This window comes from Ipomoea triloba, chromosome 12 (genome assembly GCF_003576645.1).
Source record: "Ipomoea triloba cultivar NCNSP0323 chromosome 12, ASM357664v1".
NCBI classification, from domain to species: domain Eukaryota; kingdom Viridiplantae; phylum Streptophyta; class Magnoliopsida; order Solanales; family Convolvulaceae; genus Ipomoea; species Ipomoea triloba.
Window position 1 is genome coordinate 2825474 of NC_044927.1, and position 70585 is coordinate 2896058.

At 32.8% G+C, this 70585-nt stretch overlaps 9 protein-coding genes and 2 long non-coding RNA genes across 14 annotated transcripts in view; 5 read left to right on the top strand and 6 right to left on the bottom strand.

Annotated features, from left to right (window-relative positions):
- Window positions 1-5359: 5359 nt before the first annotated feature.
- LOC116000330 (transcription factor MYB75-like) lies at window positions 5360-6923 on the bottom strand. Its single transcript, XM_031240400.1, has 3 exons — window positions 6752-6923; window positions 6006-6135; window positions 5360-5860 (listed from the first exon to the last, which is right to left on the bottom strand). Exons 1-3 carry the CDS (start codon window positions 6876-6878, stop codon window positions 5413-5415), a joined length of 705 nt encoding a protein of 234 aa, XP_031096260.1. The 5' UTR covers window positions 6879-6923; the 3' UTR covers window positions 5360-5412.
- Window positions 6924-13273: 6350 nt separating this feature from the next.
- Window positions 13274-16190, top strand: LOC115998308. Its single transcript, XR_004093865.1, has 2 exons — window positions 13274-13509; window positions 15637-16190. It is a non-coding gene; the product is annotated as an uncharacterized LOC115998308 (long non-coding RNA).
- Window positions 15461-17596, bottom strand: LOC115998307 (protein C2-DOMAIN ABA-RELATED 4-like). The gene is made up of 3 exons (XM_031237845.1): window positions 17357-17596; window positions 16904-16999; window positions 15461-15987 (listed from the first exon to the last, which is right to left on the bottom strand). The coding sequence occupies exons 1-3, from the start codon at window positions 17489-17491 to the stop codon at window positions 15697-15699; spliced, it is 522 nt and encodes a 173-aa protein (XP_031093705.1). The 5' UTR covers window positions 17492-17596; the 3' UTR covers window positions 15461-15696.
- Window positions 17597-24959: 7363 nt separating this feature from the next.
- LOC115998247 (protein PTST, chloroplastic) lies at window positions 24960-28171 on the top strand. The gene is made up of 9 exons (XM_031237753.1): window positions 24960-25084; window positions 25242-25289; window positions 25414-25681; window positions 26308-26397; window positions 26530-26598; window positions 26926-27031; window positions 27359-27447; window positions 27702-27814; window positions 27905-28171. Exons 2-9 carry the CDS (start codon window positions 25255-25257, stop codon window positions 28005-28007), a joined length of 873 nt encoding a protein of 290 aa, XP_031093613.1. The 5' UTR covers window positions 24960-25084; window positions 25242-25254; the 3' UTR covers window positions 28008-28171.
- Window positions 28172-28844: 673 nt separating this feature from the next.
- LOC115999644 (probable cytosolic oligopeptidase A) lies at window positions 28845-35110 on the top strand. The gene is made up of 16 exons (XM_031239486.1): window positions 28845-29362; window positions 29442-29609; window positions 29917-30040; window positions 30154-30230; window positions 30378-30521; window positions 30620-30850; window positions 30931-31021; window positions 31324-31445; window positions 31979-32086; window positions 32168-32413; window positions 32795-32940; window positions 33652-33769; window positions 34007-34198; window positions 34482-34547; window positions 34690-34761; window positions 34843-35110. Exons 1-16 carry the CDS (start codon window positions 28889-28891, stop codon window positions 34921-34923), a joined length of 2460 nt encoding a protein of 819 aa, XP_031095346.1. The 5' UTR covers window positions 28845-28888; the 3' UTR covers window positions 34924-35110.
- A 2597-nt stretch (window positions 35111-37707) lies between these two features.
- On the top strand, window positions 37708-38413 carry LOC115999647 (protein BRICK 1-like). The gene is made up of 2 exons (XM_031239489.1): window positions 37708-37927; window positions 38000-38413. The coding sequence occupies exons 1-2, from the start codon at window positions 37795-37797 to the stop codon at window positions 38122-38124; spliced, it is 258 nt and encodes an 85-aa protein (XP_031095349.1). The 5' UTR covers window positions 37708-37794; the 3' UTR covers window positions 38125-38413.
- Window positions 38414-38456: 43 nt separating this feature from the next.
- On the bottom strand, window positions 38457-40910 carry LOC115999646 (transcription factor GTE7-like). 2 transcript variants are annotated; one of them, XM_031239488.1, is made up of 3 exons: window positions 39345-40910; window positions 39057-39246; window positions 38457-38949 (listed from the first exon to the last, which is right to left on the bottom strand). In XM_031239488.1, the coding sequence occupies exons 1-3, from the start codon at window positions 40878-40880 to the stop codon at window positions 38891-38893; spliced, it is 1785 nt and encodes a 594-aa protein (XP_031095348.1). In that variant the 5' UTR covers window positions 40881-40910; the 3' UTR covers window positions 38457-38890. The 2 variants fall into 2 exon arrangements, with proteins under 2 accessions (XP_031095348.1, XP_031095347.1); XM_031239487.1 differs by lacking the exon at window positions 38457-38949 and having other exon boundaries at window positions 38980-39246.
- Window positions 40911-45666: 4756 nt separating this feature from the next.
- LOC115999883 lies at window positions 45667-46793 on the bottom strand. Its single transcript, XR_004094044.1, has 3 exons — window positions 46411-46793; window positions 46171-46261; window positions 45667-45991 (listed from the first exon to the last, which is right to left on the bottom strand). It is a non-coding gene; the product is annotated as an uncharacterized LOC115999883 (long non-coding RNA).
- Window positions 46794-56787: 9994 nt separating this feature from the next.
- LOC116000226 (transcription factor bHLH93-like) lies at window positions 56788-59055 on the top strand. The gene is made up of 4 exons (XM_031240258.1): window positions 56788-57307; window positions 57431-57583; window positions 57828-57998; window positions 58744-59055. Exons 1-4 carry the CDS (start codon window positions 56852-56854, stop codon window positions 58840-58842), a joined length of 879 nt encoding a protein of 292 aa, XP_031096118.1. The 5' UTR covers window positions 56788-56851; the 3' UTR covers window positions 58843-59055.
- A 7420-nt stretch (window positions 59056-66475) lies between these two features.
- LOC116000012 (uncharacterized protein At5g65660-like) lies at window positions 66476-67740 on the bottom strand. Of its 2 annotated transcripts, none has more exons than XM_031240002.1 (2): window positions 67332-67740; window positions 66476-66762 (listed from the first exon to the last, which is right to left on the bottom strand). In XM_031240002.1, exons 1-2 carry the CDS (start codon window positions 67584-67586, stop codon window positions 66568-66570), a joined length of 450 nt encoding a protein of 149 aa, XP_031095862.1. In that variant the 5' UTR covers window positions 67587-67740; the 3' UTR covers window positions 66476-66567. The 2 variants fall into 2 exon arrangements, with proteins under 2 accessions (XP_031095862.1, XP_031095861.1); XM_031240001.1 differs by having other exon boundaries at window positions 66476-66765; window positions 67332-67738.
- A 2415-nt stretch (window positions 67741-70155) lies between these two features.
- LOC115998354 (dephospho-CoA kinase-like) overlaps window positions 70156-70585 on the bottom strand; it is a 3995-nt gene continuing 3565 nt past the window's right edge. Inside the window, exon 4 of one of the 2 annotated variants that reach the window (XR_004093884.1) lies at window positions 70156-70512. The gene's annotated coding sequence lies outside the window, so the exon portion shown is untranslated. The other variant, XM_031237907.1, reaches the window with a different exon arrangement.

A 70585-nucleotide genomic window follows, 5' to 3' on the forward strand; every position in this document is an offset into this window, starting at 1 on the left:
CATAACAAAGAACATACGTGGCCTATAGTCAACATTAGCGTATGTGAACAACAGACGCCTAAAGTCATGGTCATTAGTGTCTGGTTCATAGCCAGCTGATGGCCACTCTCAATTGAGGTAATAAATTAAAAACATGTATGCAACAGCCAGCTTCTTCTTTTTATTTTATTTTTAAATTTTAAATTAATCTTATTAACATTATTTTTATTTTACTTTTAAGTTTTTTAATTTAATTTTTAATTTAATAATATTATTAAATTTATAATTATTAATTACATCAAAAATTTTAATTATCAATAATATTATTATTAAATTGTAATTATCAATAATATTGTTATCAAATTTATAATTATAATTATATTTTTTACAATGATAATAGATAAAGAAATACTCCTAAAATATAGTAGAATAAAATCGTGGGTCCATAAAAAACCATAACTATTGCCGATGGCCGTGAACCTACTAACTCTATTACAGTGTAGCACAAAGAGTCAACAGTTGATTCTACTAAGGCTCGAACACACTCCAATCATCCATTTGAAAGTATTAATTGAGACACCGAGTGGCACTAGACCACAAGGTCTTTGGCAGCTAGCTACTATATAGACACAAATATTATATAGATAGAGAATACCTTTTTTTAGGAAGAAAAATAAAATTTTATTACTTAATCATTACCACGTGGAAGGTTAGTAGCCTGTGTGCGTACACCAGCAATGATTTCTTAATAATTGCCGGTCTCGTCAATGAAGCCATATCTTCTCACGTGCACGTATGACCACAAGTTTCAATCCATATTAAATAAAGAGTAAATTTCATTTTTATCTTAAATTTTAGTCATTTTTTATTAAAATATTTTCATTTAGTCTTTTATAATATTAGGATAAAAAATAGATATTCTAATAAAAAAAAAAGACTTAAAGAGGGCTGCCACCTATAAATTTAAGACAAAAAATGAAATTTATTCTCAAAGAAATTATTATTTCATACTTTCTCCCTTCTCAAAATGTTTCTAATTCAATTAACAAGATTTGATTAAATTAATTTATAGTTTAATTTTTTATAATACTCCGTATTAATTAGTATATTTTATATACTTAGAAATTGCATAAGTATTATCACATTATAATAAAGAAAATTTTAGAACATAAGAAAATAAAGTTGGTTTGACTTACTATTAAATACGGAGTAGTAAACATGATTGATAAAATTAGACAATACAATTACAACACTTTTCATTGCATTGTTGTGCCGCAATATAAATTTAATTTTTTAACAATTTGTAATTCATCAATTATTAACAAAGTGACCCTTGAAACACAGCTCAATTGATCAACCAATTCAAAATAAGTTGATAACTTTGCTTTGCTAGCAGTCATATGGTATGACCCAATTGCTACATATCCTGCAATTTTTTATTTTTATTTTTTTGTCAGCAAAGAATCACAAAGAGGTAAACCAATCTAAGTTTTCCTTAGGTAACCGGTTCAATACAAAAACACCAATAGATCATTCTATTAGGAGTCAAACATGTAATATTATAATTACCAAATCAATAATGTAACCGATTTAACTGGGGTTGTCCTTATATATTCTGCATACAATTTAACTCAGGGTTTGGGTGCAATCATTCTTTATTATAGATTTGTAATTTCATGGGCTTTAAATGTGGGCGTTTGTGTCTCCTCTAGCAAACAAAATCCTAATTAATGCTGCGCAAGACTTTTGTTTCAGAAAACAGTAAAGCCAATATGCATCAGTCCGCGTCAACATTCTGGACAACTATTCATAATTTCTACTGTGCTGCCACTGTTGTGCTATTAAACAGTCACTTTTCATAACAATTATAGAATAATAATCCATACACCACATACACTATTCCACTAGCCCCCACCACCACCACATTGTACGTTTTGATTGGGAGTCATGTCAATCTCACAAAATCGTTCAGAGAGATTAAAGATGAGGGACCCGAGGGTCACGTCCCCGACTTTTCGGTGAGCTCCAAAATTATTGTAATATTGTGGATCATTGATTTACTTTAGATCTTAATCTAATTTTACAGAATAATAGTCCGTACACCACATACACTATTCCACGTACTAGCCCTCCACCACCATCACACATTCTGATTGGGGGTCACGCCAATCTCACAAAGTTATTGGGGAAGATGGGGCCCAAGGGTCACGTCCCCAACTTTTCGGTGGAGCTCCAAAATTGCTACAATATTGTGGGTCATTGATTTTCTTTAGATCATAATCTAATTTAACAATCACACAATAAAACTCCATACACCACACACACTATTCCACTAGCCCTCCACCACCACCACACGGTTAATTTTGATTGGGAGTCATGTCAATCTCAGAGTCATTGGGGAAGATGGGGGCCCGAGGTTCACGTCCTCGACTTTTTGGTGGGGCTCCAAAATTGCTACAATATTGTGGGTCATTGATTTTCTTTAGATCTTAATCTAATTTAACAATCACACAATAAAACTCCATACACCACACACACTATTCCACTAGCCCTACGGTTAATTTTGATTGGGAGTCATGTCAATCTCACAGTCATTGGGGATGATGGGGGCCCGAGGTTCACGTCCCCGACTTTTCGGTGGGGCTCCAAAATTGCTACAATATTGTGTATCATTGATTTACTTTAGATATTAATATAATTTAACAATTACAGATATATTAATACTCTGTAAACCACATACACTATTCCACTAGCCTTCCACCACCACCACATGTTTTGATTGGGAGTCATGTCAATCTCACAAAGTCATTCGGGAAGATGGGGGCCCAAAGGTCACGTCCTGAGTTTTCCGTGCCGCTCCAAAGTTGCTGCAATATTGTGGATCATTGATTTACTTTAGATCTGAACCTCATTTAACAATTTAACCTCAACATTTTTCTTTTCGTTTTTACAAATAAAAGTAATGTATAAAAAAATATATAATTATAAAAAAAAATTTGAGATTTTTTAAATAATGATAATAATATTATATTTTAAAAATCTTATAAATAAATCTATTGGTATATAAAATATTATTTTAGGTACAGATACTTAGTTCAGAGAATTCATTATTGTAAGTAAACAAATTTATTATTGTAGATATATGAAGTCATTACTATAAGTACGAAAATTCACTACTATAAATACAAATGTTCATTATTGTAGGTACATAACTTTATTACTAAATTACACACACAAATACAATTGAACCACTAAATGAAAAATAAAAATGCAATTAATTTGTCAAATAAGTTGAATCTTGCAAATAAACATGTCGATTGAGAACTCAATTAATGGATGGTGTGTCAACAAAGAGCATTAATATCAATGGTTTTTGGGAAAGTTTTTTACTGACAAACAAAATTTAGGAATCGGTTTTTAACAATTGGGGTGAGATTTTTTGAAAGCCTTTTCTCCGATAAGTGAAGATTTTTGGGAGAAAAAGAAAATGTAACGCACTCTTAAGCGCATAGCTTCACCTAACGGGCGCATTTCAATAACGCCCAGTTGGCGCCACTCTGATTGTGATTGTTTTTGTTTTTTTTTTTTAATTGGTTGTTGCGATTGCACCAAACAAGTATTTTTTTTAATAAAAAAAAATATTACAATTTTTGTTATTTAATTTTGTTGTTGAATTTTTAAAATTTATGCAAAGTAATTTTTTAATGTAATATATAATTTTAATAAAATACGCTTTTAAATTTTATATATACTTATCAATTAAATTAAATTTTGGCATATTTAATTTAAATATAATAGTAATAATTATATACATGGCATACCAATGTTACATATATAAAATTTGTACGCAACGGAAGAAACCTTTTGAGCAGACTTCTGACTCCTAACTGTATTCGAGCACCAATGTTACATACTGAAATTTAGTACACAACGGAAGAAACCTTTCGAGCAGGCTTCTGGCTCCTAACCGTATTCGAGTCACAGCAAGTGAGCTCTCTTTGTGGGAAGAATTCCGGGAGAACTCGGGTTCGATTCCCATAAGTGACGATTCCCCCTGGGCCAGCTCCCGTGGGAAGAATTCCGGGAGAACTCGGGTTCGATTCCCATAAGTGACGATTCCCCCTGGGCCAGCTCCCGTGCCTCCCGGAGCGAACGTGGGTGTACCTGGACCCTTAAAAGGACAAAGAAAGACCTCGTAAATTTACCCAAAAAAAATATATTTCTCTAGTCTGCAGATTCCCAATCTTCATATACAATGACCTATTTATACTAAACTACTAATACCTTAACCTACTAAACTTATACTAACTATATACAAGGTAATTATATTACCTATACCTATAATAATTAACCTACTAAACTTATACTAACTATATACAAGGTAATTATATACATAATTTCCTTATACTAATATTTACTAAATTATATCTAAGTACATATGATTCATCTCCACTAATTACACCGCTAATTATTCTTTTCCTTTTATCCGTATCATGCCCCCAGTGCCACATGCCCAGATTTCAGGTGCGGTTGGAGTGCCACACTGCTACTCTGATGCAGGTTTCTCGTCGATCACTGAATGGATCGACAACTTTTGGAGCCATCTTGTTCTCATCTGATGGTGCGTTCGTTGCTGCTACAAATGGACAATTACCATACTGCATCAATGCTCTCATGGCTTAATCCCTCGTTTGCAAGGACGCCCTGTCTTGGCTCAAAGGTCGTGGGGTTGCTACGGTTGTCTTGCACACGGATTGTTCGACGCTTCATCGCTATATGAGCTCCACTACTGCTAGGCCTAGATCTCACGTGGGGGTCGTGATTGATGGTTGTTTGGACCTTATTACTCAGTTTTTTATTTGTTCGTTTTTGTTAGTGCCTAGACGTCTAAATTTAGTTGCACATGCTTTAGCTGCAAGAGCCACACAGCAAGCTAGTTCTCTATTTCGGGACTCTATCCCTACTGACTTTGTTTAAGATCTTTTGCATTAATCTATATCGATCATTTTGCTTTCTATATATACATATATATATAGCCTTAAGTTAGATTAAGTCCTCAATTTAATTTCATTTGTATATCTAGAATTATCATGCTGGAAATTAAGGGAAAATGCAATGAAATTTTTATAATTATTATTGTACATTTGGGATCACTTGATTGCGCATTTAATTTGTGAATAACTAACTATGCACTTTTTTCAAAAAAAAAACAAAAAATGAACTTCAGGAAGTTTCACCTCATTTTTCCCCCTCTCACTTTCTTTTTCTTTCAGTTGTTTATCAACCTAGATGGATGGGAGAAGTAGACTTATTAGCTTAAATTAAAGTTGCTAAACTTTTTTTTTTTTTTAAAGATACACTATAAGAAGTTGCTAAAAGTAAAATTGATATAAAGATTTCGTACACGACTGAATCTAAAGATTCAATGTTGGATTAGCTTAAAAGTTCGGAAAGGTCCATATCAGTTGGAAAGTTAGCCCAACAAACTTGTCCTTGGTTCATGCAAGTATTTCCTTCATTGTCGAAGAGAAAATCCTCCCACCACTGCAATCTGTCGTTTGACGTTGTTGTTTCTAATTCTGACGTGATTGTGTTGTTTTGTTGCAAATTTTCCATTACCAACTCCGATGTTGGTATCTTATGTCCTTGGATTTGAGCATCACAAGTAACGGCGGCAGCTTTTCCGGTCAATGGCGTCCGAGATAATCTCCGAGGTCGAGGCCTAACAACGGTGTTTTCCCTCATTTCTGTGGCTTTGCCCTTCCAATTATCGGATGAAGCGGCTGCCATGGCAAATACCTTTTTCTGAATATGGGTGTTCCAGTAATTCTTCACATCGTTTGCTGTTCTTCCTGGAATTCTTCCGGCAATAAGCGACCACCTAAAACACGTAACAAAACTAGGAATTAAAAGCTGATGATTAAAACATTTTCGTCCACGCACAGCCACATAAGTAAAACCTAGCTAGTTACTATTAAGGATTCATGTTTTGACTTAGTTTTTGTGAGCTGTATGTATGAACTTGCCTGTTGCCTAAGAGCTTATGGAGGCGCAGAATTAGATCCACTTCATCCAATTTGAAGTCGCCTCTCTTTATATCTGGACAGAGATAGTTCAGCCATCTTAATCTGCAACTTTTTCTGCACCTATTCAACCCTTTAATTGTCACACACATCTTATTAGGGTCCATTTCAGATGAGAACCTATGTTTAGGTGTGAACATGTGAATTCCTATTTACTGTTTAGATGAGAGATCATATGGTCGAAATGTTTGGAGTGGTGCAGTGATACAATGGTGCACAGGTTAAGAGAGGTTCACATTTAAAACTAATGCATGAAGTAATAATAGAAGTTTTTTTTTTAACCATCAAGAGCAAGTGTCCAATTAACTATGAAAGACAATAATTTTACCAGCACTTAGATTAATTAAGTTTTCTGGATTGCATTGGTTTTCAGCGGGAACCAATTCCTCGAAAACGAGTACTAAAAGTTTTGGTCTGAAAAATGATTTTTGCCAAAATTTAACTGAAATCATTTTTTCACCAAAATGGCCTAATTTTTCTCTGTCAACAAAAAATGTTTTTTATTGACGGAACTTTTCAAGAGCATCCAAACACTGAAAATTCAAAAAAAAAAAAAAAATTCTAGTTTCTAAAGACACCCTAAGTTAAACATAATCTAACAAGTAAAGGGTCTTGTTCAAACCGCAACCATACTAGCCCACAACATAAGCACAAATAAAGTGTTTAATTTATTATTAAGGTTACATTACCAGCTCTAAAGGGAATAAGATGCCATTTTCCTTCACCATATTTCTGAATGCACTTCCTCAAAAGATTATCTTCTTCTTCAGACCATGCACCTTTTCTCACTCCCGACCATGCACATGAATTAGCCATGGCAGGGTATCGTAAACTTTGTTATTCGTAATCTGCGCGCGTGGGTAGCACCAAAATGCAGAGAAAACAAAATAGAAACCTTAACAAAAGAACACTATAGCATCTAACTATGAGAACAAGATAAGCTCTACGAAGCAGAGCTACTACTATATATATATACACAAATATTATATAGATAGAATATACCTTTTTTAGGAAGAAAAATACGTAGTATAGTTTTATTACTTTTAGGCTCTGTTTGGTAAATAATCAGCCTATGAGCCAATTTTGGCTTATTTAACCACTATTAGTTTTTTGGTTAATAAGCTTTTTGTAACTCTAAAATACTAAAATTCAAAAGGCTACTCAAAGTAGTCTTTTCAATTAGCTTTTTGAGAAAAATAAATTATACTAAACAGTTATCAGCTAACAGCTAATCTATCAAACAACTTTTTATAATCAGCTAATGTTATCAACAAATCATACCTTCTAATCCAAACAGCTAATCCAATCAGCTAACAGTCATTTACCAAACAGGGCCTTAGTCATTACCACGTGGAAGGTTGGTAGCCTGTGTACGTACACCAGCAATGATTCGCAAATTATACTGTGGACTGCGGCATCAAAACGATGTCGTTTTGATTAATGAAAACAGATGGATGAAACGGTATTCGTTCCGCGCAACTGCAGTCCCTTTTAACACAACTGCAGTATCAGTTCAATACAACTGCAAACAGATGAAACGACCTCTGTTTCGCGTTCCCTTTCAATATAACTGCAGTATCAAACATGACCATGGTCCACTGTATAACAACTGGCAATGATTTCTAATAATTCATGGTCTCCTGAATGAAGCCATATCTTCTGATGTGCACGTATGACCACAAGTTTCAATCCATAGCTACAACTAGTACTGTATCAATTAACAAGGTTTGATTAAATTAATTTGTAGTTTAATTTTTTTTTTATAATACTCCGTATTAATTAGTATATTTTACAAGAAATTATATTATAAGTATTATTAAATATAATAAAGAAAGTTTTAAAATATAAGAAAATAAAGTTGATTTGACGCACAATTGAATAGTAAACATGACTGATAAAATTAGACAATACAATTAGTCCGTACAAAACTTTTCATTGCATAGTTGTAATCGCAATATGATTTCAAACTATTTGTAATGTAAATGTAATCCATTAATTATTATCAAAGTGACCCTTAAAACACAACTCAATTAATCAACCAACTCAAAATAAGATGATAAATTTGTTTGCTAGTGGTCATAGGGTGTACTAACTCAATTGATACATATTCTACAATTGATCCAAGATATAACTATTGACCTTTTTATTATAGTTTGTGAATTTATTCAAATAAAAAATGAGATAAAGCCCCTCTTGTATAGAAAAATGAGATTTGAACCCATGACCTTTAGTATGGATTGACTCTAATACCAAATTGAAGCATGTGTTCCATCTCAACTAAAAGCCTAAAATAATAGTTGGATTGTAGATTTATGTTTATATATTATATATATGCTCAATAGAGCCAATGCGAGTGGGAATTAGTCTAAGTATGGTACGGGTTTAAATGTGTCTCTTATAGTTAGGATATACTCTGAACACCTCATAGTTTAACAACACCAAAAAAAAAAAAAAAAAAACAAAAAAAAAGTATTCTATCCTAGAACTAAAAATACTTCAAAGTGACCCTTAAACTTGGGAGAAAAATGCAATTACACCCTTTTTACAAATATGTAATTTCCTTCCACTGCACTAATATGTAATCAATTCTTCTTTAATTACACATCTCAATTAATTATTTTCTTCCCAGACTCTCTACTAATTAAAACATTAATTATTTATTTTCTGCGTATCAGTTTCATGGATAAATCGATATCTTCTGACGATCACAAGATTCAATCCATAGGTATCAGTTTAAAGAAAACATTATTTTATACTTTCTCAATGCACATGACAGACCACAAGATTCAATCCATAGCTACAACCGTATTTAAAGAAAGCGTTATTTTATACTTTCTCAATGCACATGACAGACCACACCATAGCTACAACCGTATTTAAAGGAAGCGTTATTTTATACTTTCTTGTAACAAGAGTAGTACTAAAAAAAAAAAAAAAAAAAAAAAAAAAAAAAAAAAAATTCTCAATGCACAAAATGTATCTGATTCGTAATATAGATTTCATTAAATTATAAAAATAATATTAATTAGTATATTTTAAATGTTAAGAAGTTATATATTTATCAGTTTATCAAAATATTAATTTTACCAAACACTTTTAAGCATAACAGCTAACTTAACAACTTTTCAGATTTCAGATTCAAACTTATAGCTTTTCAGTTTTTCAGCTTTCAGCTAAGTTTAGCAAACATAGCCAAAGTGATTGACAATTAATAGGGATAACATGTAATTCTGTGGTAATTATAAGAATTTAATTTATCCGTTAGGTTGATTCTTTTCAATGATAAAAATTGTACATGTCACATCCCAATGTAAAGAATAAATACTTTTCCTAAAAGCCACGCTAGTAAAACCGGCTAGCAAAAAAAAAAAAACACATAACAAATACATTTTTCTCATATAATTTGTTTGAAAGATTATTTAACAACGATTTTTATACTAAAAAAAGAAAAGGAAAAAAAAAATTGTGCGCGTTTATGGATCGGACATGACGATGAATGTTTACTATTTTGCCATACACTACTAAAACTCTAAAAGTCCAAAAGTGGACCGACTAAATGAGCAGCCCAAATATAATAGGGCGTCGCTCATTTTTTTTCAATCCCATACTTGCAAATTATATTGTGAATATTTATCCAAAATGATATTCAAATTATATACATATAGTTAATATTATATATATTTAGATTATATACATATAGTTAATATTATATATATTTAGTTAATAAATTATGTATATGTAAATAAATTGAAAAATCATAATATATTAATTGTAATATTTACATATTTTTTAACTGAATATAAATAATACTCCGTATGTTTACTGCATATACATAATTTGAACACCTGGTGAACCATGATCCACAATATAACAATTGATCTTATACTAATTAGGTCATATAAATGTAGTATCAAATTCTAGCCTTCTAGGTATATGTTTTTTTTTTTTTTTGAAAGGAAAAATGAATTATATTAAGAACTCCATAATGGAGCTAGGGGGAACAACATCCCAAAACAAAATGTCATCCTGTAAAGATGAAAAACAATCACGAGCTAAAGCATGCGCTAAGACATTATCCGATCGAGGAATATAAAAAACTAAACAAGAAACAATAGAACTCATGAGTCTGCAACACTCTAGGTATATGTTTTCGTTGAGCAATAACTAACAAATTATGTACATCTTGTAATTAACGTATTATTTTCATGTAGTTAACATAATCTATTAACTAAAAATACATAATAATCTATTAACTGAAAATACATAATATGTTAATTATAGGTACATCATATAAATCATGTTTCACAATGCATGTGCATGATAGATTCTGGATAATGGTCCACAATATAATATGTATCTCGTGAGTTTGCATTATTAACGTACGTGCATGGTGTTTGGTTTCAATAACAAACTAAGAATAGAATAACATTTCATGAAATATGTATATTTCACCATTTGATTCATATTTAAAACCATGGAATAATAAAATTTCATAGAATTGGTTATCCTTTTGCAATGGCTAATGAGAATAGTCATTCCCACATGAATGATGGAAGTGGGTTCGAGTCTCAGTAGAGGTAACTGTTGACTCTTTGTGCTTCAGTAGATTGAGAAAGTAGCTATGAACAGATACTACATTGTAACAGAGTCAGTAGTACTCAAAAAAAATTAGAATAGTCATTCTCAAGATGACTCAAGGTATTAATTAGTTATTTCTATCTTGTCAAGAATAACTAATTGTATTTAATGCTAAAACTACCATTATGTGTGTGTACAAATTTATTTTACAACAATTTAATGTGTTTTTACTTATGCTTATGTGGGAAGTCAAACATTCAAATTATTGCCAAGTAATCTGCCACATAAGCATTTACCGGAAGTTACCGGAGGGGTAACCGGCTAACGGGGCTGGATGAGCCAAAATTGTGAGTTAATGTGTCTAATTGCACTTTTTGAAAGTTCATGGATCTAATTGACTTTTCGTGAAAAACTCAGGGGTTTATTTGCCCCTTTTCCCAATGAAAAATTATTTTCTAACCCCCCCCCCCCCCTCCTATCTCTTATGAAGAAGGATGATGCAGTGGGGGTGGAGGGGTGGGGGGTCAATTAAAATTGTTTTAAAGAAAAAAAATTAGGCACCACGTCAACAAAAATCATATTAAAATACATATTTTAGTACTCTTGACTCTGTTATAATGTAGTATCTGTTCATAGCTACTTTCTTAACCAAATGAAGCACAAAGAGTCAATATCACCTCTACTGAGGCTCGAACCCACCCTTCCCATGTAGGGGTGCAACCGGGTGCCACTAGACCACAGAACTTGCACGACTATTGCTTTTTGGAGAAGTTTGAATAAATTATTAGACCATAATATATGCTCCCTTTTCTGTCTCACGAAGGACAAAAATCACTGCTTAGTGTATTCTGCAACAATTTAAAAGTAAAAACTAAAACGACTAAAATTACATAATTAATTGACTAAAATCACATTTTTCCCTATTAAATATATTAGAATTGTATAAACAGGGAAAAAAACAAACAAATAAATTAATGAAATATAATTATCATTTACTTGTTACTTACCATTCTCTTGGACCACTGACTGGTTACCAACCAATCTTTTGACCAACTACCCTTTTCTTGCGTACATATGAGAACTTTTCTTTGTTTTAAATGATAGTAATTTACAAAACTAAAGCATATAAAAAAATAGAAGAATGAAACAAACCTTAGGATAGATTATGTTTTTGTTAATTTCTATAGATCGTTAAGTTTTCCTTTTCTCTAAATATATTTTCCTTTCCAAATAAAAAAATAATACTATCAGCTCTTAAGTGCAAACCTTAAGTGCACTGCACATATAAGTCGATAGGAGTAAAAGAATGATAATATCAATCAATTCAAAAATTATCCTGGACACAATTCAATTGGCCAACCAACTTAAAATGAGTTCATAAATTTTATATTGTTAAAAATTACAGGTATAAAGCCATAAAAGGTATGACTTTGACCTTGTTGTGGACACTTTTGTCCAAAAATGTTGAACCCTCAACCCTAAGGGTTCCTACACCCCAACCAGACAGAGCGTTTAGGAGGATGTAGGCCGGTTGGGACACATCGCGCATTTTACTTTATCCATCCGTCTTTGGGTCTGAGAGTGGTGAGTATCCTTATTTTGGGAGTTCAAACTTAACTTATCAATCCAAATTTTTTAATAAATATTAAAAAAAAATGTATGTTTTTTCATTAATTACTTTTTAATAAATGACTTACAATGCTTTTTAAAGCATTTTCATCAAATGTATGTATTAGAAGGAAGATTTAGCTACATTGATTAATAAGTTCAAAATTAATTTAAAATCTGAAGAACGTTTGAATTTTTTTTTAAAAAAAATAATAAAGTTTCACCAGAAGAGGGTTTTTTGTTTTGTTTTGTTTTGTTTTGTTTTTTTTTTTTGGCGAAAGGACTAGAAAAGGGTGTTTTGTCAATAAAATTTTAAGAGGAAGTATTGTCAATAGTGACATGACAAAGAGAAATAAATAAATTGTTGAGCAGAGGCTGGGAGGTCCGAATCCAACATCTTGACATTGAAACGTAGCACTGATTGTTATTTAAATATAAATAAATAAAGTTGTGCATTCGCTACTAACTAAAACTTTTGACATAATAGTAAGCACTTGATCCTGACAATTGATATTTCAACATGCCGTGCAGTTGAGGCTTACAAGTGCTAGGTCAAGTTCAGTCTCTTGGCATCAAAAGGTTTATGGCTTCAACAATAGAAATTTTAAATAGGGCTAAAAAGGTTCGATAGCAATAATTTGATTCAACACTATCACATACATTTCTAATAGCTTGAACCTTATCTCTCTTCTATTTCTTTTGATGCGTGTGAAGACAAGAGGTAGATAGATGCATCAATTGGAAAACAATACTATATATATCTAATTCAAATCTCCAAACAAGAATTTGGTGAAATTAAAGAAAATAATGGAGCCCTCATGCTTAGCCAAATTCAGAAAAGATTTTTCATAAGAGGACGATGAGGTTGAAGAGGTTATGTAGTTAGGTTCGTGTTGTATCATTGTCGTTGGCATACCTTGTACCAATTGGAATGCCTATGCTCGATGTTCATCCTCTCATCGCAACGTACCGTTATATAACATCCCTGATTATACACCAAATGATGACTAACAAATGATATATATTGCCACGAAATGATCGTGAAAGTTTTATATATTTATAAAAATATCATTACATTTTTCAACTAAGTATACATCTCATTCATCTTTTATATTGTGATGGACAAATGAGATTTATTCTCATTTTTCCCTAGAAACACTGTACTATTTTCACAAGAGATTTACAAATCTTAACCATCTTTTTAGGCCGCGAAAAAGCTGAGCAAGCAACTTTAATTTGACTCCACTTTTTCCTTCACTAGGTAAGGGTCTCTCTACCATTGCTATTGTCGTTGTTGAAAATAGATATCACATTATCACGTTTCTGCCAGTATTTTGATATATACCAGCTCTTGTTCTTGATGTGACTCTTTTTTGGAAGTTGCGGAAGAGAGTATAGATGCTTTTAATCCGTAAGACATGTCAAAACTAGGATAACTACTTGTTACTTATATTTGAGATAATCATAATACTTATTACAGAAAATTTAATACAAATTTGAAATAAATAAATTGTTATTTATAATAGATAGTGTAATACTTTTATATGGAATTGTGATACTATTTAGGGTATGTTACTAATGATAAATATTAACTTTTAATCCTGAACTTTAAATAATCTTCTACTTTTAGTTTAAACTGTTCAAAGTGCTCTACCTTAAATTAATATAGTAGAGTAAAGCTAAGTCTTCACAAAATAGAAGACATTTTGTTTCAAAAATAAAATATTCTTTTAAAAGTCAAGAATTAAAAATAAAATAAGTCAAAGTTGACAACTAAAAGGGAGGATACTAATTAATACAGTAGAAGGAAAAAAAAAAAAGGAAAAGGGGAAAAAGTAGAATATATTCATGTAATTAATATATTTTAAGGAAAAGGGGAAAAAAGTAGAATATATTCATGTAATTAATATGTTACAAATTTTTCACTTTTTGTTTAAATATTATTAAGACTCTGTTCGTACATACTTTTCTCGTGACCTTTCACTTGGGAGGGCCACAGCTATACCACTTGACTGGTCTTTTGCTACAATTTTTCATTTAGTTGCACATAGTTGTACTTGTCATTCAGTGGTGCCTGATGCCTAACAATAAAAACACTTGAGTGATATGGAATATTAGAAGGTAATGAATTGAATAAAGCAAAAGTTTTATGGGGTGGGTGGGCGTGTGTGTGTATATATATATATATATATATATATATATATATATTACTTTTGGTCCTTGGATTATTATTCTTTTTTTATATTTGACCTTTGACAATTAATATTTTTACATAAGGTGGGTCTCCTATGAGACTATTTTACGAGTCTTTATTTGTAAGACGGGTCGAGTAAATTAATGTTGAAAATGTAATAGTTATGCTAAATATTGTAATATTGATCATGGATAAATTATTTGTTACTTATGCGAAAAATTGTACAGTAATACTTTTTGTAAAAAAATGTAATACTTTTAAATCAAAATGTAATATTTAGAGGTTGAACAATTACTTATGAGAGAAAATGTAATACTTTTGATGAAAATGTTAATTTTTAAATAAAATGTAATATTAAGAGTTTGGAAGTTACTTATAAAAAAAATTGTAATACTTATGAAAATGTGACCCGTTTCACGGATGGGGATTGATGAGGAGGTCTCATAAGAGATTTTTCCTTTCACAATTCACATATAGTGTTTAACTATATGTATCTTGTCAGATTTTGACCTTCCGGTTAATTTTATATCCAATTTTGTTGGATTTTTATCAACACTAACCCCAAGATCACTATATTCCCATATGTTACATATATATGCTACTTAAATTCGAATAACCCATATGACTATCATATAAAATATTTCAGGCTTTCAGCTGAAGTTGCTTGAGAAATTGATCAAAATGACCAAATGCCGAAGAAATTTGATAACCGTACATCAAATATTTAATTAAATAAATAAATAAATAAAAACCCTCATATATACTCCGTAATAATTTATAAATTGCAGAGGTCATCTGAGCCCAACATCTCTGGCATGATTTAGATATCTTCCTCATTGATCTTTGGTTACTTTATTGGGACTGAACTTTCATTTTAACAAAGGAACACATTTTGCTAAATCAAATCCATGATGACAATAGACACAAACACAAACAAGAATACCCTGTTGATATGGTATTATCCAAAAATCTGTAATAAACTGTAAACCATAAACACATTGTTATATTGCAAAGCATAAACAGTCACAAGTAAAGCCGCATTTATAATTGATCATACTACATTATTTCTATGTTGAAGCAGTTCATATGAGTACAACATTAATCATCTGTTTTATATTTATCATCGAGAGTCTTATGGTCCATACATAAATAGTCATAGGAAAGTATACTAATACTAAGAACCATTATGTACAGCATTATCATCATCTTGCACCTGTGTTATACAGCATATATAACAGCCATTCCTTATATAAGCTACAGCCCTTTGCAACCTGGAATGTCTATCCACTGCAACTGGAGCTCCAGTTCGCCACACTCGACGTTTCGTAATCTCAGAACCATGTTCTGGACTACCTTGCCATCTTCCCAGACGATACTGCTTTCTTCGGCCAGGCAGTTCACCCGGCTCGGTTTGATCTTGGTGATGATAGTTCCGCTAGGGATGTTCTGGAAGTGCATCTTTACGGCTTCTACGAATGTCGTGATGTCGAACTCTGCATCGCCCATTTTGTCATCAAAACTGAATCTATCCTTGTCATACACTTGCTGCAATGACGACATCAAAACAAATTGCCCCATAAGGATCATAATATATACATGTACTACACATACTAATGTTGTTCCAATCCAGGACTTGTGACCAACATTAGATACATGTATTTGCAAATGTAAACTGTTTTAATCATGTTCTGCTTTGACAGATCATTGACGACAGTCCAATAATCTATTCATGTACTACTCGAGAGGAATATCGAGTGCCTTGGCTCTCCCCGCCCAACAATCCCCTCCCAGCACCTACCAGCCTATACTGAACATGTAGATCAAGCGTTTGCCAAGTAGTCAGTGCCATGTTTCGATGGCATGGTGCTGGACTCGGCTCTCAGAGCGGCCACCCAACATCAGGGTGCCTACTCTGCCTAGGATGCCAATTTACAAAAGCCAGGTCAAGAGGTGACTAATCCCCTAGCTGAATTGTAGGCACATCTATTGGGTGGGACAGCTGGTCTGGAGATTTAACGTTGCTCCATACCCAAAGCCAACGATCAAACCCTTGACCTTTGGTTAAGGATGGATGAGTCCCTTCCACTCAACCACGCCCCCAGGTTCAAACAACTCATTCTGGACGGGCACGAAGTAACCCTCTTCTAGGTAGTCCTTTCCTACCATGCAACAACCTCTCAATAAGCGCAACAACAACGATACGACACTCAAGCTAAGACTCTAATTTCACAAAAGCTAGATTGGTTTATCCCCAACCTAAGTACTACTCCCCATCTCTTGTGGAGGTGACATGGAATCATATCAAGAAACTTCTTGTGTTCAAACATACCCATACAATTGCTATAGTCAAAGGTTTCACATTCCATTTCTGCACAGTGCACACTACCTAATTACCTTAATGTAAAATTGTTGGTGCCTGGTGGGCTGGTCCCACAAAGGAAAACAAAGCGAAGGATCTTACCAGCGTGATAGGAAGATTTGGGTCTGAAATAGACAACGTTAAGTCTTCATTCCATTCAGGATTAACATTCCTCTTCACCACGCTGGTCTTCAGTTTCTGCGCCAAAAGAGGTTTAAGAATTAACAAAACAAGAAACATTAGCAGCTGCACTAATAATCCTAAGTAATCCACAAAAAGTAGATAAGCTAACTCAGATTATTTCCAATTAAGCAAGTCATAATTAAACTAACTACACCAATCTTCCTTATTTTTGCTGTTCCTCTTTAAAAATTGAGACCTCATCAGTTATCCAAAAATAAAAAATAAAAAACTCGAATTATCTGTATAAATTTCTAGGGCATATAGACAGAGATTGGTGAGTCTGTGTGGCGATTTCCGCCGCGGAAAACATAGAAAAATGGAAACCTCTGTGTTCTAGGCGTTCCAGAGGAGCTAGGCAGGGGATTTAATTACCTGTTTGCCCATGCGAACAATAACGTACGGATCGCTACTTAGGACATCTCGAATCGCCAAGTTGACGCCTCTGTATATGCGAATTCTGAGGAGTCCCAGCAGGTTCTCCATTGAAACACCACTTCTTCCCTTCATATTTGCCAGAAAATGTTGATTGTAGTCTGGTGTGTGTCGCAAATGCAAGGTGACCGCCTTAGATAGAGAGAGACAGAGAGAGATATAGGGTTGAAAGTTTAAGCTGTGATCATTATTATTAACGTTATACGATGTTAACGATGATTTATAGGGTGAGACCATAAAGCTGGTTTATGCCTAACTGCCAGGACACAGTCGGTACTGTAAGTTGAAACTCCCGGTAAAGAACAGCCATATGGGTCCACGTACCACACTCTCGAATTCGTAAATATTGAAGGTGGTAAATCGCGAGTTGTCCATCATCATCTCTGATCGGTCAAGATTTTACAATGATCTTTCTAAGTTTTCAGTTAGATTAAGCCCTTACACTGCTGTTAGAATTCTTAGAAAAATAGCATTGAAAGTGACTGTGGTACAAATATTTATGGGGTCCTCTTTCAATTTAAGTCGGGTTAAAGTAGATTCTAATTCTTCATAATGAGAATAAAAGATTGATATATTGTACTTTCAAAATAGATAGTGAGTGAATGAGAAATTGAATTTTAAAGTAGACACATTTGAGTTTGAAATAGAGGTGAAAATGCTTGAAACAAGCACTTGTCCCACTCAAAAAAAGTAAGGAGATTTGCTCCACTATATATACAATGTATAGCATAGAAATTTTCTATTGCACACAAGGGCTCAAATTAAATTCAGAATGAACCTGAAAAAGACTTGACTCGTGTACGTCGACACATACAGACATTAATATTGTCCATAAAAGTTCTAGCTACTACCCGTGTAGTAACTTGGTTTACCATTCGAATGGAGATTTGAGTCAATTAGCTAAGATTGAGCTATTGACATTTTTGATTTAAGTCAGTTAGCTACGAATAACTTAAGTTAATTGGTTTATATTAGGATTTTACTAAATTTATTTAAATTATTTTCCATACATAATAACATAAACAAGACATTGTTTTTAAAAAAGACGCGTTATTACTCCGTATATTTACAGGTGTGAATGATTCAATACGATGTAATTCCATTGATAATACGCAGTAAAGTTGGAAGCGCGACGCCGTTTATAATAAATTGATGAAACAAGGCATATCTGGTGAAGCGAGAGTTCTAGAAGGTGACTGGAAACCGGCTGCGTTCTTTGAATTTTACCGCTTTATTGGCATGCCGGCCGAGTTGGCTGTACACTTGGATTTTTCTCTATCTCTTCTTTATTTTCATTATAAAATCCAAGCTTAATTATAATTTTTTGTAAAGTAATAATATAACAAAGTGGATTCTGTATATTTAATTATTTATGTTTCTAGAATTTTAAGGTTCAACAAAAAAATAAATAAAGAAAATCAAAACATTTATATATATCATTATTAATTTATTAAAAATAAATAAATACCCCTAACAGTACAGTAAGGAAATAACGTTTGGTTATTATAATACTCCGTATCATTTTTTTCTTCAAGGAATGTATGTAACAGTAATAGATGTAAGATTCTTCAACTTTGTTTTTATTTATTATTTATGTTGGTAAAGGTAATACAAGATTTTAAGTTTGACTCTCAGTCGGAGCGGTCTATTGGTCTTCTTGCCTTGAACCGGTTAGATATGAACAACTTAAGTTGGTTTACCTTCAATGCTAGCTTCACCCCGAGTGCATTTTTAATAGTGGCTATGAACAGGACCGTTCCAATAAAAATTGGGGCCCTGTACCATATCTTAAATTGGACCCTTTTTTTTTTTGAGTAATTTCTATATATAAATAATAGTTGTTCAAAAAGTTGTATCAAAATATAAATATTGTATAAAAAATACATATAAAATACTAACAAAAATCTTTTAGAGAATTTATCTTTAGGGCCTCTATTTATTGACAATCTTTTTTAAAACCATCTTTCACAAGAATATCTATTAATTTAGAATCAATGGCATCCCAATTTCTTGGATCATATATGTCAAATAAAAGAGAATCACTTGATTTATCATTGTGACAAACATCATCTAAACAACTATCAACTATCATAGGAATATGAAACCCTAATAGGAATAGGAAACTAAGTCCACCCTACTAGGAATTTCTTAATATTCAATAAAGATTTCCTAATATTGAACACAATGATACCTATCATCGTTGTGTACACTATAAACTATATATACATATAATTTTTTTTTTAAATATGGGCCCCCAAAAATTGGGGCCTTGTACGGTCATACATGTTAGACATGCTCAGATACGGTCCTGGCTATGAGTTTTTCATAAATAAAATAGGGAATAATTTTTTACATGTACTTTTAAACTATTCTTGAGCAATCTTATTTTATGTATAATTTATAATATATTTCCCTACATTATATAAAAATCTTCAAAATTTGGGATACCCATGCTCCTACCCAGGGCCGGTTTTTATATTTGCGTGACCCTGTGCTAGTAAATAAGTGAGACCCTATCAAAGTATAAATTGCAAAGAAAAAATGCAAAAAATTTAATTTTGGACCAATATAATCACAAATACATATACTAACTATTAGACTAGGGCTGGACTAGGGGCTCCAAAATTTTGGGGCCCTGTGCGGTTGCACATCTTGCACGCCCTAAAATCCGGCCCTAAAATCCGACCCTGCTCCTACCTAAGCTACCCGGCCTATATATCACACTGCCACCACCTCCGAGCGTATCTCGATACTTTGATTATAATTTTAGACGCAAATTAAGATTTCTTAAACTTAAATGATATCGAATAAGTCATGATAAAGTTCGTTATTAATTTACTATCATCATGGGACATGTTTTCTTTTCACAAAAGACGTTTACAAACCAACATATTTAGACACAAACAAAAAATCACTGAAATAGTAATAAAATGTTGTTAAATAATAGAACAATAGAAAGAATATATATGGAGAGAAGGGAGAGGATAGAGGATAATTTTAATATGTATATCATGTTGTTGATTACAAATGAAACATATGATCTTATATATACGAAATAAACTTGACCTTCATATGTACAACATAAATGAAGAAGATGAAGAGGTGGCAATGGAAAGATCATGAAATAATGGCTATCAATATATATATATTCATAACACTCCCTTTGTCATTATCTTACTACACTCATGCCTCATTAAAAACCTCTGTAGAAAAATCTAGTGAGAAATATCTAGACAATGAAACGAGTACATGTAGTGGGTTGAACAATGTGTTACACTGGTTGCCTCAATAAAAACTTTAGGCTAAGCTAACTGGTGTATAAAATTCATTCAAGGAAGACCGAGAAATGCCGCAACGTGATGTGGAAATGGCTGAGAAATGTTACAACGAGGTGCGGGCCATAGCCGAGAAATGTCGGAACGAGGTGCGGACTTGACCGAGAAATGTCGTAACGAGGTGCGAATTTAGTTGAGAAATATCGGAACAAGTTGCAGACTTGGCCGAGAAATATCGCAATGAGGTGCGGAGCTCAATTTTCAAGTTGAGGTAATACTTAGGTTTCCCATTCACGTCTCATTAAACTCTTTGGAAGCTTCCCAACAAGCTGCGATTATTAAACACTGTTTTTTTTTTTTTCTTTGAAAACCGTTAAACACTGTAATTGCTTGTAAACAACATTGCATGTTCCACGCGCCGCCTGGAGCCATAATTTGTCAATAATCCACATTCATACTCCTCTTCTATTAGTTTAGTTAGCTTTAGTTTCTTAAAAGGTTTCGGAATATTTAGTTTAATTAAAGTCTATAAGTAGATGCCAATTAAGTTTGGATATACTTGAATTTCATTTTAAATATTCAAAATTTTCGAATGATATCTGAACTAAATAATAACTCGGATGGGAATTATTTTGTGTTTATTTTCGATTAGTTTGGAAATATCAAAAAATATATTCAGTATTATTAATTTCATTTTTATGTTTACTTCATTATTTGAGTATTAATATTTTTTTTTTTGTATACCATTGAACTAAAAATAGCACAAGATATTGAAAATTTAATAAGAAATTTTTGAAAATTAATTTAATAATATTATTACAATTATTTAATACAAAATATATAATTTATAATAAAATTTGCAAGTTACAATTAAGATTTGAATGAAATTTTAATATTTAATACTCCGTACTCTAATTGAACTTATATGCATATATACAACAATTTAAAATATTCAAATTAAAAATTAATCGGTTCACCTGAAATTTCAAATTTAATTTTGATTTATGTTTTAGATAATTTGAGTAACGCAGGCCTTTATTAGAATCTCATTAAAATTCAATAAGTAGGAAAGAAACTATGTATACGTACAAAAATTTGTTTGTAGCCTGACCAAGTATCATATATACTAGGTTTAATGAATTTTTTAATATGCAAGATCGAGTCAGTGTGTGCTATAAAGTAATCAATTGTCCTCCTAAGTTACATTATAATGAATCCATTCAACAATTTTGTTTTAATAATTTGAAATCACTACTGCAGAATAACATCATTGTTGATGTTGTCAAATTAAAATCTATGTTCTTAACAATTCAACAAAAAATAAAAAAGATAGTTGAGACTAAAATAGTAGTTAATTTTTATTAAAATGGATTGTTATTTGTTAGAACATTTCCATGATTAGTAATGAGTCAAACCTATAACCTATAACATTTTCATTGAAAATCCGGTCTAACATACAAATCCTTATTCATGAGATGGGTCAAGTCTTTTTTTCATAAGTATTACACTTTTTCTTATAAATATTACGGAGTACAATTTTTCTAATAAATAACTTTTCAAACTCTTAATATTGCATTTGATTTAAAAGTATTATATTTTACCTTATAAGCAACAAATAATTTATTCACGTTTAATATTACATTTTTCAACATAAGTATTACATTTTCATCTTGACCTGACATGTCTCACAAATCAATCTCACATGAGACTCACTCAATAATATTAGAGAAACAAGTATTCATATTAGGAATTGAACTTGACTATTATGATGCTCACAAAATGATACAGTACTACATTCTCAAAAATTGTTTCCCATCCTTATCTCTCAATTTTTGTATCAACATTTCAGTCCTAGAGGCTAAATGCATATAGCATTCAAAGTGTCTTGAGACTTTCGTTGCAAAACAAAGAATGTTAGTACTTCTCATAATTTCTTTAATTTCATCATATGCAATATAAAGACAAAATCATATCAAATGACATTTAACATTTTAAAAGCAAATGTAGTATCACCACGTCGAGAGTATGAAGATCCATGAGATCAGTAGCTGTAGTTCAATAATTGCAAAAAGTGGCATGTATTAAGCATTATTCTTACAAATAAGGTTGAAATCGAATTAAAATGTGAGCTCCATCGTGTATCTCCAGGTCAGAATAGACTATGTTAGACTAGGAATTGAGTCTCGCCAACGAGAGAGTCCTTAGGGTTGAAGCACGAAGAGTCAATACTGCTTCCACTGAGGCTCATGACCTCCCATATGGGAGAATCACTATATGTCATCTGAGCACAAGACACTTGACAACAATTTCTTCTACTTGATTAGCATGTAACTTGTCATTGTATTTACCAATATTACAGAAGGCGTTAGGCGCTAGTCGAACGCTCGGGACATAAAGAAGATTCTAAAGCATATAAATAAAAGTATCAACTTTGTAAAGAGGGTTTAAAAGCATATAAATTGAGAGTTAAAAAACTATCATATTATATTATAGAGGAAAATAATGTTATTCCATGAGATGACCAGAGTATAGTTTACGAAAAGAGTAAATGAATTTTACTTTTAGTCTTTAAAATATATTATGACATTGTCCCATCTTAGTTCACAATCGATGAGCTAGTTTGATAAGAAATTTTAGGGTTAGGGCAAAATTTTTATAGTCCGATAAGCCTAAAATTAATAAGCTCGAGGGTATGAACAAGCTAGCTCAATAGCCCGAACCACTTAAGGCTATTCTTTATTTCACAAGTGATATGACCAAAACAAAATATACAATGAATTTATGGCGATGTTTAATTTGGCACACCTAACTGAAAAATTAGCTGAAAGTTGAAAGCTAAAAAGCTAGTAGCTAATAAGTTAACTGATTGAAATTATAGTGTTTGGTAAATTAGTTCTTGAATAAGCTGATAAGTATAAAAATAGAGTTAATTCCATTTTTGGTCCTAGATTTATAGGCGCCGTTCCACTTTTAGTCCTTTTTTTTCAAATTATCTTATATTGGTCCTAGTTTTATTGTGGCATGACCATTTTTAGTCCTACATTAACAAAACCGTTAAACTGCCGTTAACTATGAGGATAGTTTTGTCTTTTTAATACAAAGTGTATTTTTTTTTATTTGTATTACAAAAAAAAAAAAAAAATCCCTAATTTCTGAATACTTTGTCATCATCTTCAATTTCTTCTGCAACATTCGTATTGCGTAGTCGTAAGTCGTAACGGTCGTCTCCCACAGCATCGCCTCAGGCAACAGCGGTACTCTCTTTGATTTCAAAGCAATTTCAGCTTTCAAGTTTTGTGCTTTACTTTGAATATGTGGATACGAACTCCTAAGTTCATTATGTCTTCAAATGTTTAATGATTGAAATGAAGAATTTAAGGATGCAGTGCAAGCTGTTCCGCGATGCTGCTGCGGGGGACGGTTGTTACGGCTACGTGATACGTGTAGCGCAGAAGAAATTGAAGATGAAAAAGTATTCAGAAATTAGGGATTTTTTATTTATTTTTTGTAATAAAAATAAAAATATACACTTTGTACCAAAAAGACAAAACTATCCTCATAGTTAACTGCAGTTTAAAGGTTTTGTTAACGGAGGACCAAAAATGGTCATGCCACAATAAAACTAAGACCAATATAGGATGATTTGAAAAAAAATGACTAAAAGTAGAACGACACTTATAAATCTAAGATCAAAAATAGAATTAACTCTATAAAAATATATAAAAGAATAAACTGAGATATTATGATTTAGGGTTTTAAATAATGAAGGATAGAAGATGCTATTTTTGTAAATTAGTAATGATAAAAAAAAGAATAAAGATTAAAAGCTAATACCTTATTTTTAAACGATACTTGGAATAACGTTTCAAAATAAGCTACAAAGTATTATTTTAAGTTTTTCATGTTTTACCAAACAAAACTTAGTGTATGTTGTCTCGTATGACTAGTTTAATTTGTTTGATTTATCATATTAAAGTTTTGCTATAGCAATAATATATGAAACTTAATGTACAAAAAAAAATTGTACTCCGTATAATGGCAAGGGAATAAAATAAACTCAAGTACTTAGTTTACTACCATATAGTGTGATGACATTCTGTTTACCATTCCAAATAGATAGTTATTGGTTCAAACCTTCGAGAGTTTAGATTATTTGTATTGATAGTTTTTAAAAAACATTGAATATATACTATCTTGTAAAAATCATAATATTAAAAAAAAAAAGAAAAAAGCAGTAAACTCAAGTACTCGAGTGGTGATTAAAGAATAAAGAATATTCTGGAAGAAATATTTCTGCCACACAGACGAACGCCTTTGCCTTTCCATCAGTCACCTCCCACGCCCAGCCCAACTTTGCATCTTTGCAACAAATTCAGAAGGTTTTTCACCGATCGTATGTGATTTCCGATTTAATCAAAATCCTTAGCTTCCTGCTTATTTTTGAGTTTTATTTTCATTACAAATTATTCATTGAAGCGGTGGAGTTTGAATTGCGGGCAACTTGTTTGATTGTATGCCTGAAAAAGGACGCTTTTGATTTTTGGCTGTAGGAACTACTCGAATATGGACTGTACCGTAATACAAACAAGCTTAACAAGGTATTCTTTGCATTCCAATGAATAGTTTACATCGCGATTTTGCGAAGCTGTCGTATAGTTTGATATTGCTTTGCATTTGATGGTTTATTTGCTGAAAAATTCTCAATTTACGGTAAATGGGAAGGTTCAAGATGGAGAATACTACTAGGCTTCAAGGAAGCATTCCTTGCAGCAGTCCAAGGATGGGTTTGCAGAGAATGGTAGTCAAATTACATAAAGTATCCATAGGGAAATATACTTCACAGCGTGCTTCGGGGAGGATATTTTGTAACCCTGTTAGTTTGGAGGAGGAATTTTCAGCTCTACAATCACCAGATATATCGAGGAATGACGAGTCTGATACCGATTCTTCGAATGAGGATGATCTCGATCGACCTTTGAGTGCTGAGGAGGTAAATTATTTGGTCCATAGTTGTAAACCAACAGTTGGAAGTAGCTAAAAGAATATTAGTTGCTATGCCTCTCCTTTTCTGGTACTGCATATTAGTATATATATATTTTTATATTGTTGTGCAATAGTTGTTGATGCAGAGATGAACTTGATTAATACTCTAGTTGAACCCAATTTTAGTCCTAGATTATAATGGTTTTTCTCGATTTAGTCCTAAATGACTTTGCTTAACTTCACCTAATTGAATCCTATGTTTGGATAACTTGTTTTTTTTTTTTCCTATATTAATACTGAATTTAGTACTCGACTATAGTGGTTTTACTCATTCTAGTCCTGGACTATAGTGGTTTTACCCAATTTAGTTCTCGACTATAGTGCTTTTTCTTGATTTAGTCCTTGATTCTAGCAGCCAATAGATGGAAGGCCTTACAAAGTACTCAATTAGATAAAATCATCAAAATTCAAGACCCAATTAAGCACATAAAGTCATTTAGCAGCTAGGACTAAATCGAGAAAAACCACTGTATCGAGGACTAAATTGGGTATTAACTCTACTCTAGTCATATTAGAGATGGGTGATATTTTGTTGAACAGAGCTAATACTATACTCTTAACATTCTTGAACAGTTGAAGTTGCTGCTGACTGATTCTGAAAGATTAAAGCTGCTCAAGAAATTGAGTGAAGCCAATCAACATAATAGGTTCCTTAAACGCCAGGTTTTTACCTTCATTTTCCCTCAAAAACTCGTATAGGATTTCTTGCTTTATTGTATTATTTTTTGTTGAAGATAATTAAACATGATGCAATAACTGTTGCACTTGGGAACCTTTCTTGCTATGATTCTGCAGTTGCAATCACGGGAGGATGAACTGGTTAGTTTCAAAAGTGATCTTGCAGTGGCAGAACTCGAGATTGAGGTATGCATCTTTCATTATGGTTTCTTATCCACATAAGTTTCCATTCAGTTTCAAAGCTTTAGACCCTTGCACAACTGTTTGAGGATGCAATTCATGTCAATTATGTATATTCTTTTTTCTGTATCAAAAAATACATCTTCTTTTATAGCTTCTTAACCATGTAAATGTAGCATATCAGCATATGCTTACAGTTAAGTCTTGCCATTTAACACTTCATGTGTCTGAAGATAAGTAATTATAACTTATAAGACAAGAAAGGAGAAAAAGAAGTCCCACTTGAGGTTTAGATTTTGGTGTATGAATAAGACTCTTAATCTCTTTTTGAAGGCTTTGGTCAGTTTGGCAGAAGAAATTGCAAAAGCTAATATTCCAGAAGGTACAAGAAAGATTAATGGGAAATATATTCAGTCTCACCTCCTTTCACGTCTCCAAGGTACTAACAGCTGTTTTACAGTTTCACCTACTTATGTTTCATTCATGCAAATATCAAAGATGACGTCTGCTCCCAAAAAAAAGAAGAAAAACAATTGATTATGTGAATTAGGATGTTTGTTTAGTAATATCCTCTTTAAATGCATTGCAAAGTTATTTTGGAAAGGAGTTAATTGATTGGAAAACAAGGTTTAGCTAGTTTTAGTTAATATTCCATAATTATACACTCTGATCATAACAAGCATATCCACTACCTCAACATTTGTGTATGTCTAACAAGACCTTTTCTTCATATGGACTTTATATTTGGCTTATTTGCTTTGAAAAGCTTTAAAAGGAAAACTAAAGGAACAAGTAAAGGATGTGGAAACTGCTCAACCCAAAGAGGTTCCTTTATTCTGGATGGGTGTGGCAGAGGTCAGTTCGTATGGAAGTTTTCTCTGTCTGCATTGGATTTTGTCCAGCATGTCCATTATATTGATTTTTTTGATAAAAGCAAAAAAAAAAAAAGAAAAAGAAAAAAGGAGAGATACAGTGTACAGCTAGAGGTTCTAAAAAGATGCCACCTTTGAGATATTCAACTTGAAACAACTTCGAATTTTTCTGATCGATAGAGAAGAAAAATATATCCTTGAACTTTTTGGGGTCTGATATTAATTTGGTTTGTTCAGAGTGTGCAAGTTATGGGATCTTTTGATGGCTGGAGTCTAGGAGAACACTTATCACCAGAGTACACAGGTTCATACACACAGTTTTCAACAACATTACTGCTTAGACCTGGAAGGTACCACTTTCTTCAACCACCTATACCGAGGTTATAACAATCATCAATAGTTGGTTACTTTTAGTTGATCCATATTCTTAAATCGTGAAGGTATGAGATCAAATTCTTGGTGAATGGAGAGTGGCAACTATCCCCAGAATACCCTACTGTTGGTGAGGGATTAACCCAGAACAACTTACTGGTTGTGGAATAGGTCCAATTAGCAGACTGGTTTTATCCATCTACTGGGCTATAGAAATGTAATTCCTGCCATCTTATTTTAAAATCTTTGGAAATATAAGTAGGGAACTATTATAATGTTACAACTTTTATCACTTGCATGAAATGACCTTTCAGCTTGTTACTTTTTCTGCTGTAGATTTTTGAACAAAAATGATTGTCTTCACACATGGTAGTCATGTACTCCGTAGTATTTAAATGTTGTCTCATGACTAAGCTACGTGTGAATGTTTAAGCTAGTGGGTGAAGCAAACTCCTTAAACAAGTTAGTAAAGTACATACATGAAACACACACTTTAAGATAGCACCTTTAAATGGAAAATACTACTTGGACTTTCATATTCTACTATCAACTTTTACTCCTTCTCATAAATATTGGATGTAGACAACTTTTTCTAGACCCATAAGATGAAAATGTCATATCTATACTTGCCATATCAGAGAGTATAATTGATGGAGTAGAATTTGGGAGTTAACAAATTGACTTTTTGTCTCTCCTTTTTTGTGTCTATATTCTCTCTCTTTTTCTCAATATTTTATTTTGATTGTTTATTCTCCCTCTCTTGTTTTTTTTTTTAGTACAACCGACTCTCTTAGAATATAATATTTGTTCATAACTATTTTTTTAACCTACTGAAACACAAAGAGTCAATATCACTTCACGGGGACTTGAGTCCATGACTTTCAACCTTGTATAACTAAGGGTAAATAAATCATACTCTAATATCAAATTGGTTGACACTCAAAAACTTTTACTGAAATCATCGCAATTACATACTTACGAATGAAGCCGAACCCAATGTTAGGGTTCAGAAATTAGGAATTAGGATCCTGATTTGGTGAAACGCTGAAAGAATGAGTCCAACAAGTTTATCCGATACGCCATCGAGAACCAGGTGCGGTTATAACACTCCTCACTCCCTACTTATATGCTTCATCCTCATTTTCATGGCGGCCTGTTTTTCGCCTTCTCGTTCTATCCCCATCTTTTATCAGCATCTCTGCTTAAAACCCTCGTTTATCTCACGTTCCCTTTCTCACCCCAATCATTTTCTTAAATCCCGCCCTTGTCCCCTCTGGTCTTCTTCTTTCTCACTCTGCCTTCACACTTTTACCCGCAAGTCAACACTCCCGTTTTCTCTTTCTCCTCGCAAGCGCCTAACCTGCGCGCGCCGATTCTCCGCCCCGCCCTCTCCTGCTGTCTCCGGAATGGCCGCCGCGCCCACCGCTGACGATAATCCTTTGTTGAAGGATTTCTATTTCCCGCCGTTCGATGCCATCGACGCCTCCCACGTCCGCCCCGGAATCCGCGCTTTGCTCAAGAAGCTCGTATGTTGTTTGCGCGTCTGTATATTTGGCTTTATTTGACAGCGTTTGATGAGTTTGTGTCATTGGATTTTGGATGTAGGAAGGTGAATTGGAGGAATTGGAGAGGACCGTGGAGCCGACGTGGCCGAAGCTGGTGGAGCCATTGGAGAAGATCATAGATAAATTGGCTGTGGTTTGGGGCGCAGTTAATCACTTAAAGGCCGTGAAAGATAATCCTGAACTCCGCTCCGCCATTGAAGAAGTTCAGGTCAGTATCGGATTTCTCATCACTGGCCCATTCTAGGGTAGAGGCTTTTGATTTGAGGACTATTGGGCTTATCTTGGTCATTCAATTCCGCTTACGCTGGGCTATACTTTAGCAATTGACTAAAATGCCTAGGGACTATTTACATTTCAACAAGTTTTGAACTTTTGATAAGTTGAATTTAAGTATTTAGGTAGTTTTCAAAGCTTTGATCATTGAGGGCTAAAAAGTATTTTCTGCTGGATATTTTGTGGACCAAATTGTTCTTCAGTGCTAATTACTTTGTGTATCCTTTGTTATTGGCCTACAGCCAGAACAAGTTGCTTTTGAGCTTAGGTTGGGCCAGAGTAAGCCAATTTATAATGCATTTAAAGCTATCAAAGAGTCTTCTGACTGGCATGGTCTGAGTGATTCTCGCAAACGAATAGTTGAAGGTATGTGTGCCAAAGCTCTTCACTTTATTCTTTTGATGAATATATATTGCTTATATCAATGTGCAATGAGTGCTCCTGTGGACTTTTTCACATTTTCTTTCCTACCCATCCAGCTCAAATAAAGGAGGCTGTGCTGAATGGGATTGCCCTTGAAGGTGATAAAAGAGAGATATTCAACAAAATTGAGCAGGTATCTACTTAGCTGCCAACTTGATAGACTCAGCTGTATTTACAGGCTTGATTTCTGAATAACTGTTTACTCCAACAAAATTGAAGGCTTGATAGTTTCTGTTCACTCCAAATTTGCAGCACTGTAACTGTTTACTTTGTTTTGCAGGACTTGTCAAATCTGTCAAGAAAATTTGGGGAGAATGTCTTAGATGCCACAAAGAAGTTTGAAAAATTAATAACTGATAAGAAAGAAATTGAGGGGTTGCCGGCTACAGCTCTTGGTTTGGCTGCACAGACTGCAGTGTCTAAAGTATTACTTCTTTGAATGTCTTCCTTATTCTCACTTATCTGACATATTCAGTTTGCTTTCCTTGATTGTTTCCTTAACATCTATGCGACTGTTGACAGGGACATGAAAATGCTACTGCTGAAAGTGGGCCATGGATTATTACATTAGATGCACCAAGTTATATGTCAGTAGTGCAACATGCAAAAAATCGCACATTACGGGAAGAGGTGTACCGTGCTTATATAACTCGTGCTTCAAGCGGAGACCTTGATAACACAGCAATTATTGACCAAATTCTGAAGCTTAGGTTGGAGAAGGCAAAGCTTCTTGGATACAATAACTATGCAGAGGTATGATCTTTCTTCATTATTAATTTATTATATGTACTACTTTTCAGTGGCACGACCACTCTTATACATTGGAGCAATAGGTAAGCATGGCCAGGAAGATGGCAACTGTTGATAAAGCAGAAGAGCTCCTCGAAAAACTTCGCGTTGCTTCTTGGGATCCTGCAGTTCAAGGTAGTTGTTCCTTCAAGATGAATTCAGGCTTAGTGATATTATCTTTAGTGTTGGTTTTGTTACAATTGTACTCGTTTTGCATTATGTTACTTTTTCCGGCCTAGAAACACATGTATGCTTGATGTATACAAAAGATGCCAACTAGATTCAGTTGACAAAGCATGAAGGCTAATTTCATACATATATTTGTAGATTAATACTTGTTTCTTTTAAATGATATTTGTTGAAGTTAGTTTTATTTCTGTCACCTCATTATTTATTTATTTATGTTGTGGTTAAGTGGTATTTGCTTCTTAATTTAGATATGGAAGAGCTTAAAGATTTTTGCAAAAGTCAAGGTGCTCCAGAAGCGGATGATTTGAACCATTGGGATGTTTCTTTTTGGAGTGAGAGGCTTCGTGAATCCAAGTATGAAATAAATGAGGTTTGATCTCCTTCTCTATGAATCAAAAAGTAAATTATCCTTGAATAAACAGATGCAAATCTGTGCTCCTCTTTCATTCTTGTCCATCTGTCTTAGTGGCAAACAAATTAGAGAATGGGTCTGATAGAGGCTCTGCAAGTATATTAACTATGCCTGCACATTTTCTTTGGGAGCATTGACAATAGTTTAGTACTTTAGATATACTGTAACCTTTTAAGAGTTCAGATACCATAGAATCAACCCACCTAAACTTATTAATGATCATCCGGTTGCATCTTTTGAATACTGGGTGCCTTTGTCTTTTTCTGGAAATTGCTTATAAGCTACATGAACTTGATGTATGTATATTTTGCTTATCTCTACTACTCATCAGTCATAATTGTGGAAACTTTGTGCTTTGCTTCTAAGCGTGATGATTATACTGCATACTACAAAAGCCTTTCCCTTAGCTAATTGGATGCACTTTTCATTCTTTTCCTCAAATTTTACTGTATATACAGATTTGATTTAACTAGCCTTTATACAATTTACAGGAAGAACTGCGCCCATACTTTCCATTACCAAGGGTCATGGATGGACTTTTTAATCTTGCAAATAAGCTTTTTGGAATACGTGCTGAACCAGCTGATGGATTAGCTCCGGTTAGATTCCAGTTGTTTATCCACTTACATTGAAGAGGAAGTGCAGCTGGTATCTGTACTGATAACAATATTATTAATTAGGTATGGAACAAGGATGTCCGCTTCTACCGTGTGAATGATTCATCTGGCAATCCCATTGCATATTTCTATTTTGATCCATACTCACGTCCATCTGAAAAACGTGGAGGCGCATGGATGGATGAAGTTGTCGGTCGAAGTCGCGTGCTGTCGCCAGATGGTGCTTCTCCTAGGTTGCCTGTAGCCCACATGGTTTGCAATCAAATGCCACCTGTAGGGGACAAACCCAGCCTGATGACATTCCGTGAGGTAAGCACGGACTTGATTTCTGTTCTTAATTTTTTGGGCCCAAGTCCTAAAATTCTATTCTTGTGAAGTGCTGATCTGCTAGTGATTTGGTGTAGCTTACATTTCTTTGTACAGTCTATGCATGCTGGTCTAAGTCTAATTTTCATTCTCTTTATCTGTTTAAATCAATGAAACTTTTTTTGGGGTATGTGAAATTTCATTTTATATGTAGGCAAGAAAAGTGTCATACAATAAATGAGAATATCTCTCAACTGTTCAAATTGTTATACTTTGTAACGCTTAATGGAAGACTAATCTTGCAACTTTTTATTTGTAAATGGGGTTCTTATAATCTTATTAAGTGCATCTTTGGTTTGTTGTTGGTTCCTGGGTTTTATGTAGGTCGAGACTGTCTTCCATGAGTTTGGCCATGCCCTTCAACATATGCTGACTAGGGAGAATGAGGGTTTGGTCGCTGGTATACGAGGCATAGAGTGGGATGCTGTGGAACTACCTTCCCAATTTATGGAGAATTGGTGCTATCACAGGTATTTGGTGCTTTAGTTGTCATTAACTCATTACTGCTAAATATGTAATGGCGTAATGCCGTAGATATTCTTTGGTGTGCAGCTGAAGTGCTGAACAATTTCTTTTCAGGAGTTGAATGCACATTTGCTTTTGTATTGTTTTGTTTTCTCTTTTATTTCATTTAGGAGAATGGGAAGGGTTGGCTAAAGTTAACTTAATTCTGGCCATGTTGAAGAAACATGGTATGATGATGAGTATGAGTGATGCAATAATCTTCTGATTAAAAAAGAAAACCTTTGCAAGAATGGGAAGGTTTGGCTAAAGTTAACTTAATTCTGGCCATGTTGAAGAAACATGGTATGGTGATGAGCATGAGTGATGCAATAATCTTCTGATTAAAAAAGAAAACCTTTGCAATCAATTTGTAAATGCCTAATGAGGTTGATATGTTTGAACATTGAAGTATTGTATCCTCGGTGTCATTCTTCTTGGGAATCAACCTAAAATATCAATGCTAATGTTCTTTCTATAGAAATTTTCCATTATGTGCATTGCATTTCCAGTTCACTGATTTCCTGATTATGTAAGCATGGTTGGTTATCTTTATTGATTAAAATGTGATATTATATTTGATGATTAAGTTTTTCTGTGACTTTTAATGCACTTATTGAAGATGCACGTAATTAATTATTGCTACTATCGGTTATTCATATTTTGCATATGGCTTGCAGAGATACATTGATGAGTATTGCTAAGCATTATGAAACTGGAGAGTCTCTTCCTGAAGACATATATAAGAAGCTCCTTGCTGCTAGGACTTTCCGTGCTGGCTCCTTTAGTCTCCGTCAGGTGAGTGCTAGTTGGTGGTCTGCATGTGCTCTCTCAATCTCTCCCCCTACTTTCTCCACTGCTTCCATGTGGTACTAAAGAAAACATCAAAAGGAGAATAAGGGATTAAATGTCTTCAGATAATAAAAGTTGCCACCTCTCTAAATACTCCATATATAATAAGAAAACAGAAATTCTATGGGAGCTTCATCGACTGAGTTGATTGCTACTTAGATCTTTATGCATATTGTTTTGCAGTTAAGATTTGCAACTCTCGATCTTGAGTTGCATTCAAGATACATCCCAGGTGGTTCAGAATCAATCTATGATGTCGACCAACGGGTCAGTAAGAAGACACAAGTGCTACCCCCACTTCCCGATGATAAGTTCCTTTGTGGTTTTGCCCACATATTTAATGGTGGATATGCTGCAGGATACTATAGCTACAAGGTTCTTTTCTTTACCTATTATGTGCTTTAATGTATTCTCTTCACATTTGATTTTGTTTTGGAAGTACATTTTGACAATCATATCTTTCCACCTCCAACTTTGTGCCATAATAATCATGACATTGCATGTCCACCTAAAGCACTTGCTATCATTACCCTTCCTTTCTTGGTTGGGTGGGTGAGGTGTCTCATGATATTTCTAGTTGCTAAAAATTGTTTATAATGTTTAATTTTAAATTTGTTAGAATAATGTGAGACTATATTAATGGCTACTGGCTATGCAGTGGGCGGAGGTTTTGTCTGCTGATGCTTTCTCTGCATTTGAGGATGTCGGACTAGATAACGAGAAGGTATTTAGTTTTATGATGTCTGTTTTCCCTATTTTCTTTAAATTTATTTCTTTTTATTATAGTAGAAGATAAAATCTTGTGTATCACTATTCAAGTAGCCAAATTATACCCGCATAATGGATGTGGTGTTCATTGTTAATAGGCTGTTCAAGAAACCGGGCAAAGATTCCGTGAAACCATACTTGCTCTTGGAGGTGGAAAAGCGCCATTGGAGGTAGAAATAGAGCGTGTACATGGCTGCTTGACATAGATTTATGGACGTTGCATCCTCTTACGTTGTTTGGGTGTTTTACAGGTTTTTGTGGAATTCCGAGGACGAGAACCTTCTCCAGAGCCACTTCTCAGGCACAATGGGCTGCTACCAGCTGTTGCATAAGCTTGCCATGAATGGAGCTTCAAGCTACTCGCTGACTACTATTGACTAAATCATAAGATGAGCGAGATATGTTTTTCAATTAAGATTAGAGATAGAGTTTCGTCTTTTTACTTATATGGGATACTTATATGGGACTAACGTTATAAGGATAATAATATTGGACTAATGTTATTGCACTTTGGCACTATTGCGTTTTGCATCACGTTATGTCGTGTGGGTTCTTTGACGAAGCCATTCCTCAGTCATAAGTCGTGTTTTATACGGAGTATATAATAAGACGTAATAGGAGGAAAAAGAACAAAATAAAGTGCTCTGAAAGGACAATCGTTTTACAGTGGACAGCCTACACAACTGTGTAAATATATTGTTAAATGAATTTGTAGTAAAATTGTAAAATTAAAAAAAGAAATTAGTGTTGGTCCAATGAATATGTTGTGTGAGTAAAATGAAATTGAATATTTGTGTGAATAAAATGAAAGTGAATAGTGAAATTGGATAGCAAAAACATGAATTAAAATGATGTTTTAACATTATTATAATGAAATTGGACTATAATTCACATTAAAATTTGCCCTTTATTCAATTGAATCCGATGCATAGGATCTTGTGTTTATCTAGCCTAATATATATAGGGGTGAGCAAAGTGATAGTTTTAATCCATTATTTATAGATTTTTTTTTGAGTACTATTGACTCTTACAATATAGTATCTATTCATAGCTACTTTCTCCACCTACTGGACAATTACCTCCATCGAGGTTCGAACCCATTCCCATCATCCATGTAAGATTGTAAATCGAGACACCACGTACCATTGGACTACAAGGTTTTTGGCATTATTTATAGATTTTGTTAATATTAATAATTTATTTTGAAATTATTAAACGATATATTGGTCATTTCATTAAATTTTCTCAAATTCCCTTCATGAATATCCACATATATACGCTACTCACGGTAAAATAACATCTTACGTTGCACAAAATAATAGTCTAAGTTGCACTTATTTAACAAACACCAAAACAACTAAAAACATCCTTGGATTGCACAAAATACAACCAATTTGCAAATGGTTTAATAGGCACCAAAATAACAAAATAATAACTTGAATTACATGGTTTAACTAGCAAAAAACAAGTTTTATCTAAATACTAGTTTTATACGCACATTGCGCGAATGGGTTAATGCCCAATGTTTATATTTAAATAAATATTTGAAAGTATATCAATGCAAGATTATATAGGAGAAGTTTATACATGGGTAATTGAATGTCAATTTTTTTTTATTTAAATATCTAACTCAAAGTATATGAATCCAAGATAATATAGAAAATTCATTATAATTATTACTAAAATAAATGTTTGCAACCTTGTAAAATCGATAGTCTAAATATTTGGTCTAAAAATGATAGTCTAAATAAATATTACTTTTAGTTTGAATTTTTCTAAGTGTTCTTAATTCTCTTTTGAGTAACATTGTCATTGTCTTCATCTTCACTATTTGTTCTCTTTCTTTTTGTTGGTAGTGTGGATTTCGGTTATTGTTGATAGCATAGATGACAACGTCATGCAATGAGGTTATGATATAGGAGCTATGGACTTTCATTTAGGTGTTCTGCTTGGGGTTCATTTGGTTCAACTATTATTGTTGAATGAGTTATTGTGGATAAAGAAATCTCTAGTTTAAGAAAAAAGATTAAATAAATTAATAAAAATTTGAAAATTTAAAATATTATGCATTCCTAAGATATTAAAAGGTAGTTTCTCGCTTCAGTTTGCTGGGTAATGGGTTATTTGAGTATTTTCATTATCAACAAATCCCCAAGTAGTTAATATAATTGGTTTCAAACTATTTTTTTTTTATTTTTTTTCATGGTATTAAAGAAATACATATGTATCATTTTTTGGTGTAACTACTAATTTATTTAATTCAATAAGAGTAAAATAGAGTGATTCCGCTTCAATTTGTTGGGTTATTTGAGTACTTTGTCAATCAATCCCCAAGTAGTTAATATAATTAGCTTCAAATTATTTTTAAAAAAAATTCATAGTATTAATAAAATAATTGGTAAATAAATATATAACATTATTTTGTACTATAACTTTGATATTTAATTACAAGATATTGTAAAAATAAGATAATGGACAATGTAATGAATATCAATTGATAAATTTGAATGTAAAGAATATTTGCATGAAAGAAAATAAAGACAATATAACTAATGAAATTATTTCTCTTATTTAATTTAATTTTTTGATAATGAATAATTTTTTCAAATAAAGGTATTGTAGACACATAATTCTAAATTAAAGAAATATATATGTATCATTTTTTGTTGTAGCTACTAATTTATTTAATTTGATAAGAGTAAAATAGAGTGAAAAACTTAATTATGTCAAATTTGATTGAGATGAGGTTCGAACCTAAGACCTTTCTTATAGAAATTAATGGGTAAGTTAAAATTTAATGTAATATTAACAGAAAACTTAACGGATAATCATAAAAACAATGTTAAATTAGGTAATCTCTATTAATAATATTAATCTGAATTATCTTAACCATCTATTTGATTAAATAATTCATCTGAACCATCCATTTGATTAAATAATTTTACCGCCATTTTTTCTACCATTTTAGGCCTAACTCTCTTTGGCTCTTATTAGTACAGTAGACATAACAAATGCTTTTAATTATTTTACTTCTTAAATTTAGAATGATATTGTTGTTTTTTTTTGTTAGTCTAGACGCTGATAACAAATGCTTTTAATTATTTTACTTTTTAAATTTAGAATGATATTGTCTCTGAGACTCTTTTCTGATCACCAAAATCTGGGCTTAGAATAGAGCTCCCGGAGGAGGAGAAGCGGAAAAAATGGCGAGAGCTGGGGGAATAACTAACGCAGTTAACGTCGGAATAGCTGTTCAAGCTGACTGGGAGAGCCGCGAATTCATCTCTCACATCTCCCTCAATATCCGCCGCCTCTTTGACTTCCTTCTCCACTTCGGTAATTCCCAGATCTCTCTCCTCCCTCACCCATTACGGATCCCTCATTCCCTCTTTGTGCCGTGAATTGCAGAGGTCACCACCAAAACCAAACTCTCATCCTTGAATGAGAAGCTACATACACTCGAGCGTCGCCTCCAACTTCTCGAACTCCAAGTCTCCGCCGCGACATCCAATCCAGCTCTCTTCAATACTTGATTCATACGGATCTTCAACGGAGCCAAGTAACCTGTAAGTCACTCCTTTTCTGTACTCTATACCACATAATTGTTGTTATCTAATCAATGAACAAACAGAAACTCATAATCTGGTTAGTTTCCTCTGCTGAGCTGTTATCGAGATCTGGAGTCCAGGCAAAATTCTAATAGCTCAATTTAATAATTTTGTTCTATAAATCAACACTTTTTGTTTTGGTGTTGATTTTTATGTGAAATATTTCTGGATACTTGTTGTTGGTGTTTGAGAATAGCATTAGTTCAAAAGTCTATACATAAGCTGAAACACAAAAAAAAGGGGCCGATTCAAGGGAGTTTAACATTGAGGGGAAAAAAAGAGCTCATTACTCTGTACATGTTGCTTCTATGTTTCTCAACCACTGAAAATTATGTGGTGACTTCTGTAAACAAACACAAAATTAGTCCCCGATTCTACCAACTATATTCTCCATTAATTTGTGCTAGAACCTAACTCTCTTACTTGCAACTAGAAAACATCTCAGTTTCCTACTACAATACCAGTTTCTGGTTTTGCTCACTTTATGTATGCTACTGATTAAGCCGGGCTAAGCTCAACCTGAACTCGCCTTTTTGCACTTTCAAAACCATTTTATGTATAACACAGACAAACAGAAAACCCATATAATGGCTCCATAACCCATGTGCTTCAAAAACAGAGTTGTTGCATGCAATTCTCAAGCTCATCATAACCATTCCCAACCTTCAAAACCGTTATGGTTCACAGGCTTCTAGGCTTCAATATAAGGTGACTGTACAGTGTCCTCAGAGTCACTCCCAGAAGAGCTTCCTGATTATGAATGTTGGAAGCAATTGCGTTGATCAATAAATAATATCAAATGCAAGTATTGAGATTGGTGCAATAAGAGATTAGATTAGAAGGGTTTAGTCTGTTACCACTGGAAGAAGAATCACTGCTGGAGCTAGAGGTACTTGAACTGCTTTTTCCACTGACATCCTTCTCGATCACTACCAGGGGTATGTCACTGTTTGGAATGTCCTCCCCAATATCTACATCCTCTTCTCCTGCATCCCCTTTATTGATCTTCTGCACTACATTCTGTGGGATGGGCTCATTTTCTGGCAACTGCTTTGCAAAAACAATTATACAACACATTATCAGCCGAACTAGCATAAGTAAAGCAAACTAATCAGGCAATAACAGTCTAGTGTCCATTTTCTTACTTTATTGGGGTAACCTCCAGAAACATCTTCACTCATGCATTGCATCTTCACATTGCTTAAAGCATTCTTCTGGGAGCCCACAAATGCATGTAGTTTCCATAGTGTTTCATTGTCAAGCGCCTCAATGTCAAGTTCTATCTCACCACCCTTCACTGGCAGAGATGAATTCATCTTCTTTAAAATTTGCAGCATATGATCGATCTTCTCTTGTGGCAGGTTCTGCAAGCTGAAACCCAACTTTGCTTTTTCCTCAAAAGTCATCTGCCTCTTGTTTGGATCATTAACCATGGGTTTTGGCAATTTCCCTGACTTGGGTGATGCTAGGGGCTGTGGACAAGATTTTAGTGCACTCAAAGCTTGGATTGGAACAGGAGGATTGAACACCATGGCTGGTGAAGGTACTGAATTGGATTTTTTGGCAATGGGAATTTGCTTAGGTTCTCCTGGCTCAACAATTTGTTCTTTGGAATCACAAGTCATTTGCTGTGGTGCAACAGCCTTGTTATCCTCAGCTTCATAGTTCTGATATGCAGTCTTAAACATGTCTTCAAAGCTATTAAGAAACAATTCTGCCATGACATACACTTGTTCACCCTTGGGATTATAAATCATAGCATTGTTGAATGTCAGTCTAACATCAGCTGCAAAATCCTGTGGCGTTTTGTACTCATTCCTGTCCAGTTTTGATTTCACAGTTCCGAGATCCATTGGGGTTTTGATGATTAGGTTGTAATCATGAAGCCCCAGACGTTTAACATCCACAGGTTTGTTGAAAATCCATCCATACTTGCGTTTCATCAATTTTTCCAAGATCTGTTTGCACCTCCTCGTCATACTGCTCAAAACCTTATCAGTCCGTGAGCCCTTCACCGCCGGCTGCTTGCCGTCTCCATCTAAAGTGAGAGTATGCACTCGCTTTTTCCCTGAGAGTTTATTGCCTGTACTCCTTTTGTTTCTCCGATCACCTAGCTCAGTACTCTGAAAATGCTCACTTGCTGCAACATTCGGTGCTTGAATCTCAGGCAGATTATTAAATGCACAGTTCTGATTCACTTGAGGCCATGGATGCGACACTAGTGGCTGTGGAACTTCTCTATGCTGAAAATCAGGGAGCGAAGCTCTGCATTCAAGTTCTCGAGTCTCAATCCTCTTCAGAACGCCCTGAACCCTAACCAAATCAGAGATCAGCCGTTGTTTCAGCTCATATACCTGCATTCTGGAATAGGAAGCCAGATTGAATGTAACATATTCTTTGCGGAACAGATTACTGCAGTCTATGAGAGTATTTGGCCTCGGATTGGAAGGCCGCGTACTCTCATGATCCCTAGGTTGAGGCCACGGCGGTGGAGCAGGTATCGGCCGCTTGAAATGCTTGTTTGAAGTAGTATCATGGCGGTTGAGATTATGGCCGGGGTTATGGTTGAGCCTGTCGCCGGAATGAGGGTTACTGGTAGGCCTACAGGTAAACTTCGCGCGTTGCACCCTTCCATCGCCCCAGTGCGCTTCATTCCTGCCGGCGAAAACAGCTGATGCCATAGAAATAGAGGATTTTTGGAAGCTGTACTCAAGCGGCCATGGCTAATCTCCGGCGAGGAAGCGGAGAGAACTCATGATGAAACTGCCGAAAAGGTTTTATCTTCGCCGGCCGGAAAAATAACTGATTGGAGGGAATATTTGAAAGTAATGAATAGGGAGAGGGGGCGAGGGTTTCGAGGACCCTCTGTTCGCCGGAGTTTTGAACGATGAACGAAACAGAGGGCACTCACTCTTCTTAAATGCAAAAGAGTCTGCCCGCTTTCTGTTACGGGCAGTTTCTGATCATTTTGTACACAAACACCTCAGCGGATTTCTGATTTCATTTGCTGCCCGAGAGTCTACCCGGCTAACCATCATCAACGGTGAAGATCCGCCTAATTACCACGTGGATGGATATTAAATCTGAACGAGAAGGGCAAATTATTTTAAGGCAGAAGATTTTGGAAATTACTACGGGGTGTTTGGTTATTGGCTTATAAGTCAAATTTTAGCTTATTTGATCAAGTTTAGCTTTTTGACCAACCAATAAGCTATTTTGAAGTGTTTGGTAAATGGCTTATTGCCCTTGACTTATTGGATCAATAAGCTGAAAATTGAAAAGCTAATGAATGTAGCTTTTTGTATTAGCTGGTTGGAAACAATGGGTATATTGACTATTTTATCCTTTAAAATCGATGTGATTTACATTTAAATGGGTGGTGTGTTTGTTATTTATAATAATAATAATAATAATACCCTTAAATGTCATTTTACATTCAACAGCTACTAATAAACAGCTAATTTATCAAACAGTTTTTTATAACCAGCTAATACAACCAGCTGGTCAAACCAGCAATCAGTCATCAACTACTAGCTAAACCAACTAGCTATCAGCTATAAGCTATCAGCCGTTTGCCAAACACCCCCTACATACTATTTACAGTTTACACCATATATTTTTATCTTATTTATTTGCTTTTGTCAACTAAATTAAAATTTCTTAGGATCTATTTGGCATTTTAAAATTCTCATGTAAAAATTTAATATAAAATCAGCATTTATTCATTTCAATTGAATTTAAATTTCATTCTTCCTAAATTGTTTTTTTTTTTTTAAATTCTCATGTAAAAATTTAATATAAAATTAGCATTTATTCATTTCAATTGAATTTGAATTTCATTCTTACTAAATTGTTTTTTTTTTTTGCGAACCAAACAAGCCGTTATTACGTAAAAATGGAATCCAAGATAAGGATGGTTGACATCGAAAAACAAAGGTGAATCCATTCAAGATAAGGCTGGGTGACGTCGAAAAACATAGTTGGAATTCATATGGATAAGGATAGGTGACGTCAAAAAATAAAGTTGGAATTCATCCAAGGTAAGAATGGGTGACGTCGAAAAACAAAGTCGAAATCCATTCAAAATAAGGAAGGGTGACGTCAAAAAGCAAAGGTAGAATCAATTCAGGAAAAGGATGGGTAGTGTCAAAAAGTAACGCTATTCGATTGCATAGTCTTCATCACGAAGGAATTAAAATGACTCCCGTATATATTATTTACGCAATACATGAGTTTTATGTCACATATAAAAGAAAAGCTGATTAAGAATAACTCATATATTTGTATCAATCAACTTTTTAAAATTTGAATCAAATACCACTTGATTTTTACAAAACTCCTAGGTCCAATAATTTAATTAGGTTTATGAATTGAATTGAAGTGCAAAGCATGAGCGATGTTGGTGCAAAGGAAGGGTGTACGAGCTATGACTTAGAGTAGAGCAAAGTAGAAAGCTAAGGAAGAGGCCGCGTTTGGCAACCCCTCGTGAGCATGGTCGTACTTTGTGTGTGCGAGTAGCGTGCCATGCAAGGAAGCAATTAGGGTTATATACTTTAATGGTTTATTTTAGTATTGCAAAAATGTTTTGTTTAAATATTATTATTACAAATGGAGGCAATACATCCACACATTTTTTATTAAGGCACCTAGGCGCTCATCCTCTACAACCTTAGCTTGCTTCTCTCAGGATCAGCTCTTCATCTTCCCATCATGAAATGAAATCTAATGTCTTGTAATAGATCCTGAGCTCATTTACCAGACCATTGAATAATTATACATTGAAATAGGCCAATGCCTATACGCTTTATTATTATTATTAAATTGAAGGATCAATTGCAAGAGCCCGAATGGATATTGGATGTTCATCGTCTCGCTAGAACACCTTGCATTCTTATTAGTTATTATCAAGTTGCAAAAATCGCTAGGTTTCTTAAGCGGCCAATTTTTTTTTAATAGTAGTTTTAATTTTTTTTAAATTTTTTAAAAAATATTTTAAGTGTTAATAATTGTAAAGTGTTTAATATTTTAAGTCTTTACGCTTTAATAGTTAATAGTTATTACTTATTAAGTTATTTGTTATTATTTATTAATTATTAATATATTATTATTAGTTTAATTTAGTTATTAGTTATTATTTTATTAAGTTATTACTTATTAGAGTATTAGTTAACACATTATAATATTAATAGTTTAAATATTTAAGATTTAAAATTATTAAAATATTTATATAAAAAAAACCGCCTTGCTGCTTGCCGGTCAAGCGACGCCTAGACACAATTTTTGCAACACTGGTATTATTATTATTGCATCCATGCATAAATTCCCTAGTTTTGTGGTGTACTTGGGCCAAAAAATTGGCAATGCTCTAATTCCCTTATTCCCCCCACCCCCCTTTAACTACAACCATTACCATGAATAAAATGTACATTTGTAAATTGTAATATATTACAAGTATATTATTTTATATACTGAATGTACATTATTTGTATTAAATTTATATTATTTTGTATACTATTAAATAATGTACCTCTAAGATATTAAAAAAGTGCATTTTATTCATAGTTCACACAGTTGTATAAACCATGATCCACATAAAAATTTGCAGTTTAACTAATATTAATAATAGGCCATTCTAATTTCTAAATTTTCACTAAAGCTCTTTATTTCTTCGGCAATTTATATCGTGGACCAGGGTCTGGTCCACAGTGTTGTGAGCTCTGGTCCAATACATAGAATTTGACTTCAAAATGTATAGAATTCATGTTCATAATACACATACACATAAACACATTATAATGAAAATGAATTAAACACTTAACATAATACACATAATTCATGTTCATAATATACAGAATTCATATTCATTATATCGTGTTTATGTGTATGTGTATTATGAACATGAATTTTGTACATTATAATTTATGAAGTCAAATTTTGTGTATAACTGTGAACCCTAGTCTACAATATAACGATGGTATTTCTTCACGTCCTAATCAATTTAGTAGTGGACTGGCCCAATATTTATTATGGATTACCTATATATCCTTTTTGGTGCCATGATTCTGCTCACATTACGATATTCAAATTATATATATATATATATATATATATATATATATATATATATATATATAGACACACACTTTTAGTTAACAGATTATGCACTTATAAATGAAATGAAGTATATAATATATTAACTAAAATTGCATAATATATTAATTGTAACATATGCATGTTAATTGAATATTTAATTCCATTTTTTTGTCCTAGATTTATATGTGTCATTACACTTTTAATCTTTTTTTTTTTCACGAAACATTCCTTGTTGGTCCTAGTATTATTTCGACATGATTATTATCAAAGTAATTAGAACAAACATATAAGAACTTTTGATATATAATGAAGGTGCAACAACGAGGGTAAATACTGAGATAATATTTGCCAATGTATGTTCTACAAAGAAGTACATAGACTATAATTAGAACAAGTTCGGCAAAAAATTAGGAAATAGAAAATAAATTTCCTTTTTAAGAAAATAAGGAAAATATTCATAACTCTATTTCTCCTCCTGTAGCCATTTTTGCCATCTCGTTTCATGCATGTAAATATGCCTATTTATATTATAAGCAAATAAACATGGCAGTTTAAGAAGTTTAAAATGCCAACTGCACTTGGATAAGAGAATTTCAAACATTTGAAAACAAATTCAAAGGATAAATAATCTTATCCTTAAAGCAAATAAGCAATTGCCGCCGCATGGAGTCAATTATGAGCAATTTATATCATGTACCAAAGTTTAATATAGGATTATGGATCCTTGATTAAAACGACGAGTTATAAAATTTATACTCGTAACTCATAAGGTACAAAATTTTATAACAAAAATATACAAAAATCACAACACAAATCACATACACATGTTATATATTTATTTATTTTCAAATCGATCTAATATAGATACATAATTTGTATTCATAGGCACAAGATTTTATAACATAAAACATATAAATTTATAACATAATACTAATGTTTGTTGTAGAATTTCTAGACAATTATAAATACACCAGTTGGGCAGTTGATCCAAAGTTCAAAAACGATGGGGACAGTGGGCTCATCATGTTTGACTTTGAAGCCGAAAGATTTCATCGAATATTGATCATGAACTTTATCTTTAAAATAATTGTACTTCAAGCCAAAAAAAAAAAGGTTTAAAAAATAAAAAATCCATATTACATGCAATAATGTCGGGTGTATTCCTTTGGTTTATGAAAAAATTTATAGTCATTTTTTTTTTTGAACTTTTACAGTCAATATTTGAAAATACATTTTAAATAAAACTCATTTTATAACTTTTTTTTTAATACTATTGGCTCTGTTACAATGTAGTATCTGTTCATACATATCATGTTAAATTAAAAAAAAAAATACTGCAATAAATAACATGTAATATTGGTCTACACTAACATATAGCCAGAAATGAGTCAATTTTAGTGATAGTGTAATTTGGACATGAAAGCCCTAAGGTCTCACATTTCACATTATATTCAAGATCAAACTAATTAAGCTCTCTTAGCCTGATTAACAACTAAAAACATCATCAAATCACTGCAGATTTATTTAAACAGATCTGATAATAACTTACTACAACATATAATCACTAATTGTAATACCAATCTCCATGCATATCAGCATATACTAACTTAGCTATATATATAATAATCAGCTGATGAAGACGATGGAGGGGTCGCAGCAGCACTCATCTAACAGCCAGCAGCAACACAGAGCTGCCAAACTGCATATATCACTCACACAATTATTAACTTAAACTCTTAGTTAAAACGAAACACATACATCTGTATTAAATAGGCTTAAAATAAAAAAAATTAAAAAAAAAAAAACATAATTCTGTTATCGATTTAATTAAATTTTTTAATTAAGATGAAACACGGGTTTGAACTAGGAAAATCTTACCAGCCTTCGAGAAAACCAGTTTCTCTCCTGGGGGGTGGCGGAGCAGCGTAGTACTGCGGCGGCGGCATCACCGGAGGGCCTTGATAGTAACCTGTAAATGGGAAAATTAAATTAAATTAAACCATCTGCTAATAAGTACCAATCAATCAAGATCTGAGTTCTAGAACTTTGTGTGAAAGGATGAAGAAAGGAGTTTTTTGGTTTGTTTAGGGTGAGAGATAGATAGATAGATAGATTTACCTTGAGCAGGGTAGGGATAAGCGTACTTGGGCGCCTCACTCATCTTTTGCTTAGCTTCTTATTCTTCTCTCTCAAATATGGCTTTGGAAAATGGCTGCTACGCTGTTGTAATATATATATATACCGCAAAACTAACCACAGATTTGTTGGGCAGATCGGAGATCGATAAAGGGCTAAGTGCAGCACCGACCACTAGGTGGCTATGAGATTGTTGGGTAAAAGGTTTGAAGAATCAAGTTTAACAATCTGACTTTTGAAAATGTGAGGATATAAGAAAATAAAGTTACGATTTCACAATCAGATATAGCTTGATCTTAATATGTGGTATTATAACTTGGGAGGGTTGCTTTTGTATTCCTGTTATGTCATTACATTGACGGAGAATCATGTTTGAACACAATTGTGGACTTCTAATAAGCGGAATATGTGTGACTTAAATATGCTCATGTCCTGTTTTCACGCGTTTTCTGAAAAGCACTTTTTTTTTTTTTTTTTTTGAGAATGGAAAGCACTATTTTTAAAATGGCGATTTATGCTTGGTTCGTATCTAGAATAATCAAAGTTTAGAATTAAAATCAAATATTTGATAACTAAAATTGTTACAAATTATATAATAAAAGAAGTATATCATGACTTAACAATGCAGCATATCGTTACAGAATTGAAGATAGGAGAAAATTAGAATATGCTTTCACATCAATACATGAATATATACACAGGCTGAAAATACATGTCTTTTTTTCTTTTTGATTTCTTTTTTACTCGCTTTTAACTGTCCAGACACAGCATCAAATCAAAAGTGCGATCTTTTTGCTGTTGTTATTATTCGGTGCTGGACTGGCCTGGGTACGTCGATATGAGTAGTTCATATTTGCTTTTCTTAGCTGTTGCATTTGATATGTAAGCTAAGCGCATCATACACTTTTACTAAAGCCCCGTATGGAAAAACCTTAAATCTACGAGCCAGTTGTCATACTCAATAGACGGGCTAACAATTCAGCGAAGAAATTAGTCACTGTTCGACAGTGAAAACCTTGGATTACACCAAAAAGTTAAATACTAAAGCTGCCTACCCTTATAATATGATGGGGTAAACACCATTTAAAAAAAAAAAAAATTCCTTGCGGTGTTTTAGTTTTTAATTAATTCCATTTTCTATTTTCTATTTTCCAATTTAAAAAACATGTTTATGACTATCTATTTTTAAATTATATTTTATTTTTCTTTCTCCAGTTTTTCACATCACATGGGTAACTTAATTAGTATTTAGGTAGTAAATTGCGATTAATGATATAGGATTGGGACATGACAGTTACAGCGAATCGGAGTTAAACTAATGTCGTAGACTTCTTGTGGACATCTGACAATGGTCCTTTCACCTAAGAGGACGCTAAGTTACTAGATTTACTTCTTCACCATCCTTTCAGACCAGGGTGTGGGACTCTTAACTTTTTTGAAGAATTAGGTAGTTTTTATTATCAATATATATTTATCTAACAGGAAAATGACAAATTATACTATGAACCATAGTCCACAGTGCAAGTTGGATAGTTGATAAATGATATTTTTAGTATACTTATATACCATTTTGAGTAGTATACCTAAAAATAAATATCTAATACATTAAAAATGAACTTTCAAAAAATAAACATTCAATATACTAAAAATGAACTATATTATATATATATATATATATATATATATATATATATATATATATATATATATATATNTATATATATATATATATATATATATATATATATATATATATATATATATATTAGTGGTCAATCTTATAATGTGGAATATGATGCACATTTTAACAATTGCATAGACATAACTCATAAGACATCGTTAGAGTCGAGAGATGCTTATAAATAGATTTGGGAATAAAACTAAAATCATAAAAAACTTTATGATTATATTTAAGATAAGATGGCATATATAATGGAGTAGTTAGCAGGGTGGGCCATAAAATATGGTATATATGGTGGTATGTGATGGTGGAGTTGTTTGCAATATGAAATCAATCAACCACCAAAGAAACATGAGCTCAGTAATTTGTACTTGTTTATTTATTTATTTATTTATTTATTTATTTATTGTAGTATTAGTAAATAAAATTTAGAGAAAATAACATAAATGGCACTTCAGTCAAATTTACTGAAACACTAGGAGCGCCCGTCTCATATAATTAAGGAGAAGAAGAGGAAATCAAAATTTCATTTTACCTTTGCCATTATTATTTATTTGTGGTTAATTTTCTAAATTTAATGAAATATTAACAACAACAAAAAAATTGTCGCTTCACGAATTATTGAGGGATTAAAAATACAATTCTTATACCATAGACCAGGGTTCATATTGCATTGTGAACCATGATCCAAATTTATGTGTCTGCAGTTAACATATTTTGTACTTGCAGTTAACAATTTATATACCTGTAAACAAATTGAATGCACATAACATGGTAGTTATAGACACATAACATGTCAACTACAGACACATAAATTGTTAATTGCAGGTACAAAATAAGTTAACTGCAGACGCATAACATATTGGTTAACATGTTATCTGTCTGCAGTTAACATATTTGTATTTGCAGTTAACATGTTTTAGGTATGTAGTTATCATGTTTGTAATTATCATGTTATGTGTCTTCAATTTGTTTACAGGTACGAAAATTGTTAACTGCAAGTACAAGATGTGTCAATTGCAAATACAAAATCTAAAGGTTATTTTTTTGACCAGGATTCACAATGCAAAGTAGACTCTAATCCATGATATAATTTTTCTTAAAAATAGACACATCAATAATGCGTACAAGTGATGGATCGAATATGTTATTTTTTCTAAGTTTTATATATTTTAAATTATATTAAAAGATTTACTAAACACAAAAGTGAAATTTCAAAATAATTCTTTAAATTATTTTAAAAGTAAGCCATGAAATAATATAATTATTAATTTGACCACTAAATGCATGGTAAAGATGACATTTAAAAGGGACAAAAAAGTGTATAAAAGATTAGGATTGAGAAAGAAGAACTGATTGTTTCCTATTTCTTAATTTTGTGAAGAAACTTGTTGGTCAAACCTCCAACCATTTTCTTCTTCAAAAAGTGAAAAGAAATAATAAGTACTAGAATCATTGTCGTGGGTATTTACATCCATCATTAACCCAAATTCGTTCATAATATTTAAACTTTTGGTTTTCAAATTAAAGTGTGTTTTCTGTGCATACTAATTATTCAGTTTATGGACTTTTTTCAGTATATTTTAAAAATACTTAGCAATTTCCACAATGGGTGTCTCTCTCTCTCTCGTTACTTGAGAAAGTCTTATTGTAAGGAAGTCTTCCTGCTCCATTTAGACTTGTCTTATTGTAATAGATGTCTGCTTAAGTTTCACTTAATTTTAAAGTAATAAATCATCTATAGAAATCTAGCCCTAAAAAAGGTAGTAATAGACTAATAAAAGTAACAATTAAAATGAATAGCAATTAGAACGAATAACAAACAATAGAAAGGGCGGAAGATGATAGGAGTTTTGACTAGGCTCAAGTAACGTGACGAAACCGAGAATAAGAATGAGAGTTAAGTGACTTGACAACGGATGTCATCAAACGGGAGGAACGCCTTTCTCAAAGTCATTCCACCCCCTTAGGATATATACTGACATTCTCGTGACTCATGAGTGCCTAAGAGACATTATTTCATCAAATATCTTGTGTTCTTAACATCCCATATATACTCCCATTTTACCAAAGGTAGAGTATGGATGGTTAATTAACCCATTAGGCCTAAATTAAGTAATCACATACCAATCAAAACCCAATCATATTAATTAACATCATCAAGCCAAGTCTCGTCACTCTTATTCAACCAATTCAAAGTTACATTCACATAGACCTAATCATCATTCCATCCCCTTCCTAGGAGAATACTCACACATGATTATTATTGGAAACAAGCACAAATTCAAAGACAAAAGAGAATGCATGCCATAACAACAAAAAAAACAATGAATAAAGTAGCAAAGCAAACAAGTAGCAAATTGCAATGAATTTAAAGAATGAAATTAGAATGGACTCAACTAATTGAAAGTAGAATTGCAGCTGGAAAACAAGAAATAAATCCTCAATCTTTTCAACACTTATTGCTTCTGAAATAGAAATAGAAATTGAATCTAACTAGACATGGTAAGGAAAATTGAAATCAAAATGAAAGTTGACGTTGTAAATTTCGTAGCTAGGGTTCTAAGAGTTAAAAATTGAAACTAATGTCTAACTCTCCACTACTCCAAATGAATAACTAACTTTATTTATATTCTCAAATTAGGCATTTCACGAGCGTGATAGGCCTCGTCATGGCTTTGACATCCTTTCTGAAGTTTCCTTCCACGAGAGCTTTCACAAGCACAACATCAAACATGATAGCAAAGACTGCATTTTGAAGTTGCTCTCACATGAACCCCTCATGTGTGTGATAACCTTAATTTGTAATATTAGCAGAGTTCAATTTTTGAAACTGCGTCTCACGCCACACCTCACAAGCGTGAAAACCTTCGTGACATGTCCCTCACCTGGCTTCCATCCTATTTTGTTCAATTTGTGTCCAAATTGCCCTTGATTTAGCCCATTTTGTCTTCAAATTGGATGTATTCTCAAACATGCTCCTTCCTATAAACAATTAATCAAATAATTGGCCTATTCGAACAATATTAAAGCAATTCATACCCAAAATTGACCAAAATATGCATAAAAAAAGTAGCTCTATTTAAGTGCTCATCATATTACATGTTCAAAAGTCATGTTCAACTTCTAACATGCATACTATTATAGAATACATCAACTCAACATAAATAGCCAAAACCAAACCCATATATGTTTGATCCAAAATTAAAATTTCAAGTCAAAGCCATCCAGGTCCCCGGGAGGCTATGCTGTATGCTTGCATGCACTGTGATTTTAGTTTTTGTTTGCAGAACCTCAGGCCAGTTAATGAAGTAGCTCAGCTCGATGGTGTTCATCATGTCTAATCTTCACATGCAAATCCAATAATGTTATATCAATCAGATTCTCACAACTTTTCCCTTTCAGTTTTGGCCCACCAGATGACATCACAATGATTACACAAATTTAAATACAAAGAGAAACACCCAGTGCTCCTGCCAGATGCCTTGTCTTTACTATTACTAGTGGTCAGCAAAAGCATCATATATATTTACGAATTGAATACGATAAAAGCGACATCATATTCAATTTTGTTTCATGTGAATTATATTCGACTCCAACTTAGTTCAGTGCTCTGAAAATTACACTGAGCTAAGTACTAATAATGTTGGCAATCATAAAGTAGAGGTTTAATTTGATTCTTACTCGTAATACTATTTAATTTAAAGTGAGATATCTTATGAGTTAGTTCAATGTAACAACTTCTAAGTAATTAAATATAGAAGTATATATTATGATTTACCTCATTTACAAGCATTTAGTAACAAACGTGACAGTGAAAATTTTTCTAAATTGAAGTTGATGTATGCTTCAAGGATATTGGTACAATGGATTAGAAGCTTTACTTAAGACTTACTTTCAGCAGTAGATCAGAGTGGTGGTTTGATCTCTGTCACTAACATTGGAGGTTTATGTTTGGTACGGATCGGATTTCTTGTGCGCAAAAGTGTACCGTTTGGTGTAAACTCGATTTTACCTTTTTATAAACTTGGGGATTGATTCACGGGGTTCATAATATAATCTGGCGAAACTGAGAAATTTAGTTATTAAATTTGTTTATTTATTGAAGTTGAACTTTTTTGTTTCTTTCTTTCATGTGAACTTTGAAGCTGCAGCTAGTCGTACTTTATAATCAGGCATGAGTTGTAACTGCATGGATGACTCGACGTCACGTACAGGTAACAAATTAAAGCACAAGCTATATATAGTTACATATAGTCTGTCTGAGAATAATGGCAAATTATTCTGTAAACTCGGGTCCAAAATGGTATGGATATACAATTTACATATTAAATATTCATAATTTTCCTTTTAAAAATTCACAATTTGTATACTTTGAATACAAAATGTTAATGTATATGTAATTAATTACCTTGTTTTGTATTCTTTTCAAATAGTGTAGTCAATTCAAATGCTAAAAATACACAATTTAATCTTTTTAAAATTTAGCACAGTTTTTTATTCACAAATTCTCTTCTACAGTTATTATGTGTTTTGAATTAGAAAAAAAATTTACATTCTGAAAGTTCATAATTTCAATACTAAAATATACAATTCAGCCAAGGACCTTGTGGTCCAATGACACCAATTTTATCCCTCATATGAGAGGTTGAGGGTTCGAACCTCAATAGAGACGATCTTTGTGCTTCAATAAGACTGCATTATAATAGAGTTAGTAGTATTAAAATAAAATACACAATTCAATATCGGGTTAACAACCCGAGAATAATGTTTATGGGATCACTTTATGACTTTAAAAACTAATTTAATTGAAATGGTTCTATTGTGGACCAGCCATACTAGATCCATAAATCCTTATCCAAATTATGTATTTTTAATTTATTTACTTACAGTATAAATATTTTGTATATGTAAGTTAACATATTATAGCATCTAATAATTTGTTATTGTAATATATATATATATATATATATATATATATATATATATAATTTGGATCAAAATTTATCTTGATCCGTGATATAATTTGTCTATCATTTCTGCGGATGGAGTAATAGCCGGCCACATTCCCAAATCATTTCCACCGACTTTATTAAACTCATGATTTGCTATATATAGATAATAGATCGGACCGATCAATTTACATATTGTGAAAAATTAATTGTGATCTAAGCAATTTTAATTTTAAAATACAAGAGGGTAATAACTAATAATTATATTGATATTACAAAAAATTGATAAATAGACAATTAAATTGTAGACAAAATATAATTTAAGTTATTAAACTAAGAAAAAATGCAATTAACTCATTAAAGAATCTAAGATCATGCAACTAGTTTCAGGCTCAACAAACCCGGAGAAATCGAAGGGAAAACGCACCCAACGACCTTGGACCGCAACCTCCGCCACCAAACCCGGACGCGTGAAGACCCCTGACTCGTTGCTTGGCCGAGGACTGACCTCGGCCGTGTCACGGTCAGCCCGTGGCTGAGGGCTGACCCTGATTCCTAGCACCCGTTCTAGACCCGTTCAGCTATGCTCGCGCTCCGATCCGCATCCGATCCGGTCCTAATTATTCCATCAAGTTTGGTTATTGGTTAGTTGGGGCACATATAATTAAGAATGCATGAAAGTAACAATCAATCTTATCTCTCTTTGATGCATGCATGCATCCATGTTCATCTGATCTGCACGTACAACAGATTTCACATATATATAATTATATCAACTTGAAAATCAATCTGATCTATAACTTCTTTTTTTTATTACCAGAGAAATCTACCGTCACTATTTGAAGATGCAGATGTATGTACAAGGAATAAATCAAGTAACTTAGATTACACATAGTTAATCTGCTCAAACTAAAAAGGCTAATAAGATACTCCCACTGGAAAGCAAAAACCTAGTGTACTTTAACTTTTATGAATTGAGATTCTCTGGGATGGATCACCACGGGACACAACAGTAAATCTGATGAATTATTTGAACTCTTGATCGAACATGACAGCATTAATGTTGTTTTATCGGAGAAGCTACAACTGTGTATGACTGGTACGTGTAACTGTTGCAGATGAGATGAGTCCTATTTCTACTTCAATTCTGGTGCTGCAAAAAGCCTGTACGTAGTAAAACAGGATGGATATTACGCTGCAGGGAAAGAACAAAACTAACCTAGCTAGCTAGCTAAAAAATTAAAGGATATGATCATTCATGCAGCTGCATGCATATAAATTAACGTACGTACTGTGGACAACACAGTAACATGCACTCACTTCTCACTCCCTTTGGGCATTCACATACATCAAACGACAAACAACACAACAGATCAAGTCGGACAAAAGCAGCAGCACCTAATATGAGCTGTGTTAAATTGCTTTTTTCGATGTTACGTTGCAATTGTTCACATGTGAACAATTACGACGACGTACCACTTCCTTTTCACCTGGAACGAGTGAACAACTCTTAAGTGGAGTTTTGCTATATATATACACTAGTGTGTTTTTTTTTTTTTTTTTGAAACAATATATTTATCAATATACAAGTAGTTCACGATCGAAAATAATGTTTTTGTTTTTTAAAAATTATATAACTGAGAAGTAACACTTTTCAAACTAAAATTAAATAACGAACAATAATTAATCAGAGGTCTCAAGTTCAATTAACTTGGGAAATGCAATTGCCTCCTACATATCACGAATATAATTAATTTAGGTGTAGTATTGTTAGTTGTCTCCTCATTTCAAATTGTAAACATTCAGTATGTAAATGGTGTATTTTAGACTCGAATTCACCTTGTAAGATAGATCCGAATCCACATAATAATAATTTGCACATTACCAATGTCTCGATAACCTGAATCAGTGCTTGTTTGTTTTCATAATTCAAGTTTTGAGGATTATATTTTTAACCTTATAAATTTAACCTTTAAACTTATAAAAAGATAAATCAAGTTAATCTACTCTTAAGATTTAATACTGAATTATACATTTTTACCCACAAAGAATCGAATTCAAATTCAGAATATGTGCTTGTTTTAGTAATAAGAATAAGTTAATCTAGTCAAATCAGTCGACCTACAAAAGCATTGCTTATAATATGATTAATCAGTTTCACTTAAGTCAACCTTTTTCTATTGTAAATCATTAATTTTACATAGTTATTAGTGTCCATTCCTGGTTTGACTGTACAGTATTACACCATACCTAAGAACCTGTTAAAGCATTCTCATTGAAATGTTTTTTGCTTGTGTTGAAGAGAGGGGTCTTGACTTTTTTTTGTACAGAATCCGAAGTGGGGAGAATTTTTTGTTGAAATGAAAAGTTGGACTAATAAAGTGTGTCAAGTATTAGACTGATTACATTCTTCTTAGTAGGGTTTACAAGAAAAAACTAATCAGCTTACCTTCTTAAAGATAAACACATGTATACAAATACTCCATTTGTCTCATTTTATCATTTTATCTGGTATACTTACTATTCATTGCTCAAACCAATTCTTTCACTTCAGAATCAAGGATCTCTGTTCATATATACTTTCTCAACCTAGCACAAAGGGTCAATGACATTCATTTAGGAGAGTCCTTCCGTGCCACTACACCACAAGGTCACTGACAAACTAATTACGATATAGTTGCACTGCTTACACATTTATAATTATTAAGTTCACCGCAGTACAAGTAACGAAATAAATAAATGAATACTTAATAAAAAAATATTTAAAATACGTTATTAGTATCATGCAAACCACTGCAAGACTAATGACTATTTAAAATTAAAAAAAAAAAAAAAGAACTTTGTTTATGTTATTAATTAATACTTAAAATATAAAATTAAAAAACAAATTCGATGTAATAAAAATTGTCTACTATAGTTTTTTTCTCAACTTTTAAAAAATTGAGAGTGAAAAGAAGATAATACTATTGTCTTCTTCTCAATTTTTAAAAATTGGGAGTGAAAAGAAAATAATACTATTCTCTTCTTCTCAACTTTTAAAAATTGGGAGTGAAGATCGAGAAAGGAAAAAAAAAATGATTTGATCAACTGCTAGTTTTTGGGTTTTCCAAAATAATGTAAAAATATTAAAAATAAAAAATCATGGGTGTATAGTCACATACGCTGCACACATTCCATGAGACAATTGAGATGTTTGTTAGCTAGCGACCACCCTAATAAAAAATAAATAAATAAATAACTCATCCATTGAGTTTGCTCATAAGAGTTGATCAAGTTTGCTCTTAGGAGTACAAGTATTCTTCAATATTTTATGACATTAAAAAATAACATATTATGGAGTATTATATACATACCATGGATTGATGACTTTAAAAAAATATACCACGAATTGTAACTCTGTAAATATTAGGGGCAATTACAATATAGTATGTCTATTAGGTTGATAATTATAATGTTTAAGTTTGACTGCTTTCAAAAAAAAATAATGTTTGACTATTTGATCATCATTCATAAAATGCATTGCATGCAGCATGTAGTTTGGAAATACCTATCCTATAGTCCATACAGCTTCGTACACTGCAGCCACGTAGCATGTATCCCCTACTTCTGTCACAAAATAAAATGAAGAAAAAAAAAATGTTCCTTTTTTTTTTTTTTTTTCTTGTTTATATAATCCTCCATATATAAGTTGGATCATAGGTAGCGTAGGCGAAGCATATTACTTATTTACCACTGCCACTTTATCTTATAGTACTGAGCATATACTGTTTCCTTGTGAGAGAGAGAGAGAATGGAGGTGAATCGACATGGTCTCTTGGAGGAATTGATAGCTCCATTAAACACAACCAATGAGTTTTTCCCAAATGGATGGATCTCTTCCAGCTTTGAATCCTCATTATTAGCCGCTCATCAAAATCACCCACCTCCTTCAGATTTTCTACTCTCCTCAAATTCTTCCCTTGAAGACGACGACTCCACTACCTTTGCATGCCCTTTGGCAGATATCTTCAAGAAACCTCGTACGCCGCCGCCTTTTCCCGTGGAAGAAGTTCATGGCGGCGGCAGAGAACCCCGGCAGCTTCTTGTTACTGGGTTTGAAGCTGCTAAGGAAGAGATGAAGAAGAAGAAGAAGAAGAAAGTAGAGGAGGGGCAACCTTCAAAGAATCTAATGGCGGAAAGGAGAAGAAGGAAGCGCCTTCACGACCGCCTTTCCATGCTCAGATCCATCGTTCCCAAGATCAGCAAGGTTTGATCTTCTATTCTTTTTACTGCTTAATTAATTAGCTAGGATCAGATCAGATCAGATCAGAGTATGTATTATAGTATTTGTTAGTTGTTGCTTATGATTATGCATATATGTGAAGAGCAGATGGATAGAACATCTATTGTTGCAGACGCCATAGATTACATCAAAGATCTCTTACATAAAATCAACCAACTCCGTCAAGTTAGGGAAAACCCAACCGGTTTATTTAAGCCGCCGCCTGATGATGAAGTTACAAACCCTACTTCGTCTCCTAAGGTACATATTTATTGTTTTTTATACATTTAACAGCTAGAGGAGGTAAATCCCGAGTCGTCCTGTCAGTCCCAATTTTTCACTTCTTGTGAGAGTCTTCATCACTACCGCTGCTGGAGCAAGACTTTAGAGTGATCTGTTAAACTAACTTAGCTAAGTTCGCTAGATGTACTATATATTTATTGTTTAATTTGTTTGTAGAGAACTAAAAACAAAAAGACAACATGGGATGTTTTGTTTTTTCTAGTTTGATGTAGAAAGGAGACATGAAGATACAAGAATAGAGATATGCTGTGCAACAAGGCCCGGACTGATGCTGTCAACAGTTAGCACACTAGAAGCTATAGGCCTTGACATTCAACACTGTGTTATCAGCTGTTTCACTACTGATTTCTCCTTTCAAGCTTCTTGCACTGAGGTACCTAATAACTATTATTCTATCCTCATTTCTTGGTTTAAGTAATGGACAACCTAAGATGATATACCTGTTTTTTAAGTATTATTTTATCCGCATTTCTTGGTTTAAGTAATGGACAACCTAGGATGATATACCTGTTTTATTTAAATGTACGTATACCAACATAAATGTAATGAACCTAGCTTAAAACATAATTAAGGAGTCTAACCTCATAGTAGCTAGTAGCAAACGCTCGGTGTATCTCTTGCCATAACTGATATCTCCATAGGTGTTGCCCTTAATTTGGAATATTAGACCCTCACAAAAATATTAATAATTTTGTCTACTATTTCTCTCATGTATATTCTATCTCCACAGTGGGAGGACCGTTTTGCTAAAAAACCTACGTGCCATCATTATAATCAGTTAAAACCAAACTGAATATCTAAGCTACACTTTGTCAAACTAAACCACTTATTGATTTAATCATATACATGCACCACAAACACATAATTATTATATACTCCTTAATATATTATACTATATGGAAAATTCTCACATTACCTACTTGTAGTCATTTGTCTGCTAGAATCACTTACTCAGTGCACACCTTTAAGCAATAACTACAAGTTTCCCTCATCACTCAAAAAAAAAAAAACACACACACACAAAACAAAACAAAATAATTAACTATATATCTGGATCCTAGCTTCATGTCATCTCTTAATGTGTTTAATGGCAATTCTGTCTTCAAATCTTGTGTTAGGCCATGGAGCATCCAACGGTTGTCCGTCGCCCCGAAGACATAAAGCAAGTGTTATTCAAGACTGCAGGCTATGGAGGAAGATGCTTATATGAGAAATAATATAATGTATGTCTGTGGAGTATTCATATTCTCAGAGATCAGAGTTTTAAGAAGCAGTCTGTGCTTTACAAGAAGTTTTCGGATTTTCAAAGAATAATTTCACTGTTTTTTAGCTACATATCATGTTTGTTTCACTGATTGAATCTGCACACTTTATGGTTGTATTCATTTCAAGATTTCCCTATAATTCAACCGAGACTGAAAGTTTTGAAACATTTGCCTTAATTGCACTTCCCTTTTTTTTTTTTTTTTTCTGGACGACGAGGAAAACTCGATCACAGCCACTATCATGTCTTGAGTATAAATCTTGTCTTGTTATAATAAAAGTGTAATTTCACTATACTAGTTGTATTGAGGTTAATATTAATTACCGACTCAAGACTTCAATAATAGGATACTAGCTCAAGTTTGAGACAACTATAATAGAATACTTAGAGTCGTCACAAGTAAGGTCAGACTGTCTAACCTATCTTCATTCGAGATGTCTAGCCAACCTACCTCCCAATGAGAAAGTATCGAGTGACCAAAAACCTCTTTCTTTTTTTCTCTCTGCATTGTTTTGTATTTATCGTCTTGATTTATATTATTGTGCTTAATTATATTTACAATTTATATTAGGGTAGTGAATGAATAAACTTGTAATCCTTTCTAATTTAATTTGTTTGATGCTAAGATTTAGGTATATATTTGCATTGAATAGTAGTCTGTAGCCCGGCCTCTTTCCTAAGTCCATTGTATGTATTTTTGTTTGATGGATGAAATTAGTTCAAATTATGAATATGTAATATATAATCTAATCTAAATCTAAAAACATAATAAGTGTGAATGAAGGTTATACCATTCATTTATGTTTGTTTTTTTCTGTTAAGTTTTTTTTATACATTATGAAATAAAAATGGTACTTTATAATATTTTGGACAAAAATACGCATACCATTATACGTAACTTCCGTTATCTTTTTCACTATTGTTACCATGCACATGCATCCACTATATATTTTCTTATCTATAATTATATATTGGAGTTATAGGTTAGTTTTTTCCTAAAATATAAATATAAAATTTATAAAAATCTTTCACATTATTATTATTATTATTTACAATAATTTAAATATCTAAAATCTAAATAAATTTAAAATTTTAATATAAAATATTAATATTGGACACTTATTTTTTACACATTACGCATAAAAAATACTAGTATGACTAATAAAAAATACTAGTAGATTATATCTAATCAAGGACATGATTCAAACTCTCTGGAACAAAGCAAAAGTCAGTCCAAACCTATCAGAGCCAAGTTTAAATCAAGTCGGTAATTCAGAATAGGTCTTATGGAACTGTTTATTGGTTTTAAGTAAATATTTATTTATAAACTTATAAAAATTATTATATTATATCTAAAAATTAAAATATTATTATACATCTCATGTGAGACAATAAGACAATTTTAGCAATTTATATCGTGGACCAGGGTGCACAATACATTGTGCACCCCGTACCAAACCGACGTCGTTTTGGTCATTTTAATTAATGGTTTATTTTTTTGGACATCACGCTTCCCGTTTCGACCGATCTGTGTATTTGTGTGTTAATATTTTGTGTATATTTTGAAAGCATTTTGTGTATTCATGTTAGGGGTACTTAAACATAGGTTGTGACGTGTCTTGTGTATTCGAATGTTAGGAGGATGCTTTCTGTGTAGTTGCATCAATATTCTATGTATTTCATGAAGTCATTCTGTGTTTTCTAGACAAGGATTCTGTGTATTCCATGAAGTCATTCTGTGTATTCGATCTAGACAAGAATTCTGTGTATTCCTTGAAGTCATTCCATCCATGCCAGTCACTCGTCCACTAACATAAACAATACGGCGTCGTTTTGGACTAGGTTCCACAATGCATTGTAAATTCTGATCCACGATATAACGATTGGACAATTTTACACCAGACTCATTTTAAATTCAAGTACCCAAAAAAAATTGTAAATCTGCAAATGGACTTGGATTTAAAGGCCCAAATTAGGAATCTGATTCTTTCGTACAAGTGCCAAAAAATCAATTGTTATGCCATGATCAGGATCCATCATGGTCTAAAAATTATATCTCTATAGTTAATATTTTATGTGTTTTCAATTAATATGTAATTAAAATGACATAATTTATTAACTATCAACACAAAATATATTTACTACAAACACATAATATGTAATTTGCATATTATGTGTTTGTACACTGTAGTGAACATATTATGTGTCTTCAATTTATTTACTATAGGTCTATAGTATGTTAATTATAGACAGATAATATGAATATCGTTTTGGACCATGATTTACAATGTAAGGTGGACCATTCAATAGTATAATTTGTCCATAAATTTCAATATGACAGGTGCTTGTCACGAGGTCAAACACATTTGGTTTTACTTATATAATCTCGTATATTAGGTCACATAAATGGAGGCTTTTGTTAGTTTAAGATTAGAAGAATCTGATCCAAAGGGATGACAAATGACAATTAATGTTTAGTACTGGTGGAGTTAGTGATAAAGCAAAGTGGAAATCCTACTCAATCCCACTATAATCTCGAGTCCCCACTTTAATTAATATTAATTTAACGTTTTTCTTTGTCAAATCATTCGATAATATTACGTTAAACTTATCTTCCTATACTGCTGTCGTTTCTTGTTGCCTACTACCAAACTAATGTCATTCTCCACCATGCCCTATAACAATTTAGTTAAGTGGCATCTCTATTAACACGTTTAATGGATTATGAATGAAGATTTATTCCTATTCGCTTTTTATCATGATAATAGATTATCAATAGTGATAAACGATTTATTTCCATTTTTTATCTACTTAGTGAGTGACAGAATTAATATTACTCTCAGTCAAATTTTTAAGATTTCCTTGTTTAACTAATTGAAGCTGCCAAGGACCTTGTGATCCAATGGCACTAATTTACTCCCTTATATGGGGTGTTGTGAGTTCTCCCCTCAATGGAGGCGAAACGAAAAATAGTTATGAACAGATACTGCATTGTAATAGAGTCAGTAGTATTTTAAAAAAGAAAAGAAGAAAACTAATTGAAGCTTTGATGTGAGAACAAACCAAACACCTCCTAATAACAGTCTTGACATTTAATTTCTATCTTCATTGTCATTATTATAAACATTTACTTTGATAGTTGACATTTAATTTCTATCTTCATTATTGTAATTATTATCGAGATTTATTCCTATCTTCATTGTCATTATTATCAAGATTTTCTTTAATTTGATAGTTGTTTCATCATATAAATTTTTGTGTTTAATATATGAGCTCAAAATTTTATTGAAAGATCTTATGTGACGGGTTCAACATAAATGATGTAGGCAAAATGGCAAAATGCTTAGGATTTTCTAGGTGTGTACTGGGGAGTGGTACACCACACTATTAAGAAGATTTTATAAAATGAATTTGATCGAAATGGTGTTAACAAGAATAGACTTTATAACATTCAGATATGAGAATCATATTCCACCGACTTGTTCACCTCTTTTGAACCCAAAATTCATTAATAATAATCATTGTCATTATACTGTGGCCTAACGGAATGTGCAAGTATGTTACATCATTACCAAATTGGCTTAGCCAAGAACGCCACCATGCCCCCACTACCAACTGTCCTTTTTAAATATAATAATCTACTCCATTCTATGCTCAAGAGGCATCTTGCTGTCTCTCTTTATTATCCTATGTTTAAATAAAAACACACTTTAAATGTTCTTTTCAAAATTTTCGAATTTATTTTTATACATTTATATATGGACGCGAAAAAGAAAAGTAGAGAATTAAAAAAATGAGTGCTAATAAAAGCCAAGTATTTACTAAATTAAAACATAGAAAACATATAATATAAAATGGAGAAAGGAAAGTAGAAAATTGAAGTAAATGCAGTCATGCTCTACACTGATTGGATGGAAAGGAAGTAAGGAAGGAAAAAGTGAACCATCCCCTTTAGAATTATCGATCAGCCAGCACATCAACATGAAATATATAACAATAAAATCGAAATAGCAATAAGCCAATGGTATAACATGTTTAAAAGTATACCATGCATACTAAGGAAGCGAGGAAGGAAAAGGGTAAGTGGATCATCCTTTGAAATCGATGATCAACCAACACATCATCAAGAAATATATAATTGTAAAGTCGAAATAGCAATAATATAACATGTTTAAAAGTACACCACATGTATTATTACATGATCAGATAAGATACCAAATGTGGTAGTCATCATCATACATAATTAGGCCGCCATATGCACTAAGATTTTGTAACCCTCAAATAAGGAGAATGGGCGTGTTAAAACAATAGTTAATTAAGTCCAATTTTTTTTTTTTTACTTAGTATTTATTTGATTGCAAATTGGAGGTGGAAAAGAATAGAAGATGGATGGAGAGTAAACGAATTGTCCTATCAAACAACGAAAGGTGTTGTGTAGTTGAGAAGAAAGGCATAGTTACATAGCGACAAGATCGAATAATCATCATATGGATGACGGAAGAGCAACATTATCGAGGCCTTATGCATGTGGGACAATTTTACTTAAGATGGTAACATTTTCTAAATTGTTTTCTTTTTTCCATTAGTATCAATATTTCGCAGAATTGAATATGATTAATTTAGTCGAGTTTTGGCTAAATTTAATTGTGATAATTCTCGTTTTGCTAGATGGTAACATATGTTTACCTAATTAGGTAATTTCTTTTATGAGGATCATCGCACTTTTAATTATTCAATTAGTTCTCTGATCTTTTTGAAATGTAGTGTTTATATTCTTTAAGTAAACAATGTGATCTCTTAATTTTTGTTTATATTGTTAATTTTGTCCCTCAATTATTGTCCCTCAATTTCAGAATAATCACACTTATTTGTTTAAGAATTGATATATCACAATTCAAAAAAAAAATCATATTATGATATGACTATCTTTTCTAAAAAGAGAAAAGAAATATAGTTATTAATCAATTAAAATATGTTACATTAAGTGGGTCTTTCTCTGTCTGTTTAACGATCCGAGCTGGCCCAAGCGAAATCGTCACTTGTGAAAATCGAATCCATCCAGGTTCTCCCTGGATTCTTCCCTATAAAGAGAGCTTACTTGCCACTTGAGCTACCCCATTAGGTTGAATTTTATCTAATGATGTAATGTGTTATGATTGACTAGATATCAAATTGAAAAATTATAAGTAGACATTGATGGAGTAAAACTTTAACCACATCTTTAGATTTTATATTGGGACCTTTTTTAGATCAAATGTAACATGTCAGCACTCATCATGGAGTAAAAAAATGAGTTTTATTATGCGGACTCACAAATTATACTCCCTCAATAATAATAATAATAATAATAATAATAATAATTATTATTATTATTATTATTATTATTATTTGAAAGCAAACACCGAAAAAATTGCATTAATTCAAAAGAGTACGAAAAAAAAAAAGAAGGGGGTTCACCCTCCCAAGAGCAAGGACCAGCATGTGAATCAATCAACTGCTTTAGCAAGAGCGCGCATGAGCAAGTTGATTCACTGACCGGGTAATATGGATAACATGACAAGCACCTAAAATGTTCAGAATTGTGCGACACTCACTAATAATAGAACCAACATAGGAAAGACACAAAAAATTGCCAGTCAGGGCATTAACTAAATTCAAACAGTTTAACTCAATCCGGACGTTCATAATTGATCTACTTTTCGGCCAAGATAGTGCTTCCTTGCAAGCCATTACTTCAGCCAGAAGAGGATCTTGTGTGCACTGATTCTGCCATTAATAGCTATTACAAAGACGCCATCAGCCCCTTCTCTCTCTAAAACCAAACGCCTTTCTGTGCTGCTCATCTTCTGCTTCCACCGCCGGCCTCCGGCCGGAGCTCTAATGGAGCTTTGAGCCGGCGGTTTTGGTCACCTTCTACGTTTGCTCTCTCTCTTCTTCCGCCCCGACCACCGTTGCAGTTCTATCCGCCTCCGACCACTGCCACAGATCTTCCTCTTCCGTTTTCTCTCCCTTTGAATAAAATAATAGTAGGTAGGTATTGGGGTTTGTGTTGGTAGTCTTGAATTCCCAACCCTACTTTGACTTTACCCACTTTTTATTTTCTCTATTATTGTGTTTTCCTCTTGTTACTTTCACAAGCATTTTTCATCTCGTTACTTTCACGAGCTTTTCATTTTTATTAGCATAAATCGTTTAGTTTGGTTTGGTTTCGGCAAGTGTTGATATTATCCTGGGTAACGAGCAAAAAATAATGATGACGAAGACCCAGATCTTTGATGAAGCTTTAAGCTCCCTGAAGAAACATAGCTTCCTAGTTATGAAACAGTCTGCGATTCAAGTTTTTTATAGTATAGTTAGAAAAGTTGTTTCTATGTCTGACTGTAAGGAATGGTTTACCATTTCATTGATCGTTGATGTAAACATTTTATGTTATGAATTAATGGAATAGCTACGTTTATCTTCAAAAAAAAGAAAAAAAAAAAAAAAAGAAAAAAAAAAGGACGCCATCAGCCGCTGCAAGCCATGCATCATACGAAACTGCATTTATTATCGGGTTTAGACCCGCATCAAAACTGCAAACATAGGAAAAAACACTGGACGTTCGTCCTTCATCCCTCACCTCCTGGACATTTTGAACAATTGTATCAGCCCCTGCTACTAACCTCGTTGAACTCCACGCCAAAACCGCCCTCTTGGCTTTCTTCCACACCGCCTCATTATTCCTAGCTATGGGTCTATGAAAAAAGTTGTGTACAACTTTACATCAAATATTTGAGAGAAAGGAGTAAAAGGTTTTTTTTTTTTTTTTTTTTTTTTTTTTTTTTTTTTTTTTNTTTTTTTTTTTTTTTTTTTTTTTTTTTTTTTTTTTTTTTTGTGACGGGCATTGCTCGAGGCAGTGGAAATTATTTGATTCTTGAGTAATAGTCCCACTGGCATTGGCTTGCAAGAACTCCAAGAGTAGGGAGTAAAATAAAAAGGGAGTAAAAGTTGAAAGTAAATTTATGTATGTATGTATATATATATAAATATTAAATAAGATATGTGTAATATTATTTATTATTCTATCAAATTAAAAGATTTATGATTCAATAATTGTCAACCAATCTCATGTCACATCATATGAGAGAAGAGTCAAAAATAATTCTATAGAGTATAGAGTACACTAATTAGTTGAGTAGTAGTGGGGAAGATGTTTGGTGTCTATAATGTGAATGAGACTTGATTGTCAAATTGTGTTATTTTGTTTGAGTTATAAAACAAAAAATCATCCATGCATTGAATTTAAAAAGTTTTTTATTTTTATAACAAGAAATATCATAATTACTATTTAAATATGTGTATTAGATAAACTTCATTTAATAACTTTCAAATCACATCAGAAAGGTAAATTGTATTAGAAAAATCATGTACAATATGTCAAGACTTAAAGACTATTGAGAAGAATTAAAAGATTACCCAATACCCTAACCATCCATATACCATATATAGTAACTCATTCATCTAGAATTTCAAGATATTTTTTTTTTTAAATAAGAACTTTGTAAATTTACATTATAATTACATTACAAAAATAGAAAATAAAAATAGAGGGGGAGTCCCCTGTCCACCGCTTCACGAAGCAAATGGTCAGTTTTCACTTTGAAGAATCAACGATATGATGACGTACGAGAGGTGTAATCTAATCGAATGGCACTGCTTCAACCCCACGAATCGGTTTGGGTGGCATTTGCGGCGGCGACGGCGGCTTCTGCACTTCCACCACCACGGCCTTCCCGGGCCGCGGCGGCTGACACGGACACGGCAATGCCAGGAACTTAGGTACTTCATCGCCGGGCATTATCACCGGCAAAGTCTGCATATGATTCTCCTTCGACTTCTGTCAATCAAAACACCAACAATTTACAATTATCGTTTCAACAAACAAATCTTGCCATTTCAATTTCATAAAGCTAGGTTGTGTAGCATATATATATATAATATAAAAATATAAATGTGCAATCAAACTATCAATTTAGACTTTGAATTGAGATTGAACACATTTTTTAATTTGATATCAAAAGTCATGGACTATGATCCACGTGTTACTTGAATCCTCGTCAAAAAATAACTATCAATTTAGACTTTGAATTGAGATTGAACACATTTTTAACTATCAATTTAGACTTTGAATTGAGATTGAACACATTTTTTAATTTGATTTTAGACTTTGAATTGAGATTGAACACATTTTTTAATTTGATATCAAAAGTCATGGACTATGATCCACGTGTTACTTGAATCCTCGTCAAAAAATAATCTGTAAAGCAATTTACTTACAAATCATGTTGATTTTTTTTTTTTGAATAATTTTAAATTTATTTTTTTATTAATGTAAAAATTAAATTAAAAATAACTTCAGACTGATTAATTAAATCAGCACACGTAAGAGGAAATATGGGTTACCTGAGGTAGGTGTTTAGGTTTATGGGGGCCGTGGCCGGCGGCGGAAGCCTCGAGATCGGCGGCGTTAGAGAAATGAGAGCGTCGGCGGAAGGATCGGAGTTTGTCCCAGTGGTAACAGCAAGAGAAGATGCCGCTCAAGCTGAAAATTAGGATCAAGAGCAGCGCCGTGCCGAGAGGGAATCCCATGGACGGCCGAGACGCGACGACGGTGTGAGGTGGCGCGTAATACGAACTCTCCATAAATATCGGTGGCATAACAGTTCCTCCAAGCTGATGTTGACGCCGCTACTCCCCTCATCAAAGGGTTTAACAGCAGCTAAAAATGAAAAAAAAAATCTGAATAAAGTGGATAAAATTAGATATAATTGAGCTAAGTGTTACTGATTTATAGAGCAGAGGGGAAGAAAGAGAGAATGGAGGAGAGGGTACTCATAATTTATAAAGATAGGATCGGTGCGGTGTGGTGCGTGCTCAGGTGTAACGGTACGGAACTCATGAAGTGAAGATTATGACGTTATTATTTTTTTTAAATACAAATAATTATTAGAAAAACACATTTTTTTTAAAAAAAAATACTTAATGTTATTCTTGTGACAAATGATGAAATTGTCCACCCCAGTGGCTCCAACACCCTGATCCGTCTGATCAATAAAGATTTGATTTTTGCTAGCTGTATACAAGGAGTCCTTACATTTTTGAGAGGTTGTTCCCGCACTACCGCTTGTGGTACTTGATCATTTATCTCGGCAAATTATACCATGGACCAGAGTCTATCTTGCATTGTAGACAACTGATTCAAAAATAACTTTCAGATTTTGTATCTGTAGTTTACACATTTTGTACCTGCAATGCAGCTATCATATTATGTGTAAGCAATTATCAAGTTATTTGTTTACGTGTACAGAACTGTTAATTGTAAGTACATAATGTGTTAACTAAAGGTACATAATTTTTATATACAAGTTCACAATGCAATATAAATCCTGGTTCATGGTATAACAATTGATTGATCTCTTGTGACAAATTTCACCTATGTGATCAGTTGAGCTACCCATGTAAGCTTGGGTATTTTATTCAAGTTCGACTTCTCGTGAAAGTTATGAACAACCTAATTTGGTGTACTTCTTTGCAATCTGTCGACTTCTCGTGAAAATTATGAACAACCTAATTTGATGTACTTCTTTGCGGTCTTTCGACTTCTCGTGAAAGTTATGAACAACCCAATTTGGTGTACTTCTTTGCAGTCTTTCGACTTCTCGTGAAAGTTATGAACAACCTAATTTGGTGTACTTCTTTGCGGTCTTTCGACTTCTCGTGAAAGTTATGAACAACCCAATTTGGTGTACTTCTTTGCGGTCTTTCGACTTCTCGTGAAAGTTATGAACAACCCAATTTGGTGTACTTCTTTGCGGTCTTTCGACTTCTCGTGAAAGTTATGAACAACCCAATTTGGTGTACTTCTTTGCAGTCTTTCGACTTCTCGTGAAAGTTATGAACAACCTAATTTGGTGTACTTCTTTGCGGTCTTTCGACTTCTCGTGAAAGTTATGAACAACCTAATTTGGTGTACTTCTTTGCGGTCTTTTATCGATTAAGATCACAAGACGAATTCACTTAAAACACACGGTTATGAACTTTCTTGTAAATTAAGTTCACGTTATTTGATTTTCAAAAAAAAGTTCACGTTATTTTAGTTTTATTTTTTTAGAAAAAAAGTTGCGATTTTCATTCCTTGAGCAGCATACTAGCAAGCCTTCTCATATTCTATATCTAAAGCAAATATTTTTAGTAAAATCACATATGAATGAACTTTTTTGCTAATGANTGCGGTCTTTTATCGATTAAGATCACAAGACGAATTCACTTAAAACACACGGTTATGAACTTTCTTGTAAATTAAGTTCACGTTATTTGATTTTCAAAAAAAAGTTCACGTTATTTTAGTTTTATTTTTTTAGAAAAAAAGTTGCGATTTTCATTCCTTGAGCAGCATACTAGCAAGCCTTCTCATATTCTATATCTAAAGCAAATATTTTTAGTAAAATCACATATGAATGAACTTTTTTGCTAATGAAAGTTCATGGTTTTGTTTTTCTAAATATGAAAATTGTAACTTTTTTTTTTTTTTTTCCATAATTTAGAGATTGAAAATGCAGTTTTTTTTTTTTTTTTCCATAATTTAGAGATTGAAAATGCAGTATAAAATTCATGGGATTTACCTATAAATATGTCACATGAGCAGTGAATTACGACCCAAGCATAATTGATTTTATTTTCTTAATGTATTAGTACAAATTAGTGTTTGCTTATTATTGTACTAATTGTTGTACCATTTAACAATGAATTCCAACAATTCAATGATAATTTACCGTTACAAATCCAATAGATTTTAGAGAAGAGAAAATGGTCAAATAAGTCAAATTAGGTTATTTTGACCATGGTCCATACAGTGTTGTGTGGACAGTGGAATATAACAAAAAACACATTTTTAATATTCTAAAAGTATATTATTTGTGTACTGAATGTACATTATACAAAATAATCTACTTTCAATACTCAAATAACGTAATTTTTCTGAATATAATATACATTTTTAATATACCAAAAATATATTATTTGTGTACTGAATTAACATTATTTGATAGTATGATTCACTCAGCTGTGTGGATCAATAATTGATCAAATTATAGGCATTGGATTTCTAGACTATTTAGCTTACAAGGTGATAACCAGTAATATACACTGATGGATTTTTTTTCATTTTAATTAATTTTTTAATAGCCTAATTGTTCTTTCACCGATAATTTGAGAGCATATTTAACTATTTTCCCTTAATTGTATTATAACTATTATAAAAAAAAACTACAAAGATCAAAGAATACATGTGATTTTTAGGATTTATATATTTTTCTCAAAATTAACAAAGTATATATTTCAGTAATCAATAGAACCCAGATTAAGAAATGTCATCAAAGCCAACAAATTCTCCACTGATACCAACCAGAAAATGGGGCCATCTGGCAAGTTGCAATTCCCTCTATAAGACAGCCCAGATTTCAGCAATCATCACTTTGTGCAATTATAATCCACTGCTATCAACTACTTTTCCCCCTCCCATAATCCCCTCCAGCACACAGCAATTCAATAATTTGTCTCAGTTCTTAACCCATTTGCAGTGGAACTGTATAGTGGGTGAAGCTGAGACCTCACATTCCATATAAAAGGCATGAATAATATGATGTAAACCACTCAAG

What these genes read in the sequence shown, in the direction of transcription:
- LOC116000330 (XM_031240400.1), bottom strand. Translation starts at nt 6,878, where the DNA reads ATGGCTAATTCATGTGCATGGTCGGGAGTGAGAAAAGGTGCATGGTCT. An exon ending in TCTTATTCCCTTTAGAGCTG is followed by an intron (nt 6,136 to 6,751) that starts GTAATGTAACCT and finishes TGACAATTAAAG; the next exon opens with GGTTGAATAGGTGCAGAAAA. An exon ending in CATAAGCTCTTAGGCAACAG is followed by an intron (nt 5,861 to 6,005) that starts GCAAGTTCATAC and finishes TACGTGTTTTAG; the next exon opens with GTGGTCGCTTATTGCCGGAA.
- LOC115998307 (XM_031237845.1), bottom strand. Translation starts at nt 17,491, where the DNA reads ATGAAGGGAAGAAGTGGTGTTTCAATGGAGAACCTGCTGGGACTCCTC. An exon ending in TTGTTCGCATGGGCAAACAG is followed by an intron (nt 17,000 to 17,356) that starts GTAATTAAATCC and finishes CTTTTGGCGCAG; the next exon opens with AAACTGAAGACCAGCGTGGT. An exon ending in CAAATCTTCCTATCACGCTG is followed by an intron (nt 15,988 to 16,903) that starts GTAAGATCCTTC and finishes TCGTCATTGCAG; the next exon opens with CAAGTGTATGACAAGGATAG.
- LOC115998247 (XM_031237753.1), top strand. Translation starts at nt 25,255, where the DNA reads ATGGACTGTACCGTAATACAAACAAGCTTAACAAG. An exon ending in ATACAAACAAGCTTAACAAG is followed by an intron (nt 25,290 to 25,413) that starts GTATTCTTTGCA and finishes GTAAATGGGAAG; the next exon opens with GTTCAAGATGGAGAATACTA. An exon ending in ATAGGTTCCTTAAACGCCAG is followed by an intron (nt 26,398 to 26,529) that starts GTTTTTACCTTC and finishes ATGATTCTGCAG; the next exon opens with TTGCAATCACGGGAGGATGA.
- LOC115999644 (XM_031239486.1), top strand. Translation starts at nt 28,889, where the DNA reads ATGAGTCCAACAAGTTTATCCGATACGCCATCGAGAACCAGGTGCGGT. An exon ending in CAGCTGATGGATTAGCTCCG is followed by an intron (nt 32,087 to 32,167) that starts GTTAGATTCCAG and finishes ATTATTAATTAG; the next exon opens with GTATGGAACAAGGATGTCCG. An exon ending in CAGGATACTATAGCTACAAG is followed by an intron (nt 34,199 to 34,481) that starts GTTCTTTTCTTT and finishes CTGGCTATGCAG; the next exon opens with TGGGCGGAGGTTTTGTCTGC.
- LOC115999647 (XM_031239489.1), top strand. Translation starts at nt 37,795, where the DNA reads ATGGCGAGAGCTGGGGGAATAACTAACGCAGTTAACGTCGGAATAGCT. An exon ending in TGACTTCCTTCTCCACTTCG is followed by an intron (nt 37,928 to 37,999) that starts GTAATTCCCAGA and finishes CGTGAATTGCAG; the next exon opens with AGGTCACCACCAAAACCAAA.
- LOC115999646 (XM_031239487.1), bottom strand. Translation starts at nt 40,880, where the DNA reads ATGGCATCAGCTGTTTTCGCCGGCAGGAATGAAGCGCACTGGGGCGAT. An exon ending in CTGGAGGTTACCCCAATAAA is followed by an intron (nt 39,247 to 39,344) that starts GTAAGAAAATGG and finishes TTTGCAAAGCAG; the next exon opens with TTGCCAGAAAATGAGCCCAT.
- LOC116000226 (XM_031240258.1), top strand. Translation starts at nt 56,852, where the DNA reads ATGGAGGTGAATCGACATGGTCTCTTGGAGGAATTGATAGCTCCATTA. An exon ending in TCGTTCCCAAGATCAGCAAG is followed by an intron (nt 57,308 to 57,430) that starts GTTTGATCTTCT and finishes TGTGAAGAGCAG; the next exon opens with ATGGATAGAACATCTATTGT. An exon ending in ACCCTACTTCGTCTCCTAAG is followed by an intron (nt 57,584 to 57,827) that starts GTACATATTTAT and finishes TGTTTTTTCTAG; the next exon opens with TTTGATGTAGAAAGGAGACA.
- LOC116000012 (XM_031240001.1), bottom strand. Translation starts at nt 67,586, where the DNA reads ATGCCACCGATATTTATGGAGAGTTCGTATTACGCGCCACCTCACACC. An exon ending in AACCTAAACACCTACCTCAG is followed by an intron (nt 66,766 to 67,331) that starts GTAACCCATATT and finishes TTTGATTGACAG; the next exon opens with AAGTCGAAGGAGAATCATAT.